General features: G+C 33.7%; 6 protein-coding genes, 1 long non-coding RNA gene and 1 other non-coding gene across 11 annotated transcripts in view; 3 read left to right on the top strand and 5 right to left on the bottom strand.

The window, feature by feature from the left end:
• Positions 1 to 6,776: 6,776 nt before the first annotated feature.
• On the top strand, positions 6,777 to 12,994 carry LOC127901948 (uncharacterized). Its single transcript, XR_008054334.1, has 3 exons — positions 6,777 to 6,800; positions 7,278 to 7,337; positions 12,012 to 12,994. It is a non-coding gene; the product is annotated as an uncharacterized LOC127901948 (long non-coding RNA).
• A 2,121-nt stretch (positions 12,995 to 15,115) lies between these two features.
• Positions 15,116 to 15,544, bottom strand: LOC127901825 (protein STRICTOSIDINE SYNTHASE-LIKE 10-like). Its single transcript, XM_052439831.1, has one exon. The coding sequence runs from the start codon at positions 15,542 to 15,544 to the stop codon at positions 15,116 to 15,118; it is 429 nt and encodes a 142-aa protein (XP_052295791.1).
• A 3,325-nt stretch (positions 15,545 to 18,869) lies between these two features.
• Positions 18,870 to 20,420, bottom strand: LOC102628856 (protein STRICTOSIDINE SYNTHASE-LIKE 10-like). Its single transcript, XM_052439830.1, has 2 exons — positions 20,158 to 20,420; positions 18,870 to 19,735 (listed from the first exon to the last, which is right to left on the bottom strand). Exons 1-2 carry the CDS (start codon positions 20,418 to 20,420, stop codon positions 18,982 to 18,984), a joined length of 1,017 nt encoding a protein of 338 aa, XP_052295790.1. The 3' UTR covers positions 18,870 to 18,981.
• Positions 20,421 to 21,369: 949 nt separating this feature from the next.
• On the bottom strand, positions 21,370 to 25,115 carry LOC102626624 (uncharacterized). The gene is made up of 7 exons (XM_052440289.1): positions 24,069 to 25,115; positions 23,200 to 23,332; positions 22,999 to 23,052; positions 22,802 to 22,893; positions 22,168 to 22,403; positions 21,825 to 21,995; positions 21,370 to 21,737 (listed from the first exon to the last, which is right to left on the bottom strand). Exons 1-7 carry the CDS (start codon positions 24,863 to 24,865, stop codon positions 21,640 to 21,642), a joined length of 1,581 nt encoding a protein of 526 aa, XP_052296249.1. The 5' UTR covers positions 24,866 to 25,115; the 3' UTR covers positions 21,370 to 21,639.
• A 1,416-nt stretch (positions 25,116 to 26,531) lies between these two features.
• On the bottom strand, positions 26,532 to 29,623 carry LOC102626912 (uncharacterized). Of its 2 annotated transcripts, none has more exons than XM_006485170.4 (2): positions 29,266 to 29,623; positions 26,532 to 26,879 (listed from the first exon to the last, which is right to left on the bottom strand). In XM_006485170.4, exons 1-2 carry the CDS (start codon positions 29,533 to 29,535, stop codon positions 26,736 to 26,738), a joined length of 414 nt encoding a protein of 137 aa, XP_006485233.1. In that variant the 5' UTR covers positions 29,536 to 29,623; the 3' UTR covers positions 26,532 to 26,735. The 2 variants fall into 2 exon arrangements, with proteins under 2 accessions (XP_006485233.1, XP_006485232.2); XM_006485169.4 differs by lacking the exon at positions 29,266 to 29,623 and adding an exon at positions 28,189 to 28,610.
• Positions 29,624 to 52,426: 22,803 nt separating this feature from the next.
• Positions 52,427 to 60,889, top strand: LOC102627385 (pyruvate kinase 1, cytosolic-like). The gene is made up of 16 exons (XM_006485171.4): positions 52,427 to 52,596; positions 53,181 to 53,277; positions 53,965 to 54,062; positions 54,223 to 54,378; positions 55,483 to 55,560; positions 55,858 to 55,989; positions 56,458 to 56,538; positions 56,752 to 56,823; positions 56,927 to 57,016; positions 57,657 to 57,801; positions 58,041 to 58,129; positions 59,178 to 59,273; positions 59,412 to 59,479; positions 59,601 to 59,700; positions 60,178 to 60,237; positions 60,409 to 60,889. Exons 1-16 carry the CDS (start codon positions 52,528 to 52,530, stop codon positions 60,559 to 60,561), a joined length of 1,584 nt encoding a protein of 527 aa, XP_006485234.1. The 5' UTR covers positions 52,427 to 52,527; the 3' UTR covers positions 60,562 to 60,889.
• A 381-nt stretch (positions 60,890 to 61,270) lies between these two features.
• TRNAR-UCU (transfer RNA arginine (anticodon UCU)) lies at positions 61,271 to 61,343 on the top strand. The gene has a single exon. It is a non-coding gene; the product is annotated as a tRNA-Arg (tRNA).
• A 96-nt stretch (positions 61,344 to 61,439) lies between these two features.
• The window catches only part of LOC102627969 (mRNA cap guanine-N7 methyltransferase 2), a 3,200-nt gene continuing 869 nt past the window's right edge, over positions 61,440 to 63,770 (bottom strand). Inside the window, exons 3-10 of one of the 3 annotated variants that reach the window (XM_006485173.4) lie at positions 63,757 to 63,770; positions 63,554 to 63,663; positions 63,218 to 63,340; positions 63,036 to 63,128; positions 62,580 to 62,648; positions 62,312 to 62,400; positions 62,134 to 62,216; positions 61,440 to 61,787 (exon numbers count right to left, since the gene is read on the bottom strand). The exon at positions 63,757 to 63,770 is cut by the window's right edge and continues 58 nt beyond it. In XM_006485173.4, the coding sequence (XP_006485236.1) occupies positions 61,629 to 61,787; positions 62,134 to 62,216; positions 62,312 to 62,400; positions 62,580 to 62,648; positions 63,036 to 63,128; positions 63,218 to 63,340; positions 63,554 to 63,663; positions 63,757 to 63,770 (740 nt within the window). In that variant the 3' untranslated portion in view covers positions 61,440 to 61,628. The remainder of the gene's footprint in view (positions 61,788 to 62,133; positions 62,217 to 62,311; positions 62,401 to 62,579; positions 62,649 to 63,035; positions 63,129 to 63,217; positions 63,341 to 63,553; positions 63,664 to 63,756) is intronic. The other 2 variants (XR_008054165.1, XM_025101005.2) reach the window with 2 other exon arrangements.

Below are 63,770 nucleotides of genomic sequence, written 5' to 3'. Positions count from 1 at the left end.
TTGGTTAATTATATGCTTAATTCTTATGTGTTGCTTGATGACTTGGTGGAGTTGTTGGTTTGTGTTACTTGTTTAAGCTTATATGGAAGTGTTTTTAACCACATTGTGTATTTGAGGATTTGTTCATTTTTAAGGGGAGACTCCGCCGAAATTTTTGCTCGCCCAAAATTGGTAATATCTTCATTGAATTATTTTTGGTGATCTTGTTTCAAATTGCATATATCTATTTTTTACAGTGGAAAATAAATATGATAAGTTTTTGATAATGTCATTTTGGTTAAATTTTTTGGTCTTAGCATACATTTCTAGTAATTTTGATGATGAAGGGGGAGGAGTCATGTATTTTGAATTTTGAATGTTATTTTGAATTTTGAATATAAAGACATGTAATACATATTTTGTATTTCAAGTATTTATGCATGGTTTTGAAATATTAAGGGGAAGCTTTCAAATTATCTAAATCAAATATTCAGGAGGAGTTTTTGTTTTGAATTTGATTTATAAGTTGAAGTCATGTATGCCATGTATTGAAGGGGAGTTTAATGTCAAAATACATGAGATGTTTGTCATCATCAAAAGGGGGGAGATTGTTAGCCTAAAAGGCTATACATAATGTAATTTTGATGCTAACAAACATGTGTATTAAGTAATTTAATAAATATTGTATTTCATATTTTCACTAGTTTTTTAAGGATAATATTTATGCAAGTGAATCAAGTGAAATCAAGATTGAAGACACTCAACGGACAACGGCAACATCAAGAATATAGTTTAGAGCTCAACGAACAAATTAATGCAATAAATTCTTGTAAAGCTGGTATGATTTAATTTATGCATGATTTAGCAATTGAGAAGCTCAAGAGATTAATTTAATTAAATACTTTTCATAAACTAAAGGTTTTATTTTTATAAAGTAAAGTATTTTGTGGATTTAAGTAATTTGGACTTAAATGCTAAGATTTGAAATCTTTGGTTTTAATAAGTATTAAATTTCGGAGTTGGACGTTTTTACAAACATTTGAAATGTTTTGGGCCATACTATAATTTATGAATATTTTGGACTAAAGTGAAAGATTTTGAGAACTTTGAAAAATATGGGTAAAAGGACCTTTGTGCGAAATAACAAAATTTTTGGGGCCATATCATAATTTTAGAAAGTTTGAGAAAGACAACTATTCTTAGGAAGTTCTGAAATTGGACCTATTTGTAAAGTTTTATGATGTTTTGGGCTATAGTATAATTATAGATAGTTTTGGGCCAATGTGTAATTTTAGTTAATAGTATTACTGTAGCAAATTTCAAAAATAACGGTAATATCACTGTTCCTGAGCGGCTAGCCGGATAATCAAGCAGCTAACCGCTTGGGCGCGAGAATTTACCAATAACGGCTAGTTTTTTGACTTTCACTATAAAAACTCAACTCAAACTTCATTCTAAGGATCAATGCAAGCAAATATAAGATCATATAACATATATTGAGCTTCTAAAATGCAAATCATCATTGATTGAATCATTATTGAGCTATTGGTTGCATATCCACTCTTAAAGAGAGTTTTTGTTGTAATTTTCATTTCTTATCAAATTGTGAGTGTGTAAGTGTGAGAAACACTTACGGTGAAGAGATTGGGGAGATAATCTCTTGGTTGTAAAGGTTCATTGACACCTTGGAAGTCAATTCTAAAAACTTGAAGCCTTGGGAGGCTTGGATAGTGAAATCCTCGAGCTTGGTTGGCTTGGAGGTGTGGACGTAGGCGGGGATTGCCGAACCACGTAAAAATCCACATGTTTATTTTTCTCTTCCCTTGCTCTTTTATTTTTACGCTTGTTTGAATTTATTGTTCTCTATTTCATTAAAGCGTTAAATTGATTTATTGTACGAATCGTATTGCATTATTTTTAAAAACCCAATTCACCCCCCTCTTGGGTTGCGTTACTTGCATCTCACATAGGGCGTTAGGGGTACCCCATTTGGCCTACCACACAAAAATATTAAAGAAAGCAAATAGCAGCAAAAGACTAAAGGTTAAGACACTGTCCTTTAGTAATATTTTCGTAGCATTGCAGCATTCCAGGGGTGCCTCACGATTGTCTCATCCATGTGGAGTAGCCTGTATGCACCTGACCCAATGGGTTTTTCGATGCGGTAAGGTCCTTCCCAATTTGCCCCAAAAGTGCCTTTGCAGGGTACCCTAATGTTCTGAGTTACCCTTCTCAAGACCAAGTCTCCTTTCTTGAAGGATCGAGGGCGTACCCTTTTTTCATATAGACCCAAAATGCGATGCTAATATATGGTTGTCCTCAATTCTGCTCTAGCCCTTTTTTCAGCCACCAAATCAAGGTTGGAAGCAATCAAGGAGGTGTTCTCGGCCTCATCAAAGTATTCAACCCTGTGAGAGGGTACCCCGATTTTCGCTGGAATCACTGCGTCAACACCGAATGCGAGGGAAAAATAAGTCTCCCAGGTGGAAGTGTTTTGAGTAGTCCGGTAGGCCCACAGAACCCCAGGTACCTCGTCTACCTATGCTCCCTTTCTTTCTTCTAGCTTCTTCTTCAGGATACCTTTGATAATCTTGTTAACGGCTTCGACTTGCCCATTAGATTGGGGATAGGCAGGTGTAGCAAATTGGTTGGCTATCCCAAGCTCCGAACAAAAACTTCGAAATTTTTCATTATCGAATTGCTTGCCGTTATCACTAACAATTGCATAGGGGATCCCAAATCTGCAAATGAGGTTCTTCCAAATGAATTCCGTGGTTTTTCTTTCTGTAATGCTTGTTAGTGGCTCTGCTTCCGCCCACTTTGTGAAATAATTTACCGCCACGATTGCATATTTTGCTTGCCCCTTCCCAGTAGGTAACGGCCAATGAGGTCCACTCCCCATATAGCGAAGGGCCAAGGGAAAGATATAACGGTTAGCTTCTCTGGGGGTAGGTGGGGTACCCTGGCGAACCTTTGGCATTTGTCACAGCTTCGTACCATATTCTTGGCATCTTCCCTCATGGTAGGCCAGTAGTACCCCTGATGGAGAGCTTTTTGCGCCAGTGATTGTGCTCCATAGTGATTGCCACAAATCCCCTCATGTATCTCCCTCATGACATACTCGGCCTCGTCACTTCCCAAGCATTTAAGGTTAGGAAGAGTGAACTCTCTTCTGTATAGGGTATCCTAGATCAGGCAGTACCACGCGGCTTTATACTTTAGTCTTCTTGCTTCACTTTTATCTGAGGGGAGGTCTCTGTCCTTGAAGTACCTTATGATAGGCTCCATCCAAAGTACCTCGTTGGACAGTGATCCTATTTCCAACGGCTCTAGGGGATCAATGCTGGGGGCGGGTATGTATTCTGTCGTGATGGGGCCAGCTGACTGAGCTGCACTAAGGGATGCCATTTTTGCCAGGGTGTCGGCTTCGCTGTTCTCCAGTTGGGGTACCCTTTCCACCTTAACCTCGTAAAATTGGGACATTAATTCTCTGGTTTTTCCAAGGTACCCCTTCATGTTTTCCTCTTTCGCTTGATATTGTGCGGTAATCTGACTTACCACCAACTAGGAGTCGCTCTTGATGTGTACCCTCTTTACTCCCAAAGCCTTCAACATCCTCAACCCTACTATAATGGCCTTGTATTCGGCTTCGTTGTTTGAAGCCTTGAATCCAAATTGCAAAGCGTAGCTTATTTTCACCTTGTTCGGGTTGATTATAATAACTCCTGCACCACTTCCGTGTGAGTTAAAGGAACCATCTACATATATTTCCCAGACATGCCCCCCTTCGTCGGTGGATGGGGTATCGGACAGGTACCTCAGATCACCTTCACCACTTAAGTCATTGGAAAATTCTGCAATGAAATTAGCGATAGCTTGGGCTTTAATCGTCGATCGAGGCTTGAAGATGATGTCAAACTCGCTTAATTCGAGGGACCATTGGAGAAGCCTTCCGGACATGTCTAACTTCTGGAGGATTTGCCGGAGGGGAAGGTTGGTGACGACTGCAATGGTGTGAGCTTGAAAATATGGTCTGAGCTTCCGTGCGGAGACAACCAATGCCAAAACGATCTTTTCAGAGGTGGGGTACCTCTTTTCGGCATCAACCATAGCCTTACCAGTGTAGTAAATAGGTCGTTGTATCCCATTATCATCCTCTCGGAGTAACACGGAGCTGGTGGCATGCTCAGATACGGTGAGATACAACAGAAGCCCCTCTCCCGGCTCAGGTTTGGCAAGTAGTGGAGCATTCACGAGGTACCCCTTCAGTTCTTGGAAAGCCTCTTCGCAATCGGGTGTCCATTGGAGCTTCTTGCCGGTCTTCAAAGCTTTGAAAAAGGACTTACACCGGTCTGTAGCCTTGGAGATAAAGCGGCTTAGGACAGCTACCCGGCCTGCCAAGCTTTGAACCTTCTTGATGGTGCGTGGCGATTTCATGTTTTTGAACTGCGCGAATTTTATCGGGGTTGAGAGACTACTTAGACACTCATGGCACCACATCGTCTGATGGAATGTCATCATTCTTGGTTAGTCATGGGACCTATGAAGACCTTTTCTTTTCTTATCTTAAGTTATTTTAATCGGTGTCCCGAATGCTGAGAAAAAAAAAGTTTGCTTCTGACATCAGCCGCAACATGCTTGACACAAATTTCTGAAGAGCATTTGCAGTTCTAGGAACATTATTACCTCACAGTTCCTCTCATGTTGAGTTGGAACCTTGTCACATTACTCGTTTATGGTATTTTTAATTTGAGTCATTTGCTCAGTGCTCAGTCTGTATAAATGTTCAAATTCCTCATTTTTTTTTTTTGAAAGTGTTACAAGGTGGATATCCTCAGGTTGAATTGTTAAGGTTTTTTAAATGTCTGTCTGCTGAACTTTGGATAACTGTTATCCTTTGAACATATGTTTATGCTATTTTCCAATTTTATTGACAGAGACATGGTGGTTGGACATGGGGTGGGGGCAATCTAAGTAGTATGTCAGCTTCAGTATCAACCCTTGGAGACAGTGGTTGGTTAATACATGTTCAGAGTATCCTGGCTGGTTCAGCTTGGATTGCTGCACAAATCGCTTTAGAATAAGCTTCTGTGCTAGTACATTGCAGGTCGGAAGTTTTTTGATGCCATAACTTCCTGGACTGGTCATTACTAGAAATGGATAAAAATATTTCAGTTTCTGCTCAGAAAAGTTTGACATTTTGAATTTTTAGTTATGTAAGCTTTGCTTCATAACAACTATAAATACTTAAATAAATTCTTGATTGGCTATTGAGTCATATTTCTGGATATATGCAATTTTTAGATTCCTTATTTCTGGTTTATATCATATATGCAGAGACAGGGTTAGGTTACATTTATAGAATTTTCTATTTGTCTTGGATGACAGAGAGGATGATTTCAAAAGGACCTCGTCATTTATCATTTCTTTATTTGTTTGTTTATTTTCTTTTAAGTTGTTTTTATCTGAAACTCTGGTCAGCAAGGTATAACGACCAATCCATTGTTTTCATATGTGAACTTGGGAGGGTTCTTTGTCAAAAATTGTGTATTTTTACGTAGGTTTACTCCAGGAGTTTTTCATGGATTGCTGGCAGCAATCTTTGAAGACTAAGAGAGGCAGGTAAAAATCCAGTTCTCAAACTGAGCTTTAGATTGGAGTGATTACGATGATGTTAAAGTTGTCTATGAACTTGTGTAATTAATAGCCCGTTTGGGAGTGTGGTGCAAAGCCCATCTACTAAAGGGTTTGGTAACACTCGTAGCTGGACTTTAGTAGCTTAGCAAATTTTTTCCCAAACACACCCTTATTTAGATTGAGTTGAGTTTAATCCAAATGACTTTTTATTCCACCATTTAGAGAGCTGCGAGATAGAGAGAGCAAGAGACAGGAGTTTTTATTGCAATTTCGCCTACTTCTGTAATCAGGATAGATATTAGAGATTTCCTGTTTGAAGTCCTAGGTAATTCCTATTTTGATGTGTTAAAGATTAATAAAATGAAAACGTTTTGTTGACACTCAACAAAATGGAAAATTTGTATTTCAGGTGTTTCCCTGAAATTGGCCTTTATTGGCCTTTTTTAACATTTTTGTATTTTGGTGTCTAACATGTTCATTTGCCTTTGTGTTATGCAGTGATGGTTGGGATAGAACAACTCAGTTGGTTGCACTTGCTAATTTTTTACTTGATCCATACTATCGAACATTCGCTGGATTTCAGGTACATTTTTATTCTTGAAACTTTAGCTCTTATTGGCAGTCTTAAGATCTTTTTTTCTGATGTTTCTGCAAAGATGTTCTTAAATAATCTAGTATGAAAGGCAATGTGGGAACTCTTTTGTTGCATGCATAGGTTTTTTGTGGCCCTTTTAGTTTATTTTTTTCCCATTTTAATTTTACTGTCTCAGAATCAAGTGTTGACATTGATTTTTTTTTTCTTTGCTTATTTTTTATTTTCTTCTTGGGTTGCTGTACCGTTCTTATTTGTCTTATCCATATGAGATGGTAACATGGATATCATTTGCCTTGCTCTTCAGTTATGCACTCAGTGTGATGCGTGATGTGACTCATAAATTAGAAAATCTTTTTTCTTGGTGCAGGCACTTGTTGAAAAAGATTGGCTAGCATTTGGCCATCCATTTTCGGATCGTGTGGGAATGCCAACCCTCTCTGGAAGTGGTGATATATCTTTTGAATTATGTAGGCAGTTCTCTACTGGGAGTTTTCCGTCATCACCCATGCGCCAATCATCTGGTTCATTAGCACCTCAAGCTTCTGGTTCTTCTCATGCACAGAACAACTATTCTCCCATATTTTTGCAGGTTCTTGCATTAATATTTAGTTTAACTATTGAGTCGTTAGTAGAATCTTCATTTAATTAATATTTTCAAAATTCAGAAGCTTAAAGCGATAAGGGCCTGAAAAACAAATCTTAACATGCATCATGTGAAATGTTGACTAAGATGAGCTTGCAGATGGGCTTAGATACAGGAGAGCTCGAAAATGAGCCAAAGAATTGAAATTTAAATAATTAAAATTGAGTTTGCACTTGTGGAAATTTAACTTGAGACATTATCTTTTGATACCATGTTAGAGAAACCTTTTGACCCAAAAGCTCAAGTTCTTAGCGCACTTCATTAAGTAGCTGCTCAATCCTGTATAAACACTAGCTTGCCTTGAGGTCCTGACCCCTCTTCCATGCCTTTGGCTCTACTGTGGGAGGACTTCAGCTTTCTAGTTGTGTTATAAGTTTGTCTGAGGAAAAATTAATGATCTGGTGTGTGAATTTGTTTCTGCAGTGGGTTGATTGTGTTTCACAATTGATGCGGATGTATCCATTTGCCTTTGAGTTCTCGTCGGTATGTATTTTCTTCTATATGTGAAATGAATTTCTTATTCTGTAACATATCCCATCATTAAACTTGAATGTGCTGGTGAAATGTTTTCTTTCTTTCCATTTTTTTCCCCTTCTCTCTTCATTGTTTCATATCTGATGACAATGCTATATTTGCTGCAGGATTTGAGTAAAAATAAAAACAGCAAGATTTGATTATGCTGTCAATAAAATCCTGCAAGATTGTAGGAAAAAAATTTGTTTTTGAATTGTATGATATCAGATATGTGTTAAAGATATGTAGGCAGATTTTTTGGCTTTGTTTGTTTCTTTTCATGTATAAATTCAAATATTGCAGCAATGAATTATAATGCAATTAGCAGCCCAATTTCTCTGTGTACTCTTTTCTTTGTTTAAAACCAACAAAGTGGTATCAGAGCCCTTATTCTTAAGGGACCTGTAACGTGATTAGAGAGGCTTCCTACACTTCAATATGGCAGGAAATGGTTTCTTATCTGCTCCTCCAGTTTTCACAGGTGAAAATTATCAAATATGGGCTGTAAAATGGAATCTTACTTGGAAGCATGTGACCTATGGGACTTGGTGGAAGCAGATCCAGAGGATCCACCATTAGCTCATATGAGGAATAACAAGGATGAAAGAAAAAGGAGATATAAGGCCAAGACATGCATTCACTCTGCAGTTTCAGAGACAATTTTCACAAAGATCGTGACTTGTGAAACAGCGAAACAGGCATGGGATCTTTTGAAACAAGAATATCAGGGGAACGTCAGGACAAAACAAATGCAGGTCCTGAACCTGAGAAGGGAATTTGAAATGCAGAAAATGAAGGAGACAGAAACAGTTAATGACTATAAAGACAAGTTGATGATGATTGCCAATAAAATTAGAATGCTTGGGGAAGAGTTTTCTGATAGAAGGATTGTAGAGAAGATTTTGGTGACCTTGCCTGAGAGATTTGAATCTAAAATCTCTTCACTTGAAGAGTCCAGAGATATGTCAACAATAACATTGGCAGAGCTTGTCAATGCACTGCAAGCTCAAGAACAAAGGAGAGCTTACAGAAAGGAGGAGATGGTTGAAGGAGCATTTCAAGTGAAAGAGGCTGATCAAGCTCAGGGAGGCAGCAAAGAAAAGAAACAGTGGAGTAAGAAGATTTACAAGAAGGGGGCAAGTAGCATCAATGAAGGCAACAAGGGCAAGCACTCCTCGTGTCCTCACTGTAAGAAAACCTCTCATCCGCAAAAGAAATGCTGGTTTAGGCCTGACATTCAATGCAGGGCATGCAAGCAAATGGGGCATATGGAGAGGGTGTGTAAAAACAAACAGCAAGAAGGACACCAAGCTCAAGCAGCAGAACAACAACAGGATGAACAACTTTTTGTTGTATCTTGTTTTTCGAGTAACAGTTCGAGTGATGATTGGCTCATAGACAGCGGATGCACAAATCACATGTCTTTCGATGAATCTCTTTTCAAAGAAGTAAACAAGTCAGAAGTGTCAAGAGTTAAAGTTGGCAATGGGCAGTATATTGAAGTGAAAGGTAAAGGGACAGTTGCAATAAAAAGCTCAGCAGGTATCAAGTTTATTTCTTATGTATTACTTGTTCCTAAAATTGATCGAAATCTGCTGAGTGTGGGACAATTGCTTGAGAAAGGTTATTCTGTTGTATTTAAGAATAACATATGTGTCATTACTGACCCAAATGGTGTAGTGTTGTTCTCTGTGAAAATGAACAGCAAAAGCTTCAGCTTAAGTTGGAACAAGGATGAATGTAGTGCATATCAATGTACTTTGAACCAGGCTGAGTTATGGCACAAGCGGATGGGGCATTTTCATTATTCTGCATTAGATTACATGCAGAAAAATGATCTTGTGCAAGGAATGACTTTCAATGGAGGAGGAGCATCAGTGTGTGGAGTCTGTCAGCTGGGAAAACAAGCTAGATTGCCATTCCCTGTTAATAAGGCATGGAGAGCAGTTGAGAAGCTTCAGTTAATCCACATAGATGTTTGTGGACCTATGAGGACTGCATCCTTAAATGGTAATAGGTACTTCATGGTTCTTATTGATGATTTTAGTAGAATGTGTTGGGTTTACTTTCTCAAACAAAAATCTGAAGTTGCTAGTGTGTTTTGGAAGTTTAAAACATGGATTGAAAATCAAAGTGGCTGTAAAATCAAGGTGATCAGATCTGATAATGGGACTGAATATACAGCTGATAAATTTGCTAAGTTTTGCGAAGCTGCAGGGATTGAACATCAGCTTACAGCAACCTATACACCTCAACAAAATGGAGTCAGTGAGAGGAAAAACAGGACAGTCATGGAGATGGCTAGATGTTTGTTGTTTGAGAAGGAAATGCCAAAAATGTTTTGGGCTGATGCTGTTAATACTGCTATATTTTTGCAAAACAGGTTACCAACAAATGCTTTAAAGGGAAAAACACCTTTTGAAGCCTGGTTTGGTTTTAAACCCTCTATTAATAACTTAAGAATTTTTGGTTGCATGTGTTTTACTCATGTTCCAGATGCAAAAAGAGAGAAGTTGGATCAAAAAGCAGAATATGGAGTTTTTGTAGGATACAGTACTCTCACCAAAGGTTATAGAGTTTATCAACCTTTGACGGGAAGAATCATAGTGAGTAGAGATGTTAAATTTGACGAAGCCGGAGGATGGAATTGGGAAACAGCTGAACCAAAGCAAGCTTTTGCAGAAGAAAAAGCACCAGAATTGCGAGATGATGATATAATTGATGATGAGCCAATAAGAGGTACCAGACCACTTACAGAAATTTATCAAAAGTGCAATATGGCTGTGCTTGAACCTGCAGGTTATGATGAGGCTGCTAAAGATCCAAAGTGGCTTGAAGCAATGGAAGATGAGATCAAGATGATTCACAAGAATCAAACTTAGGAGTTGGTGGACAGACCACTACACAAGAAAACTATTGGTGTGAAATGGGTTTATAGAACCAAACTCAATGCTGATGGTTCTGTAAACAAATTCAAAGCAAGGCTGGTTGTAAAAGGGTATGCTCAACTATTTGGTGTTGACTTTTCTGAAACGTTTGCACCTGTAGCACGGCTGGACACCATCAGATTGCTTCTAGCACTTGCAGCACAAAAGCAGTGGAAAATCTACCAGCTTGATGTTAAATCAGCCTTTTTAAATGGCTATTTGGATGAAGAAATCTTTGTTGAGCAGCCTGAGGGTTTTGTTGCAGATCTAAAGAAAGTATATTTATTAAAAAAGGCATTATATGGCTTGAAGCAGGCTCCAAGAGCTTGGTACAGCAGGATTGATGATCATTTGCTGAACATAGGCTTCAACAAGAGCATGAGTGAATCAACTTTGTATATTCAAGTAATTAATCATGAATTGATTGTTGTTTCACTTTATGTTGATGATTTGCTTGTCACAGGAAGCAATGAAGAATTAGTGAAGCAATTTAAGGTTCAAATGATGCAAGCATTTGAAATGACTGATCTAGGAGAGATGACTTTCTTTTTAGGTCTGGAAATTCAAAAGTCACAGCAAGGGATCTTCATTGGACAGCAAAAATATGCTAAAGAAGTGCTAAAAAAATTCAACATGGAGGATTGCAAGTCAGTATGTACTCCTTTAGCTCAAAATGAGAAATTTAGTAAAGATGATGGTGCTGAAAAGATTGACGAAGCATTATATAGGAGTCTTATAGGTTGCTTGATGTATTTGACAGCAACAAGACCTGATATAATGTTTACTGTGAGTTTGCTGTCCAGATATATGCATTGTGCAAGTGAATTGCACTACAAGGCTGCTAAAAGGGTGCTCAGGTATATCAAGGGAACTTTGGATCATGGAATAAAATTTGAGAAGGAAGACAAGCTCATTTTGCATGGTTTTGCTGATAGTGATTAGGCAGGATCCTGTGATGATATGAGGAGCACGTCAGGCTACTTGTTTAGTCTTGGTTCAGGTTGTTTCTGTTGGAGTTCAAAGAAGCAGGAAATCGTAGCTCAGTCTACTGCTGAGGCTGAGTATATTGCAGCTGCTGCTGCAGTCAATCAAGCCTTATGGCTAAGGAAGCTTATGACAGATTTGAAAATGATTCAGGATTATGCAACTGAAATCTTTGTTGATAATCAAGCTGCCATAGCAATTTCTAACAATCCAGTGTTCCATGGGAAGACAAAGCATTTCAAAATTAAGTATTATTTTGTTAGAGAAGTCCAGAAGAATGATGAAGTAAGGCTCGTGTATTGCAAGACTGAAGATCAGCTAGCTGACATTTTGACAAAGGGACTGTCAAAGTCAAGATTTGAGTTGTTGAAGAAAAGAATTGGTGTCTGCAGCAAAAATAGCAAGGAGGAGTGATGATAATGCTATATTTGCTGCAGGATTTGAGTAAAAATAAAAACAGCAAGATTTGATTATGCTGTCAATAAAATCCTGCAAGATTGTAGGAAAAAAATTTGTTTTTGAATTGTATGATATCAGATATGTGTTAAAGATATGTAGGCAGATTTTTTGGCTTTGTTTGTTTCTTTTCATGTATAAATTCAAATATTGCAGCAATGAATTATAATGCAATTAGCAGCCCCAATTTCTCTGTGTACTCTTTTCTTTGTTTAAAACCAACAATATCCTTTCCAGAGAAAACCAGTTGTTGACTTTTCTACTCTTTCGTATCCAGGCTTTTCTGGTGGATTTCTTGGACTGTGTGCTTTCTTGTCGCTTTGGAAACTTCTTGTGCAACAGGTAGTTTCACATTAATACAAGCAGTGGGGTGGATCCTATTCCAATAAAAGCTGTGGTAACTGGCATGCATTTACTTCATCTGTTATGACTATTGGGATAACAGCAGGACTTAGCCAGTAATTTGTCCTAAAGAGCTGCTTTTTTAAGTTCTCTCTCTTTTTCCTTTTCTATTGTTTTTCCTGCAGTGCGATGGTTTTACATGCCCAGGGGCTTGGTCTTTTTGATTAAATCTTTAGTTAAGGGAAATGAAAAGTTAAATTGATACAAGTCTGAGGTTCAAATCTTTTTTTTTTTTTAATTTTTCCTCTTTCGAAGTAGAAAGGATGAGAAAAAATTAAGAACTCTTGATGTGATTATTACATAGTGGAACTGTTATATTTAAAAGCATAATGGTCTTTTGTTTTTGTCAATTAAAAAGAAAAAAGAAAAATTGATGCAAAAGTTATAGAGTTTGAGAAGGATTGAGAGTATAAATGATACAATTTGTTCAGAAGGGAGCATTAACAAACTATACAGATAAATCTAAAGTATAATGGATTAAAAGGTTGTATTTTAAGTTAGCTTGTAATTTTTGTTAAATTGACTTCATTATGTTTTTAGCTTGTCAGCATGGTTTGGATGTTTCTTTTACTTCATAAGTATGTTGTATAATCTCAGGAACTACTGGTCAAAGAGAAATTTTGCTACATTTCATCCCCTGAAGTTGCTGTTTTATTAATGAACATGTATAACTGGTACAGGCATTCTTATGAATGATGTTTATATTTGCTGGTGCAAAATCAGCTTGTTTACTTATTTTTTCCAATTATATAATATTGTAGCTGTATGGAAACATATACAAACAAATTGGAATGGAACAGTTTAACTCTCAAGGCACTGCTGAGAAAGTTTTTGAATTATCTGATTTGTTAGTCTTAATTTTCAGTGAAAAGGAGAGACAGCAATGTGGTGTTGCTGAAGCATCTGGGTGCTTGTGGGCATATCTGGCTGATTTGCGTTCTTCGGCAGGAAGCTCTCATGTTCACTATAACCTCTTTTATGATCCGCTGAAACATAATGGTCCTCTTTTACCTCCGGCTGCAGCTTTAGCCCCAACTTTGTGGCCTCAATTCCATCTGCGCTGGGCTTGTCCCACCGAAGCCCAAACTGGGGAGCTTGAAGCACAATGTAGGGACATGGCTATAAAGTTCTCTGAACTGAAGAAGGTAAGGAAATTTTTCCTTCTGTTCTACAGGTGCAATTTTGTGTTGTACTAGACAATATGGATTTAGACAATTGGAAAATATGAATTTTACCCTCCTTTCGGGTGATAGACAACAATAAAAGGTTGTTTTCTATTGGTTAATGGAACCCCTCACTTGTTCATATTATCCTAAATGACAATGAACTGACCTCGTCTTTTTTTTACTGTAATTGAATTATAGAGGGTCTGTAAATAGTATTCAGTCGATTAAAATTCCTGGCAGGCAAAAGAGTTAGCGGAAAAGAAAGCTAAAGAAACCATCATTGCTATGGAATCACAAACTGCAGCGTTAAGAAAGGAGACGCAACTCAGGAGCAAGGCTGTGAATGTAGCCAATAGGGCCAGCAAGGAAAGTGAAGCCATAAATCGAGCCGTTCAATCATTAGGATGCAAGGTTCAATTTTCTAGCAGTGGTGATTGTACTGTTGACTTTGAAGGTAATACAACTGAGAGTCCACTGAAAATGTCCGCTTCAAAAAGAGTATCTGATGGCAGTATACAGTATGATAAGAAATCAGATTTCTCTGTTTCAGTCACCGTAATGGATGATGTTGTTTCCAGCAATCCAATTGGTCGGATGTGTGAAGCTTTGTGTCCGTTACGCACAGGGGATGGGGGCTGCCGTTGGCTAGATGCTGGTTGTGCTCAGCTGGGCAGTCAATTTGTTGGACTAAAAGCAAACTTTGATGCTTTTGATCGGCTTTCTATTTATGATAGTTATTTTCAGTCTGAATGATATTTTCTGGATTTGAGCTACACATGAGTTGAACCATCGGCTTTCATGTCTAGCTTAATGCTTATTCCTAAAGCATCCAAAGATTCCTTTAGGACTTTCTGTTGGTGGAAACATGAAGGCAATTCATGAAAGATCGACCCTTACTTTTTGGATGGGTCTCGGATTTGTACAGAGGAATTATAGAGTTAGCTGTGGACTTGGAGCAAGAAAACTCAGAATAATGCACTCGGAAGTGGTTGCAAATTATAGTTGCCCAGGTTCAAATATATTTTCATTTAGATTCAAAAATAGCATGTCGCATAGCCATTCTTTTCCGGAATAAAATTAGTTTGTGTACAGTTTTATGAGTAGTTAATTGCTGTGACAAATGTTTTGACAGCATCCATGTACAACAAACTGATTTTGATACAGTTTTGTATTTAGAAAATAAGCTCCCTTGAGATAACTTTCTCTGTCTCTTTTTGTTAATGCTTTTAACATGTGGGTTATGGCTTTTGCTTCGTTTAAGTGTTATTTCATCTCAAACAGGAGTAGAAACGTTTTAGTTATTTTATCAGCGTCTTTAGTCTAGTGAGTAGCGAATCATTAATCCTAGAATCATTATGTACTTTCTCAGTCCAAATTAATCAAATATTGATCGGATCGGATTTGATTTGATCGCAACTTAGAAAAATTGTTAACTTTTGTTATCGAATATGGGTTTACTTTAGCTTATAATAGTGCCTATAAATGTAATATAAATAAATAAAAAAATCACATCCATTTCATTTTATTTATGTTCTGGTTTCAAAATTTGCTCACTTTTTAGATTGAAGATAAATTTTGTTCTTGACTCCCCAGTGCAAGGAGTAAGTGCGACTGCTGATGGTAATTAACCTTTTGGGTTCCTTTTTGGTGGTGCCTATTTCTTGCTTGGTTTTTGTTCATCCATGTATGCCTAATTAAAATTTCAAGAAAAATACAGAGTACTTATTTTATGCACCTGTTTAAATGAAAATTGCAGTATTGTCAAAATTTGAGAACGACAATTAATCAATGCATAATAAATAAACGAGTTTAGCTAAGCCTTGATTACAACAACATGTTCTTCAACTTCGCTAACAAAATCAAATGCATTTCGTTCATTTCCTTGTAAAACTTTCAGAATATTACCATTGCCGTCAAGCTTAACCGCCACAAGATCTCTTTCAATATTTCGTCTTTCAGTGTCCAATGCAACCCGAAAGTTTCCTTTACACTCCATCTCGATGTTGCCTGGAAATTTCGAAAGCTGAGCAAAAGGTTGCGGAGAGAATGTAACTCTCTCACCTTGAATCCAAAATTTTAAAATCTTCATCGAATTCGATTCAGCAACTGGTAGGAATGATTTATCTTTGTTTAGGGTTACGCCATTTGGAAATGCTAGGCCTCTTTGTAGGACTGTCAGCACTTTACTGCAAGTATCGTATCTCAACAACCTCCCACTTCTATCTCCACTATCGATCAACATAGAATATTGCCTCCTTTGAAAGTACATGCTGCTGCCAATAAAATATACAGCTCCGGTAGTGGTATCAATGCCCAAAGCATTTGTAAAGCAAAAAGAGATTCAGCTGAAGAGCAAGTTGTTTCGCTGGGCCGACGACCATCAATCCAAAGTATGCATCAGCTATGTACAAATCACATGTTACACGGTTGAATTTAATGCCCATTGGCAAAGGTTTTAAAGTTGTGTTGGTCGAGACATCACATATCTTCCGAGGCCGCCTAATTAAGCCAGATACAAATTTGAAATTCCGCTAGCATAACTGAAGAAAATGCATCAAAAATTCCTGTAAGCGCAAAGAATATGTATGGTGAGACTCTTATTTCTTTTTCCTTTGTTCCATTTTCTATGCCATTGTAATTATCATATGAGTGAACATTTGGGTGAAACTAAAGCTGCTTGAGGTCTATATATATCTTAGAAATTTAACAACATTACTAGCCTGTATGTGATGTTACAAGAATCGGACATAAGAGAGTGAAATGCTATATATCTATTTAGAGAGTATTTTGAAAATAAAACGACTATTTATTAATTTGTTAGAGTCTCACCTAGAGTTCTTTTTTTTTTTTTTTCTTTTTCAATCTTGAAGGACCCTAAGAATCTCTTCTTGACGTTTAATTTGCTATAACAGCACAGGAAGCACTGTAAACATGCTACCCTGACAATAACCTTTGCTATACATAATAGGACAACACAATAACGAGCGTGCATGTAAATTCATGCTATAATACAATAATATAAATTAGACACACACACATGTTATAAATAAATTCTTACCTGTATGGAGTGGTAGTGGCAAATTCAGTCCAACCAAATTTTGAGCCTTGTCACTTGAGAATTCTACCGTCGGAAACACCGGCGTACGGCCCTTCGCCATTGCAATCGAAAGCAAGGCTTTCGGGACCTACTACTCCGGGCGGAAGCTGAAGCTCAAGATGGTGGTTGCCGTTGCGGCTGTGGCCAGCATTGGAAGGTAAGCTGAAACTATTTATATATATATCGTAAGGGCAAGAAAGAAAAAAACAATGAGAAGAGAGTTTTTCATTATTGCAATCGAAAGAAGTAAGTTTTTGAATTGTGTAATTGTGAGGCGTTGATATACATTGGTATTTATTTTAGTTGCTTTTTTCTAATAATTTTCTATTTAAGATTTTGATTCATTTGACTGGTTTGGATTCGGATTGAATGTAAACTCAAACGTTAGTTAAACTAGCGTAATGAAAACAACAAAAATACAAGAATCTAAAACTATCCTATGTTATTTTACTTATTCTTCTTTATCATTCTGTTTTGTGCAGACCACTCCTTTGATTTGGTCCTTACCACAGGAAGAATTCATTTTATTAACAGAAAAAAGAGAGAGAAAAAACAATGGTTGTAAATCGCTATAACTCCTTTTAGCTTCAGGCCTTTAATGGCTTGAATTTAATGTATCTTTATTTTTTTTGGGGGGGGGGGGGGGGGGGGGGGGAGGGAACGTGTGTAGTGGGATAGTCTGATGGTGGTTTGTCATATGGTGGAACTAGCATAATAAAATAAATGAATGTTTCAAAACTTATAATTAATTATTATTAATGATTATATATTATTGGATTTAAATAGAAAGATTCACCATTCTTCTTAGTATTAGTAGACTCTCACATCCTACAAAGCGTAACCCTTATCATCCAATTATCTTTATCATTGTTCAACTCATGAAGCAAAAAGTACTCCATGAAGCACACAATACCAAAAATTCAAATAAATCAAACAATAAAATATAAGAATTTTTCTAAAGAGGATGTTGGTTAAATAATAATAAAAAATCAAACACAACAAATCTTAAATATTTAGTGTTTAGAGAGTTTGAAGAAGTCAAAAGCCATTAAATAAAAGGTTGCATAATTAAATATATGATTATGACATTAAAATTAGGCTCTAGTATCATTGTTGAGAGAAGATGAAAAAACTTCTCTTCCTATGTTAATTAATTGATGTATTTTAAACCATTAAAGTTTAATTGCTAGTATAATAAAATAAATAAATGTTTCAAAAGACTTATAATTAATTATTATTAATGGTTACATTTTATTGGATTTAAATAAAAAGAGGAAGAGGCATGTATAAAGAATATCCACCAATATTTTAGATATTTTAGAATATAAAAAGATGAGGAATGGTAATGTCACATCACCTCTTGTAGTCGTAACTTTATATAGATATATAGATAATGAGACCGAATAATATTTTTAATATTAAATTTAAGAGGTTATATTGTGGGATCACTAAGAGTTTCACTTTGTACCCATAACTGTGTCACATGACAGAACACTATTATTTGCTGCTAAGATGGTGGGACTTTGCTACGCAACTGCTTAATATTAATAGTGCTGTGGGTGTTTTTTTATTAAATTATTTTTTTTAAACTGCCTTGCTGTCAAGGCCATTGATATTAAACGGAGAGTAGGAGAATTCTCAAGTTAATCAGTTGGTATAATATTAATTGTTTCTTTATTATTTAATTATAGTATTAGTTAACAATGAATTGCTTACTAGCCTTTCCTATGTAATCCAACTGATCTATTTCATTATTTTAATATTTTCTTGCTCTGCAATCTGCAATGAGTAGAGGCAACTGTTTGTCAAAGAAATCAAACTGTTCGACGAATTGTTTCAATGAATACCTTGTAACGATATCATCGGTGCTTTGCTCTCTGCCGTTAGTGATGTGCAACATCAGCAGAGGGCCATGAGTTCTCTCCAACTTAAGGATAAGATCAAAGGATAGAAGGATCCAAATAAAAGTTGTAAAATGGGAAGAACAACATGTATATTAATCAGCTCCGCATTGTACTACATTACTATGCATGTTGAGTTCATTTCATTATTACTGTTTCTTTAGATTAAGACTGTATGCGTTTCTTTGATTATTCTTATCAACTCGCTCAAATGAAATTCAGACAAGACCTTTGAATACACTTCTTGAACTTTTTTGCACAGAGAACAGAATATAATTTAGATGCTAATGGGTTTAGCACTTTAGGTTCTTCTGTTTACGGAAAAGCAGAGTTTTATAATCATAACAACAAGTTTGGGATTGCTTTAGCATCCGAAATAATCAATTCCTATAAGGATTCTCAAATAAACAACTTTCAGATCCAAAACAACCAATTCCTATAAAGATTCTCAAATAATCAACTTTCTGAATTTATTTTGAGCTCAATTTTATGGTGATGACAGTTTCATGCTTGCTTTTATTCATGCGTATATGCCTAATTAAAGCAAATTTCAACAAAAATACGGACGACTCATTTTATGCAATTAAAAAAGAAAAAAGAAAAAAGAAAACTGTAGTTTATTGTATTGTTAGAAGTTAAGAACAAAGAAGAATGAAAAGAACCAAAAAGAATCAAGCCTAGCTAAGCCTTGATTACAACAACGTAAGGCTGCACTGGAGATCCCGCGTACAAATATGCACCATGTTCTTCGACTTCGCTAACAGAATCGAGTGCATTTTGTTTATTTCCTTCTAAAACATCAAGGACATTGCCATTGCTGCCATCAAGCTTTACCGCCACAAGATCTGTCTTGTCATTTCCTCTCTTAGTGTTTAGTGCAACCCAAAAGTCTCCGTTCCTGTCTGTCTCGATGTTGTCCGGAAATTGAGCAACTTGAGCGAACGGTTGCGGAGAATATACAACGCTCTCACCTTCAACCCAGAACCTTAGAATCCTCCTTGAATCTGATTCAGCAACCAGTAAAAATGATTTGTCGTTACTCAGGGTGACGCCATTTGGAAATGCTAAGCCCCTTCGTAATACCGTCACTTGTTTGTTGCGAGGATCGTATTTCAATAATCTTCCACTTCTGTCTCCGCTTTCGATCAGCATAGGGTACTGTCTTCTTTGGAAGTACATGCTGCTGTCGGTAAAATAAACAACGCCGGTATTGGGATCAATGTCCAAGGCGTTTGTGAAGCGAAAGGGAATTCTTTCAGCTGAAGAAGCAAGTTGTTTCGCTGGGCCGCCGTTTCTCCCGACGACCATCAAGCCAAAGTATGCATCAGCAATGTAAAGATCGCATGTAACAGGATTGAATTTAATGCCCAACGGCCTCCCACATAAGGGTTCTAAAATCGTGCTGCTTGTGCCATCACATATCCTCCTTAGCCGCCTAATCAAATCGCATGCAAATTTGAAATTCCGTTGGTACATTTGAAAAGAAATAAATTAATAATTCGTAAACTAGATTTAGTTAAATTGCACATACAAATAAATCAAAGTAATATATCTGATGTTAAAGAATCGCACATAAGATAGCGAAGTGTTTTCAAACCGAAACGACAATAGATTTATTTACTAGAGGTCTGACCTAGCTAGAGTAATTTTCATTTTTCAATTTTAAAGAAATCTAATAAGAACTCTTCGACCCTTTAAATTTGTATAATAGTAGGGTATATATAAACGATAACATGCGACCGTAGCCTTTTCTATGTACATAATTTTTTGAAACACAATAACATGCAAGCATGTAAATTCATGCTACAATACAATGATATAAATTACATACTAACATGTATATATACGAATTCTTACCTGAATGGAGTGGTGATGGCAAATTCAGTCCAACCAAGTTTTGAGTCTTGCCACTTGAGAATTCTACCGTCAGAAACACTGGCGTACGGCCCTTCGCCATTGCAGTCGAAAGCAAGGCTTTCGGGGCCAACGACTCCGGCCGGAAGTTGAAGTTTAAGATGGTGGTTGCCTTTACGGCTGCCGCCGGCATTAGAAGGTAAGCCAAAACTAGGAGAAAGCATAAGGGCAAGAAAGAATAAAATGATGAGGAGAGAGTTTTTCATTATCGCAATGTGAGAGTAGTGTATACTTTTTGTTGGAGTCCAAAGTTTGTAGTTGTGATTACTTATACTCGTTGTTGTTTCCTAATAGGTTTCTATTTAGGATTTTGATTTATTTAACTGATACGGATTCAGATTGAATGTAAACTCAAATGTTAACTAGACTAGGATAATCAAAACAATAACAATATAAAATTGTAAAGCAAATTTTAATAGGAATTATGATATTAAATTATTTTATTTATTTTCTTTTATCATCCCTTATTGCCCTATCACGTACGTGCAGACCATATTATAATTTAACAAAGCATCACAAGAAGAATTCATTATATTATAGAGAAAAGGAAAGTGTGATGGTAAATAACGTCTTTGTCTCCTTAATTGGATTTTGAAAATTTTATAAAAGAAAACAAAACTTATTTTCTTCGTCTTGCTAGTTTGTGACAGGCTTTTGAGTATATGCCTAATTTACGAAAGTTTTAATAAAAATAAACGACTCATTTTATGCACTTTCTGCAAAAAAATAAAAGAAAAATGTGGTTTATTGTATTGTTAAAATATAATAAATAAATAAATACTACCCTATAACTTAACCCAAGAAGAACTGTATAAATATTCTATCCCATAATAGCATTCCTTAATCCCAGTTTAGATCTTGCTTTACTCATCAAACCTTTACGGGAAAAGAGCAGGTTGGGGGGTTTGTCTATTTACCAATTTTGATTTGTTAAACGGCAGCCTAAAAAAAAGATATTTGGTTACAATTCAACATGAAAATTAGCCTATCGCATCCTCTCGAAAAACTGAAAGGTTGAAAGCAACATGACACCCATGATTTGGAGTCACTCAAAGAAGAGTAAATAGTTTGTGACAACTAAATAATCACATTAAAAATCCTAAAAAAGCAGATGACTCTGCACATCAACAAAGAAAGAAACGTCTGGGAGGGTCGTTGAAGCAATAACTTTCCCACTGAAACCAGCATTTTTCTTCATCATTTATTGGGTAGGTTCTAATTCTACTACAGGATTTACATGTGACACAGGGATATGCTCCAAACTCAGTCATTTATGTTACAGTAGCGAGTTCAAAGTGATGCATTCGATTGCGCTTGCTGCATTTCAAATTTCCAATATATACATGTTTTTGACACTGGACCTGCTGTACTTCCATGAAGTTGACATCATGCCTCAAAGCACATCCAGCAGACATTTCTTTTGCATCAACTAAGTCCTCCTGATTGGTCAATCAACGTGCCCACTTGGCCTCCACATAATGCACTTGAAATATTCCCAGGCTCAAGCAGATTAAACACTACAACTACAGAGATTGTATACATATGTATCAGGAAAAGCCAAAGGGATCTGATTTGCAACTGCTAGAATTACGGCAAAAGAAAATACCAACCAGGAATCCCATTCTCTTCACAATATGTAATGGCCATTGTGTCCATGGACGTAAAGTTGCCAGAGACTGCCTCCCTGTAAGATATGTGTTCCGGTACTACATGGCCATTACCAGAGTGGGAATCATATATACCATTGACACTTACACCTTTAACCATTGCATCCGCATTAACTGACATGAAAAATATGCAAAGCATGTCATTATTATTTTCCAAGTAAAACTCCACACAAACAGGTAAAAGGAGAAAGAACACCAGTACTGGCAGTAAACCATGATTACAGTGAGTGATATTATATACAGAAACAAGAGAATGAAATAGAGCTGTTAAGTAGTACAAGCTTACGTTCAGAAGCTCTAAGAGCAGCAGCAGCATCAGTGGTAAAAAGCGGATTTCCAGTGCCAGCACCAATGCCACCAAATATCACAACTCTCCCTTTTTCAAGATGTCGGATGGCTCTTTGCCTGCTATATGGTTCATCAACCTCTGGCAAAGCAAATGCACTTTGAACACGCGTCTTAATTTCCAGCTTCTCCAAGGCTGATTGGAGCAATATAGAATTCATAACCGTTGCCATCATTCTGAAATGAAATCACGGTCACATTGCAAAAGGTATTATAAGGTTGGGAAGAGATATAAGCAACCTACAACTGTATGGATCACTTAGAGCAGCACTAAAGGTGTCCAAGGCCTGACCCAGATGATAAATTCAGTATCCAATATAATAGCAATTCAATTTCAACGCTGCATCAATGAAATATAAGCATAAAATGGGAGAAAATGAGGATAGAACTGCGAACTTTGCAACATAATAAACAAAACTTCCTAATCTATACTGACCATATAAGCATGGTCTGTTAACAGAATAAACAAAACATCCTAATTCTTCACAGACTATAAAGTCAACAAGATAGACTCCAACTATAATTGATAGATAGAGATGGAAGTTTAAATGCAAGATAAATAACATAGAAATTACCCAATTTGATAAGCTGTGGGTCTATCTAAGCCAGTATCAGAAAGCCATGAATCCCCGCAAAAGAAGTTTCGACCTCCAAGAACAATTGCCACCTAAAGGTCACTTAATAATGAGCATCTACAACCTAAACTTAGAAACACACAAATAAAGGAACATTTTGAACAATTAAAACATGTAAAAGAGAATTTGGGCAATACCTCCATCCCAAGACGACAGGCTGACGCTACTTCCCTGGCAATCTGCATCACCACCTAATAACACAAACCATATGTAAAACGGTTTCCCCATGTAAAACCAACCATAACACACTGCAAACAAATTGTACGTCTAAATACTTCCTTATTCGCAAAATTTAAACCACATCAACTTATACTTAAAAGAGGGCAAAAGAATTGCACCTTGGGGTCGATATTATGGCAGTTCCCAACTAGCGCAGAACCGCTAATTTTGAACACTACTCTCCGCCATTTTAGATTTTGTTGCGGTTTGGATTTCAAATTATATGTGACTGTAGAAGTGCTAGGAGTATATCTGCCCAAATAAACAATTAAGAATGGACATTTAATCAGACGATAATAACATAATACAAACCCCCTTCCGTAGCATGAGAGAGGTTAGAAAGAAACAATCTCATATTTAAGAAAGCCCATACATACAAAGACACACGGTGCATACAGTGCTGAAACAAATATAAAAACAACCTAGCATAATTGCATTTTAGATGCCCTGCCAATAAAGCATTGTCACTTGGTGAAGTCGCTCGAAGACTAGAAGGGTGTTGTCCAACACTAGAATGTATTGCCTACATAAAAACAATCTAGCAAAATCGCATCTTAGATGCCATGCAATTAAAGCATTGTCACATGGTGATCTCACTCAATATTAGAAGGTTATTGCCGACTAGAGCAATTTAGTTGCGTATACTTTCATTTCACCATACATGCTAAACAAGTTATCCCCAAACAAGATAAACCACTCAGCAAGCTAAATAAACAAAACCCCATCAATTTTACATCCTCCGAAAGTCAAACATAGTATAGTCATTTTCTTATGCACTAAACTAAAAAAAGATAGATAATCAATAAAGTCCCATCCCATGTATAGTTCAAAAACCAGGTTGATCTCAGTAGTTCCAAAATCCACAGGTAACCTTCTAATGAACTTTACAACCATCACTAGTCCATCCACATCCTTATCAATCGAAAACATAAGAAGGCACGGTATTACTAACTCTCTTAACATATTTGTAAAATGACAAAGTAGCTACCTCCTAGCTTGTCTACTAAAAGGAGAAACAGCAACAGGACTAGGACTAGCACTAGCCATAGCTGTAGCTGCAGCTCCACCATTTCTCTCTACAATCTCAGTACTGCCACCACCACCAGTACTCTTATTCACTAAACCATAATTACTACTACTAATAGCATTATTATGGTTATTATTGATAGTCCCCATAATAGCTTCAATTTGCTTAAACCAAAGCCAATTACTAGTGCCACTCCCACTGCTTCCCATCCTCTGCACTTCCACTTTATACCTCTTCTTCAAATTATCTATTTTGTTCTTACACTGCTCCACGCTCTTCGCAGCCTTCACCACCTCTCTCTTTTCACCGCTGCTATTGTTATTGTTGTTGATATTATTATCATTTTCATTATTATTGTTATTGCCGCCGCCGCCGCCGCATCTTTCGCTCACTACTTCCGCCACCTCCTCCCAGTCCCTGCCACGCAGATTCCCCCGGTTCAACTGGTTCAGCTTCTCCGTGTACGCTTCCAGCAGACACGCGATCGCCGTGTCGCTCCATTCCTCCCTGTCCTTCCTGTAATCCACTCGGTAATCCGTCGCCGTTTCGCCCGTTTTCTGTTTCTTGTAGTAATAAGGGTTGCGCTTGGGTCCGGATCCGGATCCGGATCCAGATCCGGACTTGTCCGCGTCTGAGTCTTCGTTTGTGGTGAAAGCGGAGTGCGCGTAATAGTTAGCGGCGGCGGTGGAATCTGTGGTTTGGGGGATGCGCGTGGGCGCGTGGGACTCGGGGATTAAAGGATAGTCTTGTGAGGACATTAGGGTTAGGCTTAGGGTTTGAGTGAGAGAGAGAGAGACGACGTTAGGGTTAGATGACGGAGAGTTGAGGATGGTGACGGAATAGGTTTAAATTGACTGGAATTTTGCTGGAGTTAAATCAGTTAATTGAGTTATTGTGAAATCGGCCGTCAGGAGTTGTAACGGTTACGTCAAAACAGAGAAACGTGTGGTTACAGCTGACAGATTTGTTTAACAGAGGAACGACGGTCTTATTACTTCGATTTGAAAAATATTTAACGACCGAAAAAAAAAAAAAACATGTCGTTTTGTTCATAAGGCTCTTTTTTAAATTTCTCAAAAAGTTTATAGTAAACATTTTTTTTTTTTAATGAGATAGTAGTAAACAATTTTGTTCTCATTTCATGCCTAGAGAATAATCCAATTAATACTAGGATGGGCAAAAAAGTTTGAGCTGGCCCAAGTTCGCCGGCTTAGGCCCAGCCCTCATACATGAGGGCCTGGACAAGAACTCAAGAAAAGTTCGGACCAAGTCTATTATTTTTTTTTAAATTTATAAATTAAAATAATATAATTAAAATTAAAAAGTAACTTAAAAATAAAAAAAGAAAATTAATTTCTTAATTTATAAATCAATGATGATTCAAAAAAGTTAAAATTATGATTCTAAACTCTTTTTTTTATGTTAATTAATTAAGAGATTATTTTAATCAGAGAATCCAGTATTAAAGAAAATTAAATTTATAAGCTTTCATTTATTTTATTTATTATATTACTTTGAAATATTCATTTTTTTTAATTTATCTATAATTATAATAACTTTTTATTATGAATTTATTTTAAATTTATAATAATTTAAAAAATAAATAAAATCTAAGTCCGGCCCGAGTGCAATGAGCCCAGCCCAGTCCCTCATGCTTTAATTAAAGTGGGTCTAGGCTTGAAAAAACCCGACTCAAGCCCACTTTTTATCATCCTTAATTAATATTATAAAAAAAGCAATAAATAATCCAATTAATCGGTCTAAGCCTCAAAACCAAAAATGGATCAAGCATTCAAATTAAAAAAAGATATGTATAATTTGGATAACAAATAATAATAATATCAATTGATTGTATTTGTTTTTAAAAATTGTTCTAAATTTTATTATGGATACAGCCAAATTTATGTGTTCACAAAATAGATTTAGATTTAGTGCTAAGCTTAGCTTTATGCAAACTTCTTTTGATTAATAATTATTGAGTAATAAATAATACATAATTAATATTAACAGTACAATTACTATAAATATAAATGCACGCGTTGCAAAAATCACCTTGGATCCAATTACTTTCAAAAATCTTGTTAGTCAAAATGTGCTTTCTTAATATTATTACCATCTCAAGGCATCTAGCCTCTTTAACCTCTATTATGGATATCTTCCTTCGTTTACTTTAAGTCACAATTTCTAGTTCTAATCTAAGAATTATAATATTAATTCATAACTTATATTGCAATGCTCGAGCCTTGAGGTTGCTTCATCAAGCATGATACTTGAAAAAAACTTCGCACAACATCAAGATCTAAGGCAACACGACTGAGCTTAACAATTTACATTAGAAACACCATGTACGATATCACCTGACTTATCTCAAATAACGTGGCATATAATACGACAATTAACAGATGGTTAATGATTTTCACAATCTTAAAAGTAATTTACTGAACTATATGCATTCGTTGTGGGTGCCAATAAAAAGTTAAAAACTACTACTATTAGCCATTAGGGACAAAAGGAAATAGAAACTGAGGCTAACACTAATCAATTGTTCACTATTCCAACTTTCAGATTCACATGATGAAAAGGTTTGTAGGCTGTAAAATTTCGATACGGATCCAACACAGAATTATTTTATGCAGAATGAAAACTATCATCCTCATCAGCTGGAGAAGATTCATTTTTGTCGTCCGAGTCCTTTTTCCCTGACCTTTCCTTCCTCTCCTGCCATCTTGCCCATATCCACCTCATAACAAGAAACCCTCCAAGAGCATAAACCTGAAAGCAAATTAAATAATTTTATTTAGTGGGTCTGCATTTAACTAGTTATCGGACTTACAGTTCATATAGGAGGATTTAATATGAGAAGCACCATAAGTGATCACCAAGGACATCACTAAGAACATAGATGATACTATGGTACAATTGATAGCACTATTAGCATACAGTTCTGCCAATCAACCACAGAGAAGAAACAAATGAACCGTATCAAGACAATAAGAATTGGTAAATAATAAGCATTACTTAACAAGGAATTGTCTATCCTGCTAGTCATTCCTTTAGTTAATTCTCTTTGTTTCTCTCCGCATTCTGAGCCTTTAACTGAATAACATATAAAACAGGAATAACCAAAACCCCTCCAGAGACAGTAAAGAACTAAGGGATCATCCAGGTCTACTCATAACTTACAAAGAGGGGTTACAAATCAACATTTTCGACTCTCTCCATGTGGAGTGAGCAGCTTCTTAATCCTTGTGGTGACCTCTTCGCTAGACCTTGCCAGCAACTACAGAGGTGACTATCAAAAGAACAGCTCATCAAGAGCAGGATCTACATGCTCACTAGCAAACACACAAGCCTCATAATCATTGAGTAAAGCAACTGAGCACATACAAGTACCATGATCCATGACAAACTACAGGGATGATTAACCACCAAAGCAACAATGTGAATATCCCCATAATAGATACATAAATATAACAGATACGTTCATAAAATTTTCTAGTTCCTCTCGCTGGTGAGGCGACAAAGCTATCAGTTTCCATAAACACTCAAGGAAAACAAATCAAATGTTAGCAGCATAAACCGTATCTCTATTGCCCACATCCTTTTCTGTTCTCACCAAAGTTACTTAAAAGAGGGCTCGTCGAACCAAAATAAATAAGAAAACAATCCCTTTTGCCTAATGGTAACTAATCTTCTGCAGTCTACAAAATTTTTTTCACTTTAAAGCATCTTTAGAGCTCCAACAGCAGATTAACTTATATACTCGCTCTTAAAATCTTTACACTCTCTTTGTAATTTCAAAAGAAATTTAGCTACTTGCTGCTCCTCGGAACTGAAACAGCTCTAGCAATCCTTGTTCAGCAGCATAGCCATTGACTTTTCATCAAGCAGATAATGTACAATCACGAGCAACAACAATCCGTCTAATCTCAATTTACAGTTTCACCAAGACTGAAAATCTTTAAATCCTTTCAAAAATTTTATTTTTTAAACAAATATTATAAAATCTCGCAATCTCGCAACACAAAAGGACCCCACACTTTCTCGGGAACCAAACAGGAACAGACGGAAGAAAGCGAACCTGCCAGAGAACGACAGGATTGGAAGTCCGCCCGGCGGGCTCTTCGGCCTCGAGCTCAATCGGCGGCGGAAGAATCGGACGCGTGGCGTCCGGAAACCTAGCCAAGCTCGGCTTCACACTACTAGCATTACCGTCATCGGCTTCACTAACCGTTGACGTTTTGGCAGTCCCTTTAGAAACAACAGTTTCTTCTGCTTTCTTAGGTTGTTGATTAAAGAAGAAAGGGAGATTGAGTTGGAATTTCGGCAACAGCGAGAGTATGCTTTTGTTTTCTTGTTTTCTGGGACTGGAAGCAATTTCTGTGTTTTCCGCCATGACTACGGTCGATGACTTTCAGAGTAGAAGATTTTGGCTTTGCCTTTGCTTTTTTCTTTTTTTAAAAGCAAGTTTTGAAGCGGCGGAGAAAGCAGTGTGGACTGTGGCGTCTTCATAATTATTAATTATATAATTTTGTTTACAAAAACAAATAAAAATAATTTAAGTCTATTTTTGCCTACATTAAATTATATATATATAACCCTTAATAATAAAATTTTTATTTGTATAAAATATTAGTTTATTACTGTTATTGGGTGTGGAGGGTGTTTCTTTCATGCATGTGATATGTAAAAACAACAATAAAAATTCGGAAAAAAAAGAGTTTATTATTTATTGGTTCTCAGTAGGGTTGGTAATGAGACGGGATAAGATGAGATTTATTAATCTCATTTCCGTCTTGTATATGTAAATGGGATAAAAAATGTCTTAGTTTTGTCTTTATATTTTTATTGAGACAAAAATATGTTTCAATTTTATTTCAAAAGAGATGGGATCCTGTAAATTAAAAAAAATTTCATTCTTAATCGGCAATGAGATGGGATGGGACGAAATTTGTCAATCTCACTTCCGTCCCGCATATGTAATTAGGATAAAAAATGTCTCACTCTTATCCTTAAGTTTTTTATAAGATAAAAATATGTCTTAATTCCATCTTAAATAAGATGAGATCTCGCATCCTTTCGGGAAAAATTGTCATTCCTAATCCTCAGTAATGCATAAAGAACTAAAATTAATTAATTGATAAAGAAGATTAATCACCAAGTAGCGGGCAGCAGGATTCTGCTCAGAATCTTCAACCTCGAGCTTCATCGGCGGCGGAGCAATCGGCTTAGGATCCAAAAATTTCACCACCTCTCGTTTCCTGCTTGCTTCTGCAGCTTCTCTTTCTTCACCTTCACTTTTATTTCTCTCTTGCTTATTATTAAATATTGGAGCAGAAAATAATAAGTTTGTAAAGTGTGCGAACAGGTTTTTGGGTTCTTTTGAGTCTTTATTTTCGCTCTCAATTTGTGTGTCTTGTGCAGCCATGAATGCGAATGTGGTGAGTAGAGACTAAAGAATAATTAAGATTTGAGCTTCGAGTTTATCAAAGGTTTTGTTTGGGTTCTTGAAACTACCAGTTGCTATATAATACATCTGGAATGTCTTGAAAAAGTAACCGGCTACTTGCACTAGGTAGGATGGATATCTCGCATTTGAATTTTGGCCTCACCCTGTCCATTTTTCGGGCCCAAATAACTAATTTTTTCTCATGAATTATTTATGTCAATGGATTAGTTTGATCAAAGGATTATTATATATGTTAAAATGTTGAAAAATAGGGCACAAATAATTATTTTAAGGCATGATTTTAAATGGAACACGTTAGCTTTGTTGAGGGAATGGGCCGTTCAGCCTGGGGCCTGAGTGACAATAATGAATTTAATTAAAACTGATTTTTTTTGGGAATATTTTCTAAACTAACGGTAATGTTATTTAAACTCATTAAATTTCTCTCTATTAAAATAAATTTATTATTAAAAATTTTAAATTTAAAAATCTCAAAACTACCCTTCACTAATCACTTTCTATCTCTATCTCATAATTGTATATTCTCTCTATTCTTACATTCTGCAAACTAAACATTCAATTTCACTCTCTTTTGAATGCAATTTTTCTTTTTCTTTTTTATTTTTTTAGTATATCATGATTTATATCTCATACTTTCTATATATAAGAATATTTTTCTTGATATTTATTACCTGTTGTGTTTGGCAAAAATAAATTTCTTAATATTCATTAACTTTTATAGCTGATAAAAATTTATTGATATTCATTTTTAGATACTGGATTTTATTTCTCTAATTTAGTGAAACTCATTATTTGCAGTTAAAAGCACATATCAAAATGAATTAACGAGAATTTTTGAAATTGAGAAAAAAAAGAAGAAGAAATGATTAATCAAGTAATTTTAAAAAAAATTAATTTGCCAATAAAATTATTGATTAAAAAGAGTGTGTAGAGAGAAAATCTGTAGGTTCAAAAAACCCTACCCTTAAACTAATAATCAATCTTTAAAGCTTCACTCATGAAAAATGAAATTTATTTTTATGGTAGTTACAATTTTTGATTGACAACAAAATTAAAAAAAAATTTGTTAAAAATCTATGTGTCAAAATTATTTTGGTAGTGGTATACACAATTTTTAAAAAGAAAAAAATAAATCAGATCAAACTAAACCTTAATTTTGTAATTTTCTATAAGAGTAGGTCTTTTGACACTCTTAAAAATTCCTTATAAAACCTCTTTTTAATTGAAATTACAAAAATAACCTAACATAAACTAATTCATTTATTGTTTTTAGTGAAGATTTAATTAATCACTTAGATAAATTATTATTTTACAAACTTTTTAACCCACCCCATTTTATAATTATTTTTATATTTTAAGTTTTAATTGAAAAAAAAATTATTTTGAGAAAATGTAAGAATTTAGAATTATGAAGATAGAAATTATATAATAAGAAGAAAAGCATTGAAGATAAATTTAATATTTTAGGATTCATATAAAATTTAAAAAGAAATATTTTTTTGCATAAAATACTATGGGAAGATGGTTAATTTTAATATATAAATATGTATTTAATCAATTAAGTTGATAATATTTTAAAAAATAATATTTGAAAAGGGTGTTATAAAGATTTTAGAGAGATGTTAAAAGCTGCGCTCTTACTATAATTTTCATTTGAGATATCAAACAAACTAATGCTTTTCACACCCCTTTAAAGTCTTTATAAAACCCCATTTTTTGTAATCATACTTCTATTACTGGAAGAAATTACATAAAACGACAATTATGAATGTAACTAAATTAAAATATCTTTACACCTATAAATTATGAACCATCTCCTCTTTAAATCTTAATCCATGATATAATTAATTTTTTAAATAAACTCTAAATAATGATTAAGACAATAAAGTAATAAATTACCCAATTTTGTTATTAAATAGTATGTTTAGAATTTAACTAAGGATTTGTTTTTGACTTAATGACTTAATTTCAATCAGTTAAGTCATTAAGTCCGTTTGTTTTTTTAACTTAATGAAAATTTTCTGTCATTAAATTTTGAGTAATGATATAGCCATAAACTCTTGTACACACTTATTTTATACAAACTAATGTGGCATGATAAAATTAGTTAAATTATATATATCTCTTGACCCACATGATTTATTTTTATTATTTTGTATTTTCATTCAACTAATGAATTGATGCCACATCAGTTTATACAAAATAAGTTTGTACAAGAGTTTGTAACTTGCCTAAATAAAATTTAATAATCAGCATTATTATCCATTTTTATAATTTGCAATAATATAATATAGTAGTAGACTATTATTATTTTTTTCTTTTTCTTTTTCTTCAAATTAGCATTATTTATCTTCACAAATTTTTATGAATATTTTTCATATAAAAACATTATGAACTACAATAAAATTGATTAAAATATATTAATTTAGAAAATAAAGGGTTGTATTCAATTGAACATTATTTATGTTATGATAGTACATTCTCTTATTTAAGTTAACTGAGATGTTTATTATTTGTTTGCCATTTATAATTTGTACAGGTACAAATGTAAAAATACTAGTTTTAAGATTTTTGAGTTAGGTAAAACTATTTGATCCCACTAAAATACTTTTTAAATCTATTTACTCTTTAAATCCATCATTGAAATTTGAAAATTGAAATTTTACTCCACATACCCACCTGAATACCAAATATATCCTTAGCAACCAAAATTTATCTTAGTGTAATTATTAATTAAACCCATTGAATATCATTAACCTAGAGATATCAGCTGGTTGGATTTTTCAATTTAGCTTAATAAAGGCATGAAAATAAAGTTGAATTTAATCAATCAAACAAAATTTAACTTGTGGAGCTTTACGACCATATAAATATGTGCATTTTGTTATTAATTCATGAAATCAAGCATCTAGGATTGAATTAATTTTAAAAAATCAAATAAAAATTGTGAAAAATAGCTTTCTCTCTCTAGTCCTCATTTCCAGATTTAACTCTAACCAAATAGCAAAATTAAAATCAGAATTGAACTCATAATTTAAAACTATACTTGATTAATTACATGGGATCAAAATCCTTGTTGGCGGTTGAAGGCTTGAAGCCATCATTTTGCAATTAGCCACATAACTTGAATTCCGTTACTCTTAAAAGTTAAACTTTCACCCAACAAGAAAATTAAATATAGTCGGTTACAACAATTTAGAAATCTCAATCCAAGAATCGAACTTATTTCATTTACTTGTTTAGTTTAATTGTCTGTAAAGATACTCGTAAAAAGAATTAGAGAAGGCTATATAATTCTAGGGTTTAAGCTTTTAAGGGATGGAGGTGGATGAAAAAGAAAAAAAAAAGAGTTTAGAGATGGTTGTAGAGAGTAAATTATTCCATTTAACTGCATAATTTTATCCTTGGTAGTAAATTCATTGATGGTCATAAATATTTTCATGAAAAGATGGGTATGACAAGTATTTTGGTTTTTTTTTTTTAAAGAGAAATCATTAAGAAAGTTGGGGGTTAGGCGAGACCCCTACCTATAATATAAATCAGTAAATAAGTAAATACATATGGAGGGAAATATAAACCAAAATCTCCTAAAGTAAATGTAAGTACATAAGAATAAAATGAAAAGTATAAAATCATCAAATGGAACCATAAAGCTAGCAATCCTATCGTTTGACATGAGGAACAATCTGCTCATCCAAATAAAGAATATTAGAAAAGCTTGCAGGAAGATCCCGATAACATAAAGAATAACGACTAACCTGATGAGTGCAGGTTCAATTGGCTAGAAAATCAGCAGCAAAAGTGACCTCTCAAAGCACATGTCTAACCAAAATAAGAAAGGAAGATGTCAAAGCACACACCCGATGAAACGAATAATCATATTCCCAGCGAACAAGACCCTAAGAATGAATCCAATAAACCACCATGGCCAAGTCTGACTCTATCTCAAGCATAAAGTAATCGAGTTGAACAGCAAGCTCCAACCCTTTACAAACAACTATAAGTTCAGCATAAAGTATCGGCTGACGGCTAAGAAAATATTCAGAAGCAGTCAAAATCGTACATCGATGATCCTAAAGAATACCACCCGAAGCAGCCATCCTACGATTGCATCTAGAGCAACCATCCACATTAGCTTCACAACCCTAGGAGGCGGCTGCACCCAAGAAACTAATCGAATTAGTCTCTTGGGTAGAGCTATGACTCGCAAGCCCTATACATTCGAGAACCTAAAACTCCCTTCAATTGCAAAGGCATAAAGCCAAAAGCAAAGCTAGCAAGCCTGAGATTTGATACCACTTGATAGATAATCGCACCAACAGAAAAAGATTATGAATCAAACCTAAAGGCATTACAAGCCTTCCAAACTTGCTAAAAAATAAAATAAGGAAGAATGACTCAGAGATGACTCCAATAAGGGACACACTGCTGCCAATATAGAAACAAAGCATGAGGGTAAAAAAAAGTAACATCTTGCATACCAAAAATCTGTCGAAAATGAACTCAAACCTAACTAACTCGAGGGCAATCAATAAATAAGTGCCAAAAAGCTCAGCAGTCCAACCACAAACCTACTAGGAGACCATGCAAAATCCCCTCGAGCATAAGGCATTATCAGTAGCCAAAAACTCATGCAACAACTGCTAAAGAAAAAAATAGAACCCAAGAAGGGATATGCAACTGCTAGATAATCGAAAAGGCCATATTCCTTGGCCTACAGTAATGCACAAGCTCCCAAGCTGTCCGTAAGTAAAAAGCGCCATCAAGGGCAAGATCCTAACTGAATCAAATTTGGCTCCCCACTACAAATAAGAACCAATAAAATTTACGTAACAATCAAATAGGGCAACACATCCTAGAGCTTACCCTTATCCCAAATTGTACATCACCAAAAAAAAAAAAAAACGACACCATAGAAGTTGCTGTAGAATTATAGATGGCCAAAAGACATGTACTCAACCAACAATCATACCAAACACTATATTCCTCACGACTAACCAACTAATGCACAAAAGGCCCTGCAATACTCCAAATCGAACAAAAACGTCTTTAGAGAGGAGAGGCAGGATATCAAAACTGAACCAGAATCGGATGTGTAACTCTGCAATACTTAGACATCATATAAGAAGCCTATAATGAACTCTACTCCTGAAAATCCCATTACAGCTTAAGTTCTAAAGCCTTAGCCATATCATCAAAAGTTTAGATACCTAGGCCACCCCTCTCAACTGAATAACAAATCACGGGCCATCTACACACTCATGAATATGTCGCCTCGTCTGAAAATCACCCTATAAAAATTAGGTGAAAAATCTCTCTAAGTGCTGAACCACAATCTTAGGTGGGCGAAGAACATGAAACAGGTGCAGCGGCATAAAAGAAGCACATGTCGAATTAGCACCACCTTCCCATTGAAAGAAAGTAATCAGTTGGCCCAATTCGAGATCTTGTCCTTGACTTTCTGGATCATATCATCAAAATGAGAAATCTTAAGACACCTCATAAAGACCAGGCACAAACAAGATAAGTGAATGAAAGCTAATGTAGCTGAACATCAGTGATATAATGGACGATAGCCTGGCACGATGCAAAAGTCGAGCTTTCAATGTAGAAACTACTCTTGGCCTAACTAATCAATTGCCCCGAAATCGAGTTATAATGATGTAAGAAATCTAAAATCCGCTGAAGGCGTAGCCGACTCCTATTTACAAATATAATAATATCATTTACAAAGCTCGAATGGGAGATACAAATAGGCACAACAGAACAATATGCATAAAGGGATACTAATAGTACAAACGGTTTAAGCCCCAAGAAAAAAGATCGCCCTGCTTGAGATCTTCCTAAGACCAGAAAAACCCATGGCTAACTTCATTTATCAATATGAAGAACCAAGGACCAAAGGTAGCTCGTCGAATCAAAGAAACTCACTATTAAGAAAATCCAAAACACCATAACATCTAAATAATGAAAGACCAAGACATCTCGTCATGAGCCATGTCAAGCTTCAGCACAACATTGTTCCCCTAAATATGGCGGTTGAGATCATGAACTAGCTCATAAACCAAAAGTACATCGTTGATCACCCTGCCAAGGGCAAATCACTTTGAGATGGAGAAGTAATACGAGGTAGTAGAGAGGCCGATCTCAACATGAACAACTTGGCCAAAACCTTATTGCTCACATTACAAAGACTGATCGGTCGAAAATCTACCTAAGAAACTGAAGAGGTCTTTTTAGGAAGAAGGACCAACAACGTACTTTGAAAACTCCTAGGCAGCGCCGAACCTCTAAAGTGATTAAGGACAATATCTAATAAATCAGTGCAACTAATGTCCCAATAAGATTGGTAAAATTTACTGCATAATCTATCCAGACCCAGAGCATTGTTACGATCAAAGAGAAAATCACCTACCTAATGTCATCCATATCTGGTTCCCTATACAAATATATATCATCCTCCGCATTCACCAGTGACAGAATAAAATCAAAGTTAGACTATTGAAATTGACCACCTGCCAACAACCCTTAAAAAAATAAACTGCAAAAGTAGCAACAACAGATGGCTCAGAAACCTACTTAGAAGAAGCATCCTAAATCTAATGAACATGAAACAGCTAGCGCTTGTTCTAAATCATTGCATGGAAAAAGAAAGCGTTAGCATCCGCCTCTTGAACCCAACGAACACTGGATTATTGGCGTAAAAAAATCTCTTTACAAAGCAAAATGTGTTGTAGCCAAGCCCTAGCCTTCGAAAAAAACTAGCTCTATCCTTAACAGAACCAGAAATGCCATATTGTCCCCTCTGCATTGTTAACCCTGTGAAAGACATTACCGAATGCATCATTATTCTAACCTTTTAAATAAAGCTTCCACTGAACAAGCTTATGCTAAAAAGCTTTCATCCCAAAATCGAACACCGAAGTAGCCCAAGACTGCCGCATAACATCAAGAAAGTTAGGATGCTTAAGCCAAGCATGCAGAAACTTAAACCTCGAAGGCCCTTTAGCCACATTCCTATCACAAGATAAAAACAAAAATGAATAGTTCGAAGCAGTATGATTCAGGTGTGTAACCTAAAAAACAAAGAAAGAAGCAGACTGTTAGGAATTGCTAACCACTTTATTAAGCTGTCTCTAAGTATGCCCATTAGTCTAAGTGAACGGACTGCCAACAAACCTAGCATCCTCAAAACCACAATCTAACAATGTTAAATTGAAAAGCATTAATAGCCCCTTGGGGTTTGGCATGCCTATAAAAAATCTTCAAAAATGACTACACAATATTAATATTCCTTCATAATTTAAAGTCGATCATGACTATCAGGAAAAGCTACAAAGGCATCCCACAAATCCTTTATCACAAGCATAAAGCAACTGACATACACATAAGAGATAAAAACATGGCCAGGGAACAAAGAATGGCTAGCCCAACAGTGTAGCACATGGTCCATATCCTAAAAGAGCTCCATCGAGAATGGCTTAAACAAAAACACTCAAATCTTCCCAAACTGAAAAGACATAGCATGGTCCATCCCAATACGAACCTGAATTACCTGCAACCGATTAGCCAAAGGAAAAGACTCCAATATACATACATACATACATACATATACATACATACATACATACATACATACATACATACATATATATATATATATATATATTTGTGGATTCAAATAGTCTCACTCAAAAAACAAACAACTTAATATTTATTTTTAGCAATTCAGATAAAACACAAGCTTCAGATTCAGATAGTAAGTTCTATTCAAAATTTAGATTAATTAAAATCTATTCAGATTTTATATAATAAAAAAATGCGAGCTAACTCTACTGTGATATTTTATCATTTTTTCACAATTCTAAAACGTTAAGGTTATTAACAAAAGAAGTGGGGTTCTAGAAGAGCTTTAAAAGGGTCTTAGGTGTTAACTCTTGCTCAAGTTGTTGATCGACTTGGCCCAAATTTTGAGTCCAAACCCCTTAAACTACAAATCTTAGTCGGTTATACAAATAATTCTAGAGTCAAGCTTTTAATGCCCTTCAAAAGTCTTTATAAAACCCCTTTATTTTTCACTTAAAAACTTTTTAGTTAAAAGCTCCATACACCCCAATGTTTCATATTCACATAAACAAAGAGGTTTTGTCATGAACTTTTGATACTCACTTACATAACCGTCTTCCAAATCTTAAATTATATTTCTAAGGTGGCATTTTTTCTTTTTATTTGAAATCTGAATAGATCTAAACTAGTTTGAAATCTGAATAGATCTGAATATCTGAATCTGAATTATATGTTTTTTATTTGTTTAAATCTCTGAAAATTAGTATTAAGTTGTTTGTTTCTTCAACTTTAAAAACTAAAATTATGTACCTTTACATTTATATCCTTATTAAATTTGAATGTCAAAAATAAATAATATATATATATATCTCAAAGAATATAAATACCATAGTATTTTACCATACATAAGCAAAATCATATTCAAGTAACTACATAATGATTTTGGAATTATAATATATAAAATTTTCTTATAAAAACATCTTATATAATTACATTAAAAAAAACTTAAGAATAATACCTTTGATTACTGATAACAAGAGATTCAAGAATTTGATGAGAGAAACAAATTGAGGAGGGATAGACATGAAAAATAAATAATAAAGTAGGGATTTTTTTTAAATTAGATATTAATTAGCTAATTCAGTTTTTTATTCAATAAAAAACCAAAAACAAATTTGACTTATTTTATTAAGCCAAGATTATCTAAAAGGTCATATCAAGTTATAAAAACAAACAATCTCCTAAATTTTTATTTTTATGATAAATTTTAGAAGAGATTTTGCATCTGCTACATGCATCTTAAAACTTCTCAATAATGAAGGATGTTCAGGATCAACAACAAAAGCATATAATTTGCATTAGAATTTTATTTTCGAAATGCGGAATAAATAAACAATTATAAAATTTCAAAAAATTAATTCATCAATAAGCAACAAACATATAGAAAAAATCAATACCTCTCAAACGAGGAGAGAAATTAAAATTCAAAATCTCACTACCAAATGCCCAAATCCTCAAGAGAGAATGGATAACATAACTGAGAACAAAATATAAAAAAGTCTCATCAAGATAACTGAGAACAAAATATAAAAAAGTCTCATCAACTTGAAAATTTGAAGGGTGATATTATTTATACTCTAAAAATTACCTCGAACACTCATTATTCTCTACTCTCTATACTAATTTTAAAAATTGAACTCTACTTTGCACACTTTTTAAAATACCAAAAATATCATTACTTAAACATTGTAAATTGATTATCTTTATTAAGCTTCTAGCTCGTGTGATAGAAAAAAATGCTCCCTTGGCTCAGGCAAGGTCTCAGATATAGATAAGGAAGAGGCACCAAGCTTCCGAGTGGAATTGAATCCCTTGATTTAAGCATTTGAGAGGTTTGATGGGAAAGAATTATTAGAATCCTTCGTTTCCAACTAGGTGAGGAAGTAGGTTGTTGAAATGGGATTGAAAGGTTGCTCTCCAGTTGGTTGAATTACTATACCTATCAGTCACTGAAACCACTATAGAGTTTATGTTGGCTCGATACTATGAAGACAAGTGGAAAGAAAGGGCCACATACTACCTTAGTAAGAAAATGACTGACTACGAAGCCTAGTATACCAATTTGGAGAAACCTACTTGGTTTTGGTTTAGGCAACATGGAAATGTTTTCTTCGTTGTCCCAAAAAAAAAAAACAACCATCCCATTTCGTTCTTGCCTTGCACTAGACCAATGAGTAGCCACTGCTAATTCTAATACCAATGGTTGAGCTTGATTATTGTCAGGCATTGATCCCTTGCTCAGTAGTTTCAAGAGATTGGTATTGATTTTCTATTAGTGATCGAAAAGGAAGGGGACTGGGTATGTTATGTAAAGGGAAGGTAGAGGTAGTGCTTTAAATGACGAAGAGAGGCAGCTTGGCAGGGGAGGAATGGAAAGAAAAGGGCGGGTCTATAACATTGAGGGCCTGTTTGGGATTGCTTTTAGGAGGGTTAAAAGTGATTTTAAAAGTCTAAAAGTTAATTTTGGTGTTTAAAAAAACAAAATCACTTTTACCAAAATCAGCCCCTCATACAGCTGATTTTGAAAAGTATGGAAGGAGTAGCTTTTATATTCTGATTTTGATAATCAATTTTACCTTTCAATATAATTCCATAAATATCCTTACAATTATTACCTAAACCCGAAAATATCCTTATTTAAATTGGAAACAAAATCAATATTTTAATAATTTTTTATTATAATTCACACATTCCTTTTGTTTACCCTATTTATTCTTCATATTTTACATTCTATCAAAACTTCTATATAGCAACAAAGCAAGATCCAGTAAGTGTTCCATCACCATATTCAATAACAGTAAGTGATTCATCACCCTTTCATGCATATTCAATGTAATTTTTATTATAATATTTGTTGTTTGTCTTATTTCGGTTTGTTTATATATAAATGATTCCATGCCTATGCAATTTTTATTATAATATTTGTTGTTTGTCTTATTTGGATTTGTTTACATATAAATGATTCCATGCATATGCAGTTGCAATGTTTTTGTTTCTAAAAGATTTAATGCATATAGAAGTAAAAGAGGATTCCAGTTTATTGCCGAGCTTTGTTATTTGTTTATGCTGCCAGTTGATGTTCATCAAACTTTACTGCCAATAGCGTAGTATGAATGTCTATAATTTTCAATTTTTCAGCCTTTCATTTTTTTTCATTATAATTTTTAAAGCAATGCTTGTGTTAAAATATATTTACAATGATGTAGATGGACAGATACAAGAAAATTATTAGTCAAATTGAAAATAATAATGTACCACGAGGTAAGGCTATATGGGACAATGAGACTGTTTCAATCTTTTATAATTTGTGTATGGTAGAGGTAGAGCAAGGATATCGACCTGAGACTCATTTTACTAAAATAGGATAGGAAAATTTGGTCAAAAACTTTTGTAAGGCGACAAGAAGAAAGTATAGTAAATTACAATTAAAAAATGAATGGGATGCACTAAAAAACGATTGAAAATTATGGAAGGAGCTTATTGGAAAGGAAACTGGTCTTGGATGGAATATACAAAAGAAAACGATCGATGGATCTCCGGAACGGTGGCAAAGTAAATTGAAGGAATAATACATTAGTTAATAGCTTTTAATATAATTTAGTTAATATTTTCACAATTTATCTAAATATGATTCATTTCATGCAGGCAAATCCTAAAGTAGAAAAATTCCGCAAAGAGGGTATTGATAAAGAATTGGAGGGGAATTTAATAGGATATTCATGGACATCATAGCTACTGGCAATAAAGCTTGGATACCTTCTTCTAGAGTAATTCCATTTGATGATTATGAGGATTCCAATAATGATGCAATATTTCTAGCTGAGGAAAATAATGATTCCGACAAGGATATGCAAGTCCAATATACTTACTAAGGTGCTAAAGAGAAAAAAGACAAAAAAGTAGTTGGACTACATAGCACACAAGCCAAAAAAATTAAGGAAAAATAGTTGATCATGCAGGGAGGAAGGTTGGAGGTGCTACAAAAACATCACAACAAATTGAATGTCTTGTTGAAGCAGTTGAGAATAGAAGTTATACATTAATAAACTTACAAAAAGAAATGAATGGCTATAATATTACTGAAGCAATGAAGATAGTTGAATCTATTACTGGGGTTGAGATTGGGAGCAATCACAATATTTGCAGTCTTAAGTTTTTCGTTGTTATTACTCTTATATTCTAGTATTAATAAGGGATTATCCCTTTTTTTGTTATGCTTTTTTAATATGATGTTTTAGGGTACAATTGGCTATTTGAATATATGCCAATAAGTTGTTATTTTGAATGTTTATTAGATATTTTTCTTTCTTTTTTTTTTGGTTCATGCTAGATTATATGAGTTTAAAATATGGGAAATTATCAGTCATATACCCTTAAACGACACCCGTCTCAAACATGTTATAATATTTTTAATGTATATCACTCATATACCTTAAGTTGACAAAAAATGTTTGTCGTCCACCAAATTGTTCGCTACCATTAAGAAATTAATAGAATTTTAGCAAAATGACTATTTTATCCTTTAAACTTAAATCAACTTGAAAAGACAAATTTACCCCAAAAGTACAGCAAGCCAAAATGTGACCCTTGGAGCCAATAATGTTTTTATGACCATTTTTCTGTAATTTATGACATTTTTCTCTTTTTGTCTTTTGAGTTACAGTGAAGTGATGTCATTTCTCTGTAACTTTTTTTTTTGTAAAGGTCGAGCGCAATGACATCTTTTTTTTTTTTTTAATTTCAGTTACAGTGAAACGACATGGTCTAATATTTTTGGGGAAAATCCAATTAAAACGATGTTATTTCGCCCAACAAAAATGACACCGTCTTTCTTTACAGCCTCTTCTATATTAAAAGACTGTATTACCCCTATGACGTTAGCATGTTCTAACGGCAATAAACGGTTTGGTGGACGGCAGACATCTTTTATCAACTTAGGATATATAAGTGATATACGTTAAAAGTGTTGTAGTACATTTGTTACATGTGTCATTTAAGGGTATATGGCTGATAATTTCCCTTAGATTACTAATTACAGGTTTTGCCTATAATATGGCAAGAGTTTGATAGCATCATATCCACTTTTATGATTTCTATTGATTATTATTATAGGATGTATATTCATAAACAACCTTGCATGAATTCTTCATAAATAGGTAATGTCTGGTTGATGCAAATATTAACAGGGGATGAAACTCGGTGTTAGAGGATGTTTAGGATGGGGAAAGATGTATTTTTTAGATAATGTAATGAATTGGAAGTAAATTACAGACTAAAAGGCTCAAGAAGAGTGAATGTTGTTGAGGTATTAAGAATGTTCTTGCATACTATAATACATGGTGTGGGTAATAGATTGGCACAAGAATGATTCCAACACTCTGATGAGATGGTGAGTAGATATTTTGGTGAAGCACTAGATGCTATCTGTCGTTTATCTATAGATTTGATAAAGCCATTTGACTATGAGTTTAAAGATATTTCTAAAGAAATATTGAGAAATTCTAGATATATGCCACACTTTAAGGCAAATGATTATCAATTAAACTTTTACACTTTATAAAGTTGTAATTATTTATGACATATATACTTTTGTATTGTCGTTTTAAGATTGTATCGGTACTATAGATGGCACACATGTTCATATTTTTATACCTCCTGAGGATCAAACACCATACATTGGTTGGAAAGGCATACCAACTCAGAACATAATGGTTGCATATAACTTTGATACGTAGTTTATATTTGCAATTGCAGGTTGGGAATGAAGTGCTCATGATACAAGAATATTTTTATCAACTCTATGTAACCTTACTTTGAATTTTTCTAAACCACCTAGAGGTTTGTCATTTTTACATAATTTTTCTTTTTCTTTTTTATCAAATTTTTCTCCAACAGCTTTCTTAAGTTTATTTTTATATATTATTATTAAAATTATATTTTAAATGTTTAGGAAAATACTATTTAGTGGATCCGGGGTACCCACAAATGAGGGGCTTTCTGGGGCCATATAAAGGTGAAAGATATCACCTTCCAAATTTTCGTAAAGGCAGCCAACCAACAGGTTATCAAGAGGTATTCAATTATGCACACTCTTCACTCAGAAGTGCAATAGAACACCCTCTTGGTGTATGGAAAAAAAGATGGAAGATTTTGAGGGACATGCCTAACTATCCATTCAATAGACAAGTAAAGATAATTATTGCAACCATGGCATTACATAACTATATAAGAAGACATGCACAACATGACAAACATTTTGAGAATGAAGAAAATGAACACAATGATTACACCAATGAAGAGATAGGGAGAGAGGTCAATGATGGACAAGGAGGACAAGAAGAAGAATATATCAACAATGGACCAAGTGCCATGGGCGGATGTAACATGTGACTAGTGGGGACTGGCAAAAAAAATTTTAAAATTAAAAGAGAAAAATCTTTTAGTTTTTTAATTAGCCCCCCTAAAAAATTTATTAAAATAATCACTATAAATTATAAACCCCTATAAAATTTAAAATTTAACTATTAAGAAATATAAAAAATTATATTTTAATTAAAAATAATGATAGCCCACCACTCAAAATATTTTCTATTCTAAAAAATATGATTAATTCTTTCAGTCTCTATAATAATACTACAGCGAACGTTTTCATTAATGAAACTCATGAAGAATCATCTTTGGAATCGAATGGGATAAATGATAGCTTTATTTTTTTATATAAGAAACAATAAATTTAATAAGATTGATAATGAGTCTATTGCATAACATTTTTAAAATATGAAAATGCGTAGAGAATAATTATAAATGTATTAGCAAATATTTTATATATTCAAAATTTTAGTTTTTCATATTTTATTATTATCTAATTTAGCCCTCGGTAAATTATTTTTCTAGATCTGCCACTACCGGGCGCGAGCTGGCTTGCTCGCAAGTGCACGCTGCCTGCCTGCCCTGCGAGCCTGTGTTGCTTGCCGCGCGAGTGGGGGCTGCATGCCGCACGCAAGCCTAGGCCGACTTCCTCCCGTGAGCGTGCAGTACCACCCGCGCAAGCGTGGGCTTCGTGCCTTGGTGGCGAGTGCGTTGTCCCAGGCCGCCCAAATCTCCCGCAATCGAAGGTTAATTCTAGGCACACAGGTCCACTTAGCAAAAGTTCGCCTCGACGTGGAGTGCGCTTAGAAGGGGGATGTACTTAGAAGTGGGTTGCACTTAGAAATGGGCCGCTAACACAACAAGTCATCTGTGGTGCGCTTAGCAAATCACCCACCAAGGCCCAAGATCTAGGCTTCTCTACAAATTGTACATAGGCTAGAAGTTTCTAGGATTCTCCACATAGGTCCTTAGATATGTATGCAACTTGCATGAAACTCTTTAGATCTAGCACTCCAACACCTATAAATATGGGTGAGCCCGCTCATTTGTCCACAAAGCTCACCAACCACACCACACACACAAACACTCAAGCACACACACAAGCTCTCTAGCTCTCTTGTAATTTATTCTTTGTGTGTAATAAAAAACATATTTTGGCCACATTGCTCTACTTCTCTCTAGCACTTTCCGCAAGCGCTCTTGCTCCGCTAGTTTGAGAAGTGTTCTAGACTTACTTAGCGACTTGTGCGCTAGAAGTCGCCTAAGTGCCGCACGGGTTGATGTGCAATAAAACTCATCCCGTGAAAGCGCGCTGCCTTGCCCATGAGTGTGCGCTGCTTGACTCGCTCGAGCATGGGTAGCCTCGCGCGCGAGCTTGCGCTGCCTTCCTCGTGAGTGTGCGCAGCATGCCTTGCTCGGACATGGGCAGGCTCGTGCGCGAGCGTGGGCAGCCGCACACGACCTGAAGCAAGAGAAATGGAAGTTCTAAGAAATAATATTTCTGCAAGTTTAATGTGAATATGATATTGCATGACAATCTATTATTTGTTTTCGTTTTGAGTTTTTGTAGCTCATTAAATTTTTTTATATTTATTTTTGGAATACCTAGTTATACTTTGCTTGATGTTATTTAATGAAAATTGTAGTTGATTTTTTAGTTATCAATTGTTTTAAAATAAAAAATAACAGAAATAAAATCAATATAGTATAAATTTTATTTTTAGATAAAATTATTATAATACACAATTAAAGATATTGAGCACATTTTTATATGTGTAAGTAAATTTCATCTTACCTTTTGTATATTTTAGTCATTTATTTTCTTATAGCAGTTTAATAGGGGATTTACCAAACACCCATAACTACTTTTAAAATTCACATTACTTTTGAAAATAAAATTTACCAAACACTTAACCGATTTTCTTCACAGTTGATTATTTCTACAGAACAGCTAATAGCAATTATTTTTAAAAAATACAGCATTACCAAACTAGCCCTGAGGGTGGCAGTGGTAGTTACATCCATTCAATTGAAAATCTCACTCAAGGGCCACATCTTGAACTCATAAACTAATCGAAATATGTTTTTAAAACCCAAAAATTTTAATAAAAATAAATTGAAAGGGAATGGATTCTTTGGAGAGACACTCATAAATTACACTCATGAAAATGCTATACACAATTAAAAAAAAATACTTTAAACACCTTTTTTTAAAAATAGAATTTAATTTTTTAAATAGATAGTCAATTATTACATTCTATAAAAGAAAATCAATTTACCTGCCTTAACCATTGTATGTGAATTGGGTTCTGTTTGGAATTGAAGTGCTGCAGCTTTTAAGATACAATTATTGTGAAAAAAAAACTCTAACTGTGAAACAAAATTTAATAGTAGTAGATAATAATTTTGACAAAATTATTAAAGATATAATAGATTTTTCATGATACAAGTGAAAAATCATATTAATATAGCTTCCAAGGTACAACAATTAATTTTTACTAAACACTTTAGTGATGTGCCTTTTAAGTTATAATTGTCAAATATCAATTTCAAACAGGGCCTTGATCATTTAACAAAAATGGCCGGCCCCAATGATTCAAAAATCAGCTGAAGTAATCACCATATATCAATTTAGATTCAATTAGTTTCACCAAAAAAGTTGTACGAGCAGTTGGATACACCCAATAATGTTCAAAGGAATTGATCAATGATCTAGAGATACGTCAAGTTTCGATCCTTAAAGGTTTTTTTTTTTTTTAATTTTTATAAATCTCGGCAAAGCTTAAAGAGGAGAGCAGCCAAGAGAGCAAACATCTCAAACAAAAAGAATTAAACAAACAAAAGGCATGAAAGTAGTAGCCGGAACTTTTAAATAATTTGTACTTTCTACATTGCAATGTAGAAAATACGAGTAAATTAGAAAATAAAAATTTTCAAATATATTGAAGTTAGAAATTTCCGTCATATTGAGTTTAGACCGTTCAATAAAATAGAATTAATATGATTACTTTTACTATAACATTTTCTTTGAAAGTTTTTTAAAGACTATGAAAGCAAACGTGGCCATCATTGTTTTTATAAAAATGAAGTGTTCAAAGTTTTTAAAGTACAAATAACTCTACCCTAATTTGGAGGTCCAAATCTATTCTCATACATCGACGATGATTTGCAAAAGGGAGAAAAATTGCATTGTTAGATTTACTTAACGTACTGGGATTACTGAGAAAAATAAAGAAAAAAGAAGAAATATATTTGCTAGGGTAATTTTGGAAGAATGTGGAGTTATTAGATATAGAATGACTTTTCAATTAGTTAAATGGAATTATCCTTAGGATCATGGTGTTATAAGAACTTTTGGGGGATGTCAAAAAATTAACTCTTAATTCTAAGATCTACTTTGATGGGCTATAGCGTATTTGGAACACCACTAGTGAATATTAATGTCATTCGACAGTTAATCATATCGAAGATTAGTGTTAAAAAAATGAAACGACAAAAAAAAAAGTAACAAAACAAAATGGTTATGGTATAGTCAATAGCTTTACAGAAATAATTTCGAAAATGGATCAAGATTTCTCATTATCCAACTTTCTCTAGAGCAAAAGTTATGCAAGTTATTGGTGGTTAATAAATTAAAAATTAAAAATATTTAAATCTTAATCATACATAAACATTAAAAATTAGGCAGTACAAAATTTTTAAAAGTACAAGATAACTTAGATTAGGAGAATATCATAATTGCTTGAAAATATGCACTAACTGATGGTGAGACTTTTTTTAACATCTGCACATGAGGAGAGAAAAATACACCTACCCACACCCATAATTATCGGAGTCTTTTTTCTTTTTAAGTTCTCAGGGGAACTTGAATTAGTATCCTCAAATTGTTTGGACAAAGTGAGTAAAAACTATATGAATAACGCAATAATAATAATAATAATAATAATAATAACATATTCATTTGTTAAAATTTTAATACATTTTCATGATTTCTAGAAAAAAAATTATGTTTTTTGTTTTGCATTTGAAAAAGTTCATAATTTAAAATAGAAATTCATGAAAGAAAAATTGCACGAAAAAAGTGCAGGAAACTTCCACAAAATCGGATTGTTTTGGCATTAATTTTAATAAAAACGAGTTAATAAATTGGCAATTTCATGTAAATTGAGTTAAATAGGTATAAAATGCGTGAAACTTGCACAAACTAAGTTTAGTTGAAAAATAGTAGTATTTTCTTAGAAAATTAGACTCGACGATAAGGATTTTCTTGTCACTTAGAAGGGCAATTAAGTCTTTGTAATATAAAAATTTTCCCCCTTAAATAATACTGACAATGGAAGATTCCACGACAATTAGGATGCAAATTATGTATCCCAATTAGAGATGGTAAAATTTGACACGGCACGTTAACTTAATACAAATGAATGAATTTAAGTAGTCAAATTTAACAACGATTATTTAATATTAAAATGTACATAGTTTTAAACCTATCTCTTTCAAACATGCAAGTACGTCAAACTTATAAATTTATAATACACCATTTTTCAATCTTAATCATTTATGATCTATTTGAGATTAAGGTTGAAACACTATAAAAAACTTAGTTAATAAATTTTAATAAAAATAGCATTTGGTAAATTTTTTAAAAGTTATTTATTCCAGAAGTTTCTTAATTTTAATAGTAATTTTTAAAAGTAGGTAAGGATTGATTTTTATAAGTAACTCATTATATAAGCCACCATATCTTTTTAAAGTTCTCATTATAACCTTAATATTTTAATAAAGAAATACATTTTATTTTATTTTATTTTTTAGAAACCCAAATATATAAAATATCCACACATGAGGATATATATATATATATATATATATATATATATATATATATATATATATATATATTAGAAATCATGAAAATGTATTAAAATTTCAACAAATAAATATGCTATCGATGAGGACGATGATTATGATTATTATTGTACCTTATTCATGTAGTTTTTGCTTACTTTCTCCAAACATATATATATATATATATAGCTTTACATTTTCTTTTTCAACAGTTCAGAATTTAAAACCGAAATTCATGAAATATAAGTGCACGAAACTTGCACAAAATTGGATTATTTTGGTATTAATTTAAAAACAAGTTAATAAATGGGCAACTTTTGTGTAAATTGAGTTAAATAAGTATAAAGTGCAAGAAACTTGCACAAACTAAATTCAATTAAAAAATGATAGTATTTTCATAGAAAAATTACACTCAGCGATAAGGATTTCCTTGTCGCTTGGAAGTGCTAATAAATCTTTTTAAAATATTTTTTTTTTCGTAAAACAATGTTGACAATATAAGTTTTGTGGCAATTGCAAACTATCAATCGCGACTAGGGGTAGTAAAATTTGACACTTCTCGTTAATTTAACACGAATAAATGAATTTATGTGGTCAAATTTAACAATGATTATTTAATATCATAATGTCTGTAGTTTTAAATCCATGTCTCTCTAACATGAAAGTTTGTCAAACATATAATGCACCACTTTTCAATCTTCATCATTTACAACTCATTTGAGATTAAGATTGAAATGTTAACAACTTATTAAATAAGTTTTGATAAAAAATGGTGTTCGGTAAGTTTCTTAAAAGCTACTTATTTTATAAATTTCTCAATTTTAATAGAAGTTTCTAAAAGAAGGTAAGAAATATCTTTTATATGTAATTTATTATATAAGCCACCACACTTTTTAAAATTCTTACTATAACCTTAAAATTTTAACAAAAAGATAATTTTTTTTCTTTCTTTCTCTTTCTTACTTTATGAACACTAATATATAAATAAAGGGCAATTTAACTTATATCTATTGTACTATTATATAATAAAATAACAGTTTCACGATAAAATTTATAAAACACATATACTTTACTTTTCAAACTTACAAACTATAACAACACAATTTACTAAATACAAATTACTTATTTTTAATTAGTGGCTTATTTCATCTGCTTGATAGAAATAACTTATTTATTAGCTATTGCATTTCCAAACTTAACAGAAACTACTTAAGGATTTAAGAGCAAAATCAAATTTTAAATTTTAGAAAATCAACTCTATTATAAAGTTGGATTGTCTGTAGGGTCTTACCTTTTTCTTTTTATTTTTTAATAATGTATACGGTATAATCTAATTTTCAAAAATGTCTATAGCGATATATAATAAAAACTCATATAATTCCAAATAAATACACAATATAAAGACTTGAACCATTTTTAATAGTGTCGCACGACCTAATCAAGTCGTTGTTAGCAAAAAATCATTATTTTCATGTTTTTCAAAACACAATAATTTTTGAATTTCGTCAAAGTGTGTATAAACAAATGGGGAAAAAAGAAAAATCTATCAATAACATGTTTATCCATTATTCTTAAGAAAAAAAGACACTTACACCACAAGATTTAGGAAAATAATCATAAAATTTTTCAAAATTTTGAAAAATGATACCAAAACCTTTTTTTTACCTTAATACCTTTTGAATTTAGTAATTTTTTACTTTAAAGTTTTTTAATTAATACAAATTTAATATAAATAATAAGAAAAAGACACTTGCACCCTCAAGGTTTGGAAAAATGGTTAGAAAGATTCCTAACTTTTCAATAAGGGACGCCAAGACCCTTTTTTATTATAATACCTTTTGACTCTACAAATCCAAAAATATTGACTCCAAAATTTTATAATAAATAGAAATATGGCATTAAAATAAATGTAATCATATATACATTTTTAAATAATTTTAACATTTAAAAAATACATTCATATTTTACAATCTATTAGACCTTTTTTTATTATATTAAAGTAATTTTTAATAATAAATGGAAACATAATAATAAAATTAATTAATTAATTAAAATTAAAATTATTTTGAATTTTATGTAACAATTACTTTTAACATTATTAATTGGAGATATTTTGTTGATTGTAAAATCTATTTAACCTGAAAATTTATTAAAATAAATATAATAATTTAAAATTTTAATATTATTTTAAATGATAAAAATAATTTAACATTATTAGTCTACTAGATAGATTATATTATTTATAATAAACTTGTATTAATTAAAAACCTTTAAAGTTAATTTCTTTAAGAAAAATTATCATTGCACCGCCTCTATTTTGATTTATGTTCATCTAACCACCACAAAATTCTAACACATTCTCTGCACGACATTTCTTTTTAAATTTGTATCAATTAACTACTTTTGCACTAACACTGTTAAATAATTTAAATGAAATAGCACTTTTACTGCTAAATAAATTAAAAGACCATTTTATTTTATAAAAACTTTAAAAAATAAAAGCGAAATTATCATTGTACCCTTGTTTTGCCTTATATTCATCTAACCACAAAAAAATTATGACATGCTCTCTGCACCACATTTCTTTTTAAATTTGTATCAATTAATCACTTTTTGCACTAACACCGTTAAATAATTTAAATAAAATGATAATTTTACTCCTAAATAAATTAAAAGACCATTTTATTTTATAAAAACTTTGAAAATTAAAAATTATAATAAAAAATACCCCTAAATTTAATTAAAAAAATCCCAAAATTATAATTTTATTTTTAATAAAAATTATTTTAATAAAAAATTATAATTGTAAAAATAATTGTAAATTTTGGAGATTTAATAAAAATCCCCTAAATTATTAAAATTTTGGCATTTATTTTCAATAAATAAATTCAGTTATTTTTTATTAAAATTTTGCAAATTTATAATTTTTTAATAAAAATAATTAATAAAATTTTACAAAATCTAAATTTAATAAAAATTAGCTGTTCTATTTGGGATTTATTTTTTATTAAATTAGGAGTATTTTTATAATTATAAGTCTTTTATTTTTCAAAGTTTTTATAAGATAAAATGATCTTTTAAATTATTTAGGGGTAAAATTATCATTTCATTTAAATTATTTAACGATGTTAATGCAAAAGTGGCTAATTGATACCAATTTAAAAAGAAAGGTGGTGCAGGGAACACATTAGAATTTTGTGATGGTTCAATGAACATAAGGTAAAATAAAGGTGGTACAGTGATAATTTCTCATTTTTTAATTACTATATTCATAAGTTATTATGGTTAGAAGAGAGTCTTAATGTCTCTTTGGTAGAAACTTGGGAGTATTTATTACTATTTTCTCAAATTTAAGGGTGTAGATATTTCTTTTCCTAATTAAAATAATCTATTTATTAGACTAACAATATTAAAATGCTTTTAAGATTTAAAATAATAATAAAATTTTAAATTATTATTTTATTTTGATAATAAATTATTATTTATTTTAAAGATTTTAAATAAATCTTTGGGTTAAATATATTTTACAATTAATAAAATATCTCCCTATTAATAATATTAAAATTATTATTTTTGCATAATATTCATAATAATCTTAATTTTAATTTATTTGTTTAATTATTAAGTTTCTATTTATTGTTAAAAATAATTTTATTATAATAAAATAGATCAGATTGTAAAATATAAAAATATTTTTTAAATATTAAAATTATTTTAAAATGTATATATTATTATATTTATTTTAATATCATATTTCTATTTATTATAAAATTTTGAATTAATTTTTTTATATTTATATAATAAAAAATATTATAATTAAAAGAGAATTTTATTATCCTTTATTGAAAATTTAAGAATTTTTGTGGTTATTTTTTTAAATTAGGGCCTAAGCGTCTTTTTCTTTACTGTTATTAAAAAAAAGGGTAAAATAAGGCCAACATCGTTTTCATTTTCAAAAATAAAAAAAGGCGGAGCTCAAAGACGACGATTGCTTAAGCGGACATAAATAAGTAAATACAAACAACGAAATCAATCATACAACAACAAACGAAAATCAAAATTTATTTCTCAATTTCGTTGAAATATTAAAAAAATAAAGAAAATAAAATGCCTTCAAATAATTTACTTCTTGAAGAACCGATTAGAATGGCTTCAATTCTTGAGCCTTCAAAACCAGTATGCATTTATTTTCGCCAATTTTTCTTTATTTTTCTAGTTTTTATTTATTTTTCATTAGAAGTAGGGCTGTTACTTGATCTATGTGTTTCTTGACTTCAATTTGGTGTTTGGCTGCCGAGAAATTTAAATAACTAGATTTTTCTAGAAATAAAAAAGAAACGGTCATAAAGAATGTAGTCCATGCTACTTAGATACTTCTATGTTATATCTCTTGTTGATTGTTTGGCTGTTAAGAAAGTGTAGGAAAACGAAAGAAAATGGAAGAGTAAAGTCAAAACTTGAATTTTCTCTTGTGATTTCAAGTACATTTTGAATTCTGTTGGCATGAAGATTCTAGTTTATGCTACTTTCATACTCTTGTGTTATATGTCTCATTGACTGTTTGGTTGCTGAGAAAATGTTATGATGGAAAAATAACTGTAGTTTTTAGTTGGAAAACTTTTTAATTTTGTAATTAAGATGTATTAAGTTTTTCTCTGTTTCTGTATTGACATTGTGCAGGTAACTGTGGTTAAGATCAAGACTGAAGTTAGGTGGTTATTATATCTGAGTTCTGATTCTTGTTTACATGTATTCTGCAGACTTTCTTTCCTGCAATGACGAAAATTGTTGGAACTCTTGGTCCAAGATCACGAAGTGTGGAGATAATATCTGGTTGCCTTAATGCAGGAATGTCAGGTATTACTCTTCTGTTATGCTTGATTTCATACTCTTTTTATTTTCCCCTGGAAGAATTGGTTATTATAGTTCTAGAATCTGTCCAGTGTGCGTTTGGAAGTCCTTTAAAGAAAGCGCTTTCGATTAAATGTTCTTTATGTAGAAGATTTCTGATAAAAACTATCAATAGATTTTCTAATAAGCTTTTTAACTCCCAACATGTTTATGAGAAAGGTGTCTATTGATTTTACCTTAACCAAACACTACAAAATAGAATGAATACCAATTTCTTTACTTGAGAGTGGGCAAGCACTTTCAAGTGGACCATTAGTTTGCTGACTTGCTCTAACTTTTGTTCATTCCCATGAAAATGGATGATAAGCATTATATAAGTCTCATTTATTCTGGAAAATCAGGATTATTAAATAAGATGTCATATATTCAATAGCTAAGTTATATTTGCTAAGTTGAGTTGATATTTTAATTTTTTGTTGATGTGGGACCTATCAGTTTAATGTACTTTTTCACATGCTTTTTATTCTTTTTGTATTCATGTATTTTGTTAAGACCAACAAATCATAAGGTTAATAATATTTGTCTCGTTAGTAAGTTCACTAAGCTAGATAGTTGAATCTGAATTTATGCTATGAGTTGAATATGACACGGATTGGTGTTTCATTCTTCTTTTTCCTCCGTCCTTTCTGTCAGTGGCAAGATTTGATTTTTCATGGGGTGATACTGCATATCACCAGGAGACGCTTGAGAATCTAAAGATAGCTATCAAGAGTACCAAGAAGCTTTGTGCGGTAAGCTTTTCACATGGAAGCCATTTGCTTTGGCTCAAGCAAATTAATGCGTGTATCATGTATTTTTAGCATGTTCGAATTTCTCTTTGTATGCGTCAGGTATTCAGTTCTTGTTTTCTTGCCAATTTCTCACATATTTTCTTTTATGTTCATTTTCCAGGTTATGTTAGACACAATTGGTCCAGAGTTGCTAGTTGTTACTAAGACTGAGCACCCCATTTCTCTCCTCGCAGATGAGTCAGTTGTCCTTACACCAGATCAAGACAAAGAAGCAACTTCAAATTTACTACCAATAAATTTTAGTGGACTGTCAAAGGTCTTTACATTTTTACATTTTTCGCTTTGTGCCTTTTGGGCCAGTTTTTGTACCATAGTTCTATACGTACTTCATGTTGGAGCCACTAACTGCTAGAGATCAACTGAGTATTGGCATGAATCCTGCCTTATGTGTCTTCTTAAAAGAGTCTGGATTAACTATTTGCACCTACTAGGCACAATTTTGGTAGCTGGTTGAATTTTCCTCACTGGGGTCTGAGGTTTCTTCTAGAAGAGCATAACTTTATGTAGTCTGTTGGTGGTTGGAGTTTACCCATTTTTCATCTCATATTATTGTTTCGTAACGAAATGGGGTTTATGTTTTCATCTGTGTGTTTATTGGTTTTGTTTTCTGAACCTTGAATAGGAATGGATTTAGCATGCTGTCTGTCTCATTGTTGTTCTGAATCTTCATCCTTTTTATACTAGTTGTGGGGTTATCCATGTGAGAATTCATCAAAAAAATCTCCGATAGACTAAACCTAGTTTCACTTAAACTTTCTTAATTGACATTCTGTATGGAGTTATCCTTTCAAAAATATAGCATCAACGTAAATTTAGGGAGAAAATGGAATCATACGCATTAATTTTGAGATGTCTTAAACAGGAAAAGAAAAAGGTTTTGCTGTCTCTTTAATTTCTAGTGCTGTTTATAGTGAGTTGTTTGGTATGCTAAGATCTGTTTAATTCAGGGTGGGATGGTAGTGGAGTGTATGTTATCTAGAAAAGAAGAAGGAATTTTGGTATAACTCAGATGTTTCACTTATTGTCTGTCTCCATAAGTACATCAATAAACAATTAAGGGGCTACATCACCCATTGTCCTGATGATAAGTATTCTCTGTAAGAATTGGCATGGATTTCTTTACCTCTCTCATTGGTCGGGGATACATCCCCTATATGTTGTTTGTTTCCCCTTTCTAGTTATCATCCATTCTTTTTTTTATCCGCTTCACTCCCTCTCAGAATCAGTTGCATTTGCGCTAATAATTTAACATGCAGAATGTCATAGGTGCTTTAGGTTCTTATAGTCATTTTATCACATGATTCTCTTGCAGTTAGTTCTGCTGCAGCCATAACAAAATTGCTTAATTTGTTTTTTGCAGGCAGTGAAGAAGGGAGATACCATATTTATTGGTCAATATCTTTTCACAGGAAATGAAACTACTTCAGTAATGTTGGAGGTAAGGCACTGTGAGTTAGAAAAGTTGATTTATTAGATCAATGGTACTGCAGTTAGTATCAGCTAGGGTACAAATTTAGCTTCATTTAGGCATGTAAGGTCACATGTCTTCCAGATCGGACATATTTGTGTTTATTCTTCCATATGAGCAAGAAAATAGTTGTTTGGCTTGCTAGTTGCTTGCTGAATACAGTTTGAGTGTATACGAGGAAGCCAGCTACTGAAAGCATGAATCAGTTGATAATAAAAACAAATTGAAATGTTATTGGTATTCTGTTCATTTTCCTTTCATGGGCAGGTCACCGACGTGGATGGCGAAGATGTGGTTTGTCAGATAAAGAATTCTGCTATCTTGGCTCGGCAGTTGTATACCTTGCATGTCTCTCAAATTCGTATTGATCTGCCTACACTCACTGATAAAGATAAGGAGGTGAGTTATTATTTGGGTGTCAGGTACTTGGTGTTCACAAAATGATGAACTTGGGGTCCTAACCAATTTCATCCACCTGTTAATTCTGGCAATTGATGTTGTTCTTATCATCTGACTGTTGCAATGGAGAACTTATTCTTGAATACCAAATTTTCCAGATTTTTATCCTGTAATTTTCATGTTTTGACTGCCAGCACCTTTGAAGTGATTGAGTTGGTTCACTTTCTGCTGCCTTTTATCATTGATTGTGACTACACTCCTTTTCGTTGTGGCATTAGTATGTCTTTTCAATTAAATAATTCTTTCTTATGCTTCAGATAGTCAGTAATTGACCATTGAAGTATGCATACTATCTTGCAAGATCCATTTGTTGTCAAGATGTATGAATAAGTTCAGCGGAATATTGCTTTCAGGGAGTGATTTATCTTTTCACTTGTTTCACTGTAATGTTTTACCATGCGATTTCAGGTCATCAGCACATGGGGTGCTCGAAACAACATAGATTTCCTTTCCTTATCACATACTCGGGGTGCAGAAGATGTTCGCCATGTAAGGAATTTTCTTCAACGGGTTTTCTTTAGTATATTCTCTCATTTAATTGAACTAATTTAGTTTTTCAGCCAATTCCCTATTTAGCTTCTTTATCATTTTTCTTCATTATATCCAGCTCCATCGCGTGGTGAGCTTATGGTTGAGGGTTTAGTGCACTATATTATTTTTCTTTTAGTTTCGTTGGTACGTGCTTATGATGGCTGTATGCAGGCCCGTGACTTTCTTTCTCAATTGGGTGACCTTGGTCAAACGCAAATATTTGCTAAGATTGAAAATACAGAGGTGAAATGAATAAACTGTCAGTTTTAGTACACCTTGAAAAGTATTTTTTTTCTTGGTTTTGATTTTGAGCGCACATTTTCTCCTCCTTATCTACACTTTATAGGGATTAACTCACTTTGATGAGATTCTACACGAAGCAGATGGTATCATCCTTGCTCGTGGAAATTTGGGGGTTGATCTTCCTCCAGAGAAGGTAAATTTCCATATTTAGACTCTGTATATGGTTCAATAACTTGGTATTACATGGAACCTATGGCGTTCATGCTCTCCCCTATGTGCATATTCTTGCAAACTAGCATACACAGACTGTAAAAGGATGCACAAGTTAAATCTCCACTGTTTTCTAATAGATGAGACTTCTTTGAGAAATCAATAAAACTACACATTCTATTTAATTTTTTCCTAGAGATTCCATTCTAAGTGAATGTCACATCAGTTACAGTGAAATTTCTTAGGAAATTACTTGGTAAGGGCAGCATTACTATGGAACATGGTGGACAATGCAGTTTATGTTGTGCCTTGCACTCACATATTGATTGTCACATCCTGCACCATAATTGTATCGATGAATGAGCTTGTATGTATGCATATGCCATATTTTGACACTGAGGAAAAAGACTCCCCTTCATTAGAAAAAGATTTTCTCCATGATGCCAAATGAAATTAATGGTGTTAATCACGGTATTCAAAATGAGTGCAATTATGTTGTTCATTTTACTTTTAGGAGTTTGTATGCTTGGTATAGATGTGGTTGTTTATGCATTCACCTCTACAAGATGATGTATGGAATTCAATCAGATTCTTTCGATGATGGTCTACTTGGAATTTTCCAGGTGTTCTTATTTCAAAAGGCTGCTCTTTACAAGTGCAACATGGCTGGAAAGCCTGCAGTGGTTACTCGTGTTGTGGACAGTATGACTGACAACCTAAGACCTACTCGTGCTGAAGCAACTGATGTTGCCAATGCAGTATTAGATGGTAAATTTCAATTATATGCTTTGGTAATATTTCATTTCATGTGTGTGAGCAGACATCTTTTATCATATTATTGTTGATGACAGTATGCTATATTTTGATGTGAGAGAATCTGTTGCTACTGTGGGTATCATAGAGATTGTATTTCCTCACAATTGATCATTGTTGGATGGCTGACATTAGTATAATATGCACCAAACAGGAAGCTTGACTTTGTCCCTTTTTTCTATCATGGGGTTCAGGTAGTGATGCAATTCTTCTAGGTGCAGAGACCTTGCGGGGATTGTACCCTGTCGAGACCATTTCTATTGTCGGAAAAATTTGTGCTGAGGTGAGTTTTATTTCAATCAATTGCGGAATTATCATCCTATTTTTTTCATCTCTTGATTGGCCAATTTATATCTTCATTTCTATATGTTCAACCTTTGCTTCATCTAGTTCTCTTCTTCATGATAATTGAGCAATCAGTTGTTTTATTCTCTCTCACTTTTGCTATTGGTAGACAGTTCAAACAGCAGTATTCCTGCAATTCGTAGATAAGATTCCAATTGTCAACTTCGAAAATGGCTTCCTAAGGCAGTGTCAGTGTTTTTTATGCATTTGGTGGGAAGCATGTCCTATTAGCTTTGTTATATCTTTGCTTATTCTATTTACATGGTGTTTGAATAGTGCACATTCTTTTGGTAGGGGCATTAGAATGCAGATGTCTGATTATAAAAATCCATCTATCCATTCTCTGAGAAAGATTTCGGACATAATTTTTAGGCTGCTGACTGTTTGTACCCTCTTAAAAAAATTGTCAATTTAAAACTCTGACTTCTGCAGTCACCTATTCATATCTAACAACTATTATTGCCCTTTACATTTTCATCTTTGTCGAAAATAAAGTTTTATTTTGTTTCCAAAATAAAATATTTTCTGAGAACAGTTATCTTTCTATATCATAGTATGTTTTAGCAGTCTTCTTTACTGTTACACACAAAATATACAGAAACCAACAAGAGTTCTTGTCTGCTGTTTCTATGTTCTCTTTCATTAATGGTCTCGTTTACTACAGGCTATAAAATTTAATTTCTTCTTTTACACCAAAAGCTGCAAATATAAGTTCTGCAAATGTATATACATTGGGACTGTTTCAGTTGCAGCTGTTGGTCGGGGCTAGCATTCATGCTTGATATATAGTGTCCATGTCTGATTGTTTTGTGAGTATTAGAAGTATTAAAAGCAGAAAATGGGAGCACTCTGTGCTTACCTTAAGATGTTACATCAAGTAATCTTGCAAATTCTTTGGTCACAGAAAGGCAACTTCTTTCTTTACTTTTATTTGCTCCATTTTGTGTTGATGTTATCTGGATTATTCTGTAAATTGCTGTTTGCAGGCAGAGAAGGTGTTCAATCATAATCTGTTTTTCAAGAAAGTCATCAATTATGTTGGAGAACCAATGTCTCATTTGGAATCCATTACTTCCTCTGCGGTACTCTCTTTGATTTTTGCTTTTTCTTCATTACTCTTTTGTGCTTCAGTTATTGCACCCCTTTACATTTTAGCCTCATGAAACTGTTTATATGACTAAAGCATGTTTCGAAATCCAACTTCTTTGTTCTGCTTGAAGGTACGTTCAGCCATCAAGGTGAAGGCGTCCGCAATTATATGCTTTACTTCAAGTGGAAGAGCTGCAAGGTTTGTTATATTTTCTTGGTTATCCTTGCATAAGTTTATATTATAATTTCCAAGGGGCTGCATAATTTCATATTCTCACATATGTGCATGGTATTTTAAATTTTTCTGTATCAAAGCACAGATTGATTGCAAAATATAGGCCAACAATGCCGGTGCTATCTGTTGTCATCCCGCAGCTTAAGACAAATCAATTGCGCTGGACCTTTACTGGTGCTTTTGAGGTATCTATCAACTTTGATCATGCATGGCTTCTGCTACATCTACTCTATTGTTTTAGGATTTTGGCAGATTCGTAAGCAAGGAATTTTAATGTTTTTACTGGATCATTACAAGAAAAGCATAGGTTGCATGTTTTAGTAATGACTGTAAATGCTGAGATCTCACTCAATCTCGCACTAGTTTTTTTGTTCTCAAATTCTCAAGAAATGAGTTGTTAGTGGTGTTTGGCATAAATTGTGGTTACTTTTGACAGCTTTTAAGTCTATGTGATGCATGTTTAGAGTTGTAAGAAAATATTCATTACTTAATAACTGATAAAGAAGAAAGAAAGTCATTATCTTCAACCTACTGCCGAATTTCCTCATTAGAGAATTACTCGTTTGTATAAATAATTTGCGTAGTTTTAGCCTTGTATATTTCGTTCAGCATGGAAGCTGAAACTCATGATGTCTATTTGCTCCTGATGATTTTTATGGCAGGCAAGGCAGTCACTCATTATCAGGGGCCTTTTCCCCATGCTTGCAGATCCCCGACATGCAGTAAGATTTGTTTTAACTGCAATTCTAGTCCTGTTATGATTCCTTTTCCTTCCCAGAAGGGAAAGTAAGAAGCTTTGAAAATATAACTGAGCAAATTTTTCTGAAAACTGGATACCATGATTTCATGAGGTTTCTTACAAGGCACCTTAAAAATTATCTGTGGATTTGCAGGCTAAGACTACCAATGCAACGAGCGAATCAGCTTTGAAGGTTGCTCTTGATTATGGCAAGGCCCATGGGGTTATTAAGTCTCATGATCGTGTTGTCATCTGCCAGAAAGTTGGTGACTCCGCCGTTGTGAAGATTATGGAACTCGAAGATTAGAACCGATGGTGCCTTCCTTTTCGATAATATTCTACTACTGAGGTCTTGAGCTTTTGAAGGTTTTAGCAATTACCAAGTCTCTAGAAGTTGAGCAAAAATAAAAAAGAACAAGAGAGTATGCACCGATACAACAATGTTTACTGTTATGACTCAACTTCGTTCAAAACATCAAAACCATGTTGTATCATTTTTAGTGTATGTTGTCGGCGGGTGTACCAATATTTATGCAATGTTATAACATATCCTTGGAGGGACAGGTAGTTGTTCAATCTATAGATATGTTACTGTAAACTCTATTGAGAATCTAGATGCATTCACTTATGGCAAATGTTAGCAGTACTAATTGGGAAATCTACTCCCATAAATATAGGGGAGATATTTATTTCATATCTAAAAATTGGATAAATATCTACTTTTTTGGTATCTAAATTTCTTAACTGGAATGCTTGAACTTATACTCTCTTCGGGTTCATTAGTGGGCAACTAAGGCTCTTATAATGAACTAATAAGGGTAGTGACATGACACACATTAGTAGTTGCTTTGATTTGAGTTCTTGTTCAATAAATTTTAGAATTTGCATCTAAAATAAATATGGCACCCAAATCGTTGTTTGTCTCAGGAGGCAAATCGTTGTTTGTCTCGGGAGGGTTCTCACAAAATCAGCTAATTATAATGACAAAATAATTGTTCTTAAAAAGCAAGCAACTAGCGCCCATGGCCTAATGGATAAGGCGCCTGACTTCTAATCAGGCGATTGTGGGTTCGAGTCCCACTGGGCGTGCAACCAAATATATTTGTTTTTTTTCAAATAGATTGCCCGATGCATGCTAAGAGAGAACATCTATTGAACATGTGCCTATTTGAAGATGCAAACAAGTTACAGCCTAAGTCGCAAAGTTTTATTAACCCAAAAGAATATACAAAAATTCTCCCGAGTCTAGAACAAGATACATCAAGTAAGAGAGTACGGCTGTTGAACATATTCGTATCTCCACAGCATTTTGAGTTTGCACCCAAACATTGGTCTATTTGGTGTTTGTCCTGCATACATCCAATGGTCAACAGGTCAAAGCGCTTCTGAGAACCGTAAATCTGCAGGGCCAGGTCCCAAAATTCCTTTCTGTTCGCTTATCTTGCCTAGTCCATGAGGTGCTGGTACTGGGGCTGACAATGGTGGTGGTGGTTCTGCAAGAACATTTTGACCATCGTCTCTCCAGCCAGGCTCCTGTCACTCTCTCATGACGATCAGAATTCAGAAGCAAACAAAGCAGAAGGCATATGAAATGAAAGTTGGTCACATCAATTTCATAGAGGAAAAAAAAAACATGTATCTGTCAGCACCTAAAACAAATGATACAAATATACAATCACAGCAACAGGCAGGTACCAAACATCATCAGCAACATTATTTTCCTTTTAAAAGGATTCCTAATCTATGATCCTACGGGGAAATTTACCTATGAAGTGAGAAAAAGAAAAATAAATGAGGCAATATTTGATTTCTCCATCACTTAAATCTTGAGATATTTTGGGGGAAAAAAGGGCACTTAACAAAAGCTAAAGATACTCGCCTCATTGTCTTGCAACAATGGGGTTGCAAGGGGTGGAGCAACATCTGGGTCAGGCTTTTGAAATATAAACGTACTATAGAGACCTGTAATGGAAAAATCCCAAAAGAATGAGTACATATGGATAGAATGTCAAAGCAATGAAAGTTGAAGGTAGCCATGTGACAGATAAAAACCACACCTAGCACATCATATGATCTGGGAAGAAGTCTCCCTCTTGGATCAATCAGATTTGGACCAGCACTCATCAGCATGCCTGCAAATAGAGCTCTTTGGGCAGCATTTCAGTTACAAAAAGGAAAAACAATACACATATCTTCCATATAAAAATAAACTGAAATGCAAAAGCAATAATAATTTTTAATTTGAACAAGCGTGGAAACTAAAAAAGTTAAAAATGTGACTCCTGCGCTTAAGAGTTATAGAACAGAAAAGCAATATTCACCTACCTGTTATCATCATAAAATTCGTTCAAGTTCTGAATCTCCACATATTCAAGACCAGCCTCCCTGGCCAACCTGAGTTGCATAATATGGACATAACGATTTAGATATATAACAGATATGAGCGCTTAAAGGTCCACAAATTTTTTCTTAAGGAAAAAGGTGGAGTAGTAAAACAGTGGAAGAATGCTTTAAATGATGTTTGTTACTCATATTAGGTTAAGTAGCCACACTCCAAGTTCAGGATACCATTTCTATACCAACCAAACTCTCAGTCATCATTCACTCTGGAGGCAGCACAATTTGTGATACTTCATTGAAGGTTGGACACAGTTTAAATACAGAATTTATTCATTTCTATTGCAATTTTCACAATTCTGACATGCACAAGGCATAGGCAACAGGCACTAATGCATGTGGTGGCAAATATAATCAGTTAGGGGAGATAATGGTTAAATTAACCTGATCAAGCTTGGGAAATGAACCAAACACTGGGTTTCTGCAGAGATATCATTAGCAAATTTTAGCTGGTACTTCTTTCCAAATAGTGGAAACCTGGACTCAATAAAATTAAAAAAGGTTTCACCAAAACAATCAAATTAAACAATTTATCTGCAAATTATATGTGTGAATCTCATACGTACTTCTCTTCTTCAACCTCAAAGGTGATCACGTAGCTTTCTGATCTAATGCAATTCGGAACTAAGTTGGGCTTCATGCTGCTGCTTCTATTGTGGTATGCTTCAACATTCTTCTGGTATTTTGCCCTGCATGGCAATGTGTTACGATTATCAACTACAGAGGCAAAATCTCATACAATATCTTCACAACTACTAGAGATGAATAATGGAAACATTGAGCTTATCGATATCCAAATCTAGGCACATACAAGTGATAGACAACATATAATTAACCGAGGAACAACAGGTCAATCAAGAGACAGAAAGGAATTCCAAAATCTTGATCAATAATTTTCATACCATATGGTAGATGAGTCAGGAGTAATACCAAGAAAATAACCCCCTGGTTTAAGCAAAGATGACACATTTTGCAGAAGCCTCCTCGCTCTTTCCTCAGTTTCAAAACACATCTGCAAGCATAATCATAAAATGAGTTTTAGATTCACCGTTCTGTTTGCTATTTTCCTGATGGTCTAACACATTTTGGAGAACATAATTGGGACCTGCAAATGTTGGA

Source organism: Citrus sinensis, chromosome 4 (genome assembly GCF_022201045.2).
Source record: "Citrus sinensis cultivar Valencia sweet orange chromosome 4, DVS_A1.0, whole genome shotgun sequence".
NCBI classification, from domain to species: domain Eukaryota; kingdom Viridiplantae; phylum Streptophyta; class Magnoliopsida; order Sapindales; family Rutaceae; genus Citrus; species Citrus sinensis.
This window is presented reverse-complemented; position numbering and strand designations above follow the sequence as displayed.

Excerpts from the sequence above, each read along its gene's own strand:
- LOC127901825 (XM_052439831.1), bottom strand. The coding sequence starts at position 15,544 with ATGTTGATCGATAGTGGAGATAGAAGTGGGAGGTTGTTGAGATACGAT.
- LOC102628856 (XM_052439830.1), bottom strand. The coding sequence starts at position 20,420 with ATGAAAAACTCTCTCCTCATCATTTTATTCTTTCTTGCCCTTATGCTT. Across the intron at positions 19,736-20,157 it reads GCCATCACCACTCCATTCAG|GCGGCTAAGGAGGATATGTG; the intron begins GTAAGAATTCGT and ends CGATTTGATTAG.
- LOC102626624 (XM_052440289.1), bottom strand. The coding sequence starts at position 24,865 with ATGTCCTCACAAGACTATCCTTTAATCCCCGAGTCCCACGCGCCCACG. Across the intron at positions 22,404-22,801 it reads CCCACAGCTTATCAAATTGG|AATGATGGCAACGGTTATGA; the intron begins GTAATTTCTATG and ends ATTTCATTTCAG. Across the intron at positions 21,996-22,167 it reads TGCTCTTAGAGCTTCTGAAC|TTAATGCGGATGCAATGGTT; the intron begins GTAAGCTTGTAC and ends TTTTCATGTCAG.
- LOC102626912 (XM_006485169.4), bottom strand. The coding sequence starts at position 28,503 with ATGGCGGAAAACACAGAAATTGCTTCCAGTCCCAGAAAACAAGAAAAC. Across the intron at positions 26,880-28,188 it reads ATCCTGTCGTTCTCTGGCAG|GTTTATGCTCTTGGAGGGTT; the intron begins GTTCGCTTTCTT and ends ATTTGCTTTCAG.
- LOC102627385 (XM_006485171.4), top strand. The coding sequence starts at position 52,528 with ATGCCTTCAAATAATTTACTTCTTGAAGAACCGATTAGAATGGCTTCA. Across the intron at positions 52,597-53,180 it reads TTCTTGAGCCTTCAAAACCA|ACTTTCTTTCCTGCAATGAC; the intron begins GTATGCATTTAT and ends TGTATTCTGCAG. Across the intron at positions 57,802-58,040 it reads TGCCAATGCAGTATTAGATG|GTAGTGATGCAATTCTTCTA; the intron begins GTAAATTTCAAT and ends CATGGGGTTCAG.